Here is a 66,017-nt window from a genome sequence, read left to right on the forward strand (position 1 = left end):
GTAGCTCAGACGTGGGTCCCAGAGCCTCCACACCACTGGAGTCAAGCTAGCCGGGCTGATGAGAGGTGTTACCTCGAAACCGGTCTGGTCCTCGGATGCTTGATTCCGGTCTGGGAAAGATATGGCTGTTGTAGTTCGGACTGGACTATTCCCATGGGGCACAGGGTCAGAGCTGATTTGCATAAAGCCATTATCTAACCCAGGGTGGTGTGGAGTGCAAAAAACGATGGATTTAGGCCCAGATCCTTGTACTGGGGTGAATGTAAGACATTGATCTACATTCTGTCCATCAAATTGTTTTTTGTAATTTTCTCCCTGAGTGTACTGGGGTAGCTCAGACGTGGGTCCCAGAGCCTCCACACCACTGGAGTCAAGCTAGCCGGGCTGATGAGAGGTGTTACCTCGAAACCGGTCCGGTCCTCGGATGCTTGATTCCGGTCTGGGAAAGATATGGCTGTTGTAGTTCGGACTGGACTGTTCCCATGGGGCACAGGGTCAGAGCTGATTTGCATAAAGCCATTATCTAACCCAGGGTGGTGTGGAGTGCAAAAAACGATGGATTTAGGCCCAGATCCTTGTACTGGGGGAATGTAAGACATTGATCTACATTCTGTCCATCAAATTGTTTTTTGTAATTTTCTCCCTGAGTGTACTGGGGTAGCTCAGACGTGGGTCCCAGAGCCTCCACATCACTGGAGTCAAGCTAGCCGGGCTGATGAGAGGTGTTACCTCGAAACCGGTCCGGTCCTCGGATGCTTGATTCCGGTCTGGGAAAGATATGGCTGTTGTAGTTCGGACTGGACTGTTCCCATGGGGCACAGGGTCAGAGCTGATTTGCATAAAGCCATTATCTAACCCAGGGTGGTGTGGAGTGCAAAAAACGATGGATTTAGGCCCAGATCCTTGTACTGGGGTGAATGTAAGACATTGATCTACATTCTGTCCATCAAATTGTTTTTTGTAATTTTCTCCCTGAGTGCACTGGGGTAGCTCAGGCGTGGGTCCCAGAGCCTCCACACCACTGGAGTCAAGCTAGCCGGGCTGATGAGAGGTGTTACCTCGAAACCGGTCCGGTCCTCGGATGCTTGATTCCGGTCTGGGAAAGATATGGCTGTTGTAGTTCGGACTGGACTGTTCCCATGGGGCACAGGGTCAGAGCTGATTTGCATAAAGCCATTATCTAACCCAGGGTGGTGTGGAGTGCAAAAAACGATGGATTTAGGCCCAGATCCTTGTACTGGGGTGAATGTAAGACATTGATCTACATTCTGTCCATCAAATTGTTTTTTGTAATTTTCTCACTGTCAATGTTTAGTCATCAAAATTGTTAAAGAAACATGCAACACATAGATCTCAAAAGAAAAGCAGAAATCTGCACCCTGAAACAGCGAAGGTCCATCTGCCCTTAAGCACAAGCATTCAAATCACCCTCCAGACAGCAGAAAACAAGCATTTACAAGTGGGGCCGGAGACACGGACAGCGGGAGGGGGGCAGGAATGGGCACACAGACAGCGGGAGGGGGGGGCGGGGGAAGGCAGGACAGCAAGCACGAACAGGGGGGGGGGGGTAGGACAGCAGCAAGCACTCACCAGAGGACGACTTCTTCCGGCGGCGGTCGGGGCAAATGACAAAATAAAAGGCTGCAAAAAAAAAGTAAACGCCCACTGCCGTAATGACGTTCAAAAATGGGCGGAGAGCGAAAAAAATCGCCGGAACGCCCATGAATCTGCTCCGAGAATTACGGACAGATCTCTCTTCCAATGGCTAGCCTCCATTTATGGAGATAGCCAATGGAAGAGAGAGGCGGGTGAAAGGCCCTTACTGATTCTCATAAGATTTCGCCTGCGCGAACACTGCTGCGCAGTGGACGCCAGGCGAAACCTAAAAATGTTCCTTAAGGCTTTTTTTTTTAGACCGAGTTTGTGTGCACGTCGTTCTATCTGACCGTGCCCTGGAAACAGTTTGTATAAGATTATTAGAACTGTAACATGCTTAGATTGCCGTGTTTGTTTTTGTTTTTATATGCTGCGGTGTATAGAAGCGCCTTGGTCTCTTTTTCAATTAATGCGCTCTTTAAAGAGTTTTATCTCGGTTTTGAAGCTTGCTCAGAGCATTCGGCTCAGCAGCACCCGTTCCCGCTTCTCTTGGATGAAAGGTGTGATCAACATGGACCCCCCCCCCCCACTTCCTGCTTCGCAAAGGAACGCCCTGAGGGGGTGGACACAGCCCCACCTGAGCCCCACTCCTTTGATTATTAACTTCCTGGCCCTTCACACTGCCTGCCTCTGTGCCGTGTGTCCAGAGATGTCTCCAGGAGGTGGGATGCCGGCCCACTGACCCGAGACCAGGAGAGCTCAGGGAGAGAGAGGCTACTGGAGGGGAGACTGCTGGGAGAGATTGAGAGACACCAAAGAACAGGCGAGATTGCCATTCAGAGATAGGGAGAGGCCGGGTGTCAACCACAAGGAAGGAGGGAGTACGGGGCAACGGGAGAGAGGGACACAGACTCAGCGGTGAGAGGCTGCCAGGTGGCATAGGGGGAATGACGGGCAGAGGAATCCGCAAGGTGCTGAGCGAAGAGTAAACATACTAGACCAGAAGGGGCTCATAAGTGAGACAGGAGAACTAGCAGGCAAGATGTCGGAGTGCAGGGCTGAACAGTGACGAGCACACGGGTCAAGGGCAAAGGTGAAAGTATCACAGCACAGGGCGAGGTGGCCTGAGGGAGCGGAAGGTTAGAGGGGTGTAAGAAAGTACTGATCAGGGGGCCCAGAGCAAGGGAGTAAAAGCATGGGTGGAAGTGTAGCGAGATCTCAGCACAGGGACACAGGCGCCTGAAATAGTATGCAGGTTTAGAGGTCAGAGTGTGAGAGTATCGGGACAGATTAAAAGGGTCAGGGTGCAGGTGCGAAGTCAAGGCGGAGATGTAATGGTGTTGGAGTGCGAGGGGGTGTTGTAAATGTGGGGGTGAAAGTGACAGATGGGCTAAGTGGTCAAGAATGGTTGTTGTCAATGGTACCATGGTGACGCCTCGGCCCCGTTGGTTAGTGGTCCTTCTGGCACGTTCCCTTGTTCTCGCTGTTCATCCCTGTTGGGCTTGCTGCATACATGACGATGTCCAGTCTGCAGTCCCCATGCTCCGAGCCCCAACCCGTGACCCCCATACTGTGCTGCCCCCGTCCAGGGGATGGTGGGCGACCAGCCCGGACCCTCTGCTCCCATTACGCATCCGGGCCTGGTACGTCCCGGCGGAGAGAGCCCGTCTGAGCCCAGAGACTGCAACCCTACCCCAACAGAGACCCCGCCGGGAGTCCCGAGACCCCCCTAAACCCTCTAAGTCGCCCTCCCACCGAACGCCCAACAGGTACCAGGGAGATCCCTCAGTGGAGACAGGACCCTTTCTCTGATCCCAGCCATAGATGCCCAGCGCGCAGCAGCTCCTCGCTCCACCCTGTGACCCGCAACAAGCAGCAGCACCAGAGCGCAGCAGGAGACCCCAAACACATAGCAGTACCTCACTCATAGGTGACATTGGTCACAAGACCCCCCAGCAATTATCTGCACCCCGCCGTAGCCTGAAACCTGTAGCAGAAGCCAGCAGCATGTACCCCGCCCTAGCAGAAGACCACGCAACAGTTGTAAGAGGCATCCTCAGCAGCGGTTACCAGTACCTCACTGGAGCTAACGAAAGCATCTCACTCAGAGGTACAGACGACCACCCAGCAGATTCATACCCCAGTCTGCCCCCTCTATAGGGAAAGGACACTCAAATGTCCCAGAAGGTCCTCTCCGTACAACAGGTCCTATCACAGTGATAGCACGCACAACAAGTACACCCCTACCGCGGGCAGGAACGTCTCTCACTACCCCTACTTAAGCAGCCTAGCTGGAGTACCTATCTACCTCTATAGGAGCCGCCCAAAAGGAATACATAGCTACCCCTACAGATGCAGCCGGCAGGAGTTCCTCGTAACCCCTACAGAACCGGGCCATTGTAAGTCCTTCACTGCCCTTACAGGAGCAGCCCAGCGGAAGAACCTCGCTATTCCTTACAAGAGCAGCCAGAAGGAGTCCATTGGTATTCCTACAGGAGCCGCCCAGCGAGAGTACCTTGCTACCCTTATAGAAGCAGCCCAGCATGAGTACCTTGCTACCTCTACAGGAGCAGCCAAAGAAGAATACCTTGCTACCCCTACAATCACAGCCCCGTGGGAATACCTAGCTACGCTTAAAGGAGCAGTCCATGGGGAGCACCTCACTATCACTACAGAGGCAGCCCAGCGGGAGAACCTAGATACCTCTACAGGAGTATTCCAAGAGGATTACCTAGTTACCCCTACAGGTGCAAAACGACAGGAGTACCTCGCTACCCCTACAGAAGCGGGCCAGTGTAAGTACATTGCTGTCCCTACAGGAGCACCCAGCTGGAGAACCTCGCTGCTCCTACAGAAGGAGTACTTTGGTATTCCTACAGGAGCCACCCAGCGAGAGTACCTCGCTACCCCTACAGAAGCAGTCCAGCAGGAGTACCTGGCTACCCCTACAGGAGCAGCCCAGTAGGAATACCTCACTACCCCTACATTAACAGCCCCGTGGGAATACCTAGCTACGCTTACAGGAGCAGCCCTGGGGAGCTCCTGTAATCATCCTGTTCAAATGTGTGTGTGTGTCTCTGTGGTGTGTGTGTGTGTGTGGCTATGTGTGTGTGTGGCTCTGTGCGTGTGTGGCTCTGTGCGTGTGTGTGGCTCTGTGTGTGTGTGTGTCTGTCTGTTTGTGTGTGGGTGCAAATGCAATAGGTCTCGCATTTGCGAGAGATTAAGATATTGGCATTGTAAATGACAATGCCATTTATTTATCTGTTTTCAAAATCAACACAAATAAAAATGTTGTCATTTACAATGCCAATAGCTCTAACTTTTGCAAAGGCGAGACCGTTGCATTGTAAATGCTTGTTTAAAGAATGTGGAGGGAAACTTGCTGAACAAAGCAATCCGTTTCAGTTGCTTTAGTATGCAATTCTGTGCTGAAAGTTGTGCATTTTTAAAAATCACTTGTACATCCAAAAACCTTATATAGTCTTTAGTAAATAAACTCCAATATCAATTTGAGTGGATGGCGAATGTTTTAGAATTAGTATTGGTAGTGACTGACAGAAATAAAGCAAGCAGAGTACATTAATCCATCCTATCCAGGAAAGAAACTTTCTATCTTCAGATTTGACTTTATTAATTTGAAGGCAGAAACACTCCCCAAGTCCTCCAGTATCTCGATGGCAGATTGTACTGTTACATTAGGCCTAGCTAGAGATAACAAGATATCGTCATACATGTTTATTTTGCTATCCCTAGACTCAACCCTTAATTCTTCATGCACGGGGAAAGTCTAATCTTGACAGCCAGGTTCTGTTGAAGGAACAAAAAGCGGAGACAACGGAATGAGGGGATTGACAGACATTTAATAAATACATTTTTTGGAAAGGTCTTTCCAAGAGTAGAAGGGACCCTTTATTGGATCAAAATAATCCCGTTTTATTACTTTTTACTAAATCCAAATATCAAATTATCAAACATTCTTGCTGGATGCAACTCGGTATTTTATTAAAACCCTCCTCATGTGCTTTTATAAGAAGAGCAATACTATAACATTGTTAGGCTTCAAACTACTGTTCTACAAAATAGCCAATTTTTGTAATTACATTAGCTTCAAAATCATTAAAATGTATCCCAAGTTACTAATTTTGTTGATAATTATGAGACCCTATTTACGGGCCAGGTGCCTAAAGCCTCCACCATGTGTATTTAACTCTGATGCACCAGGGTCTGTCCCACTGTTGCTCTGAAAGGTACAACTCCTTCAGCACTTGTCTCTCAGTGGTAGCAGCCATTAACCTCTGCTTGCTCCCACTTCTAGGATGAGATACACTGATTGAGGGAACAATCTTTGGCCCGATAGGCTGTAGCAGGAGCTGCTTTCGAAGTCCTAGGCAAGCACTTGTACAGTGCTTCAATGGGAACCACAGCAGGCATTGGACCCACTACTGGGTGGCACAGAAATGAGTAGCATGTAGGCCACCATGGGAACAAGTGTCACAGAGGCACAATGTCAGCCACAGACCATTTCTGGAATGCGGCGGTGATTGCCATGAGCACAGTTCTTGGTCACTGCTGCAAACTCCACCACTGGCATAGCTGTTGGTCAGGTTCATGAAGGCTGCCTTGGTCAAAGTTCTTGGTCAAAGTTCTTGGTCATGGCAGAGAGATAGACTACGATTGCTCTTCTCGCATATTGGCAAAGTCAGCCACCTCTCCACGATTCCCACTTGGAATCCTGATTCTGAAGAGACTGCTCCCACCTCTCTTAGGCTCACAGATCACTCTCTGCAGTCTACATTCTCATGTTAGACTCTCGCCGTTCCGTGGTCTTGCAGTTTCTGGCACTCTGGACAGTCCCACCTCCTGCAGGGTTGAGAAGCTCCTTCCGAAGACTTATGGTGATGTACCCTCACTTCTGGGAAGCTACCTGTAAGGCAAAAACCAGTCTAGTTGCAAAGCAGTCCTCAGATTACTCTACAGAGCATCCTCTTCCTTAGTCAAAGAGAATTTTGAACTCGAACAACAATTGTTATTGAACATTACTATTCCTTATATTTGATTGGTCACCATATCCTCAATATCCCTTTGCCTTTCCCATATAAACTAGCCCCAATGGACATTTCTAAAACATATTACCATGCTGTTTCACAAGTTACAAGAGATCTTATACATAATGCTTTCGACGATGCATGATTACCAGTCTGTAGACCATATTGCAACAGTGACAATTCACAAATGGATAAGTCCCAACTGTCTTAGCACCAACTGAAGTTGGTCTCATATTGAAAGTAGCCTCAGCTCTTACCGAAAGTTTTTTAAGATTCCCCTTCCTAGAGTACACCTTAATCAAATTATTTTTGCTGATTTCGAATAGTGTATTATCATTGCAATTGAACTACAATGTCTTATCTTTTTGCTTTTTGTAAGTAAGTAAAGAATATGTGATTATCAATACAAAACCAAAGGGGATGATGGACGGAGTGTTGAACATTGCAAACACTCATCCCCAGTCAACTGATCTGGGTTTAATCCATCATCATTCTTTAGCTCACTCTGCCACCCCAGTTCAGACATGGCCATATGCATATCAGTCTGACCCTGTGCCTCATGGGAAAAGTCCAGCCACAACTGCCAAGCCATGTCTTCCCTGGACCAGAAACAAGCATCCTGGGACCGGTTTCGGGTTCATAACCCTCAGCAGACAGGCTATCTTGAATCCAGTGGCAAAGTGAGCAAGGGATCCACGTCTGGGCATGCCCTGCCAACTTAGGATGAACAAAGCAAAACCAAAGGGGATGATGGACAGAGTGTTGAACAATGCAAGCACTCACCCCCAGTCAACTGATCTGGGTTTAATCCATTGTCATTCTTTAGCTCCCTCCGCCACCCCAGTTCAGACATGGCCATATACAAATCAGTCTGACCCTGTGCCTCACGGGAACAGTCCAGCTCGAACTGCCACGCCATGTTTTCCCTAGACCGGAAACAAGCATCCTGGGACAGTTTTCGGGTTCATAACCCTCATCAGCCAGGCTATCTTGAATCCAGTGGCAAAGTGAGCAAGGGACCCACGTCTGGGCATACCCTGCTGTCCATCATCCCCTTTGGTTTTGCTTTGTTCGCTCTAAGTTGGCAGGGTATGCCCAGAGGTGATTCCCTTGCTCACTTTGCCACTGGATTCAAGATAGCCTGGCTGATGAGGGATATGAACCCGAAACCGGTCACAAGATGAAGAAGTGTTGTGACCTAGCGGTTCAACACGAGAGAACAGCTGTTGATTTGGGCCACCGGTCTTTGAGCAAATGTGGGATACTGAGACCCACAGCTATCACACTGGGGTGGAGAAGAAACCTGCGATGACTTGCACTACAACCAAACTAACCTAAGCCTGCATTGAAATGTTCGAGCAGCTTCACACCAAAGGAGGTGACTGGGGCTGCTGCCTCCACTTTTGTACACTTGGGTGGATGCCTGGCTCCTACACGCTCAAGCACTATAGATCCGTGTGTGGGAGGGTTGGAAGAATAATTGCAGTTGACCTCTGTTCTCTACGCATTCCCTCGAAGAATGACAAAATTGAATGTACGTTCTCCTAGCAGTCCTGTGCAGTTAGGTTGTGATTATTTGAAGTTAGTGGTGGACAATAGACCCTCACCACATTCTTCTCCCTCCAGGGTTTGCTCAATAGAACAGTGAAATGCCTGGCCAGGACAAAGACCTATCCAGAGAAAATTCTGAAAGAGCTTGTGGGCTTTGTGCTTTATTAAACCCATCAGATTGCAGCCCATTCCCTTATATGGACCCAAATTTCAGCAGCCTGAAACAGAACATGCTTGATTTCCCCCAAAATAAGCCACTGTGCTATGCCAAAACAGCAATACGACCAACAGCTGGAGGAAGAAGCACATACACAACCATCTGGTTAGAAATGAAATTGACTTGTTGACAACTAGAATGAACCGCTACAAACAGTGATGAGCACCTGCTATGACCCACTCACACCATGGTAAGGCACATAATATCCCCTTGTGCCCATATGCCTTGATACGTTACACCCCCCCCCCCCCCCCCCCCCGGTTCTAAAGCATGACTCACCTTGCCTGGTTACAGCTCACTGTTTACTACACATTGCTGAGTAGTGGGCAGCATATTCACAGCTGAACCTTGAGTAAGGCTCAGTTCAGGACTTGCGCCACCTCCAGAACATCCTCCTTAATTGAGAGGAGGAGAGAGCTTTGCCTCTGAAAGCTCAGGTATCAGGTCACTGTGCATATGGATATCTAAAGAATATATGTCCCCCCCCTTCTTTATAAATCACTGCACTCAATACTCCTGTTGGGTTTATACTGAGAGGGTCTGAATAGCACGTCCAGAGGAGCGGCATCTCTAAAACATAATGATCAAGGTCCACAGTATGAGCATCTTCAGTGCACGAAAGGCGTTCATGTCCTGGTTTTTGGGGAAACTTGGCTGTTTTTAGCGTATGCAATAGCTCAGAAAATCCAGGAGTTCGTGTATGAGCTGTAGACAGTACACTCCAGAAATGTAAGGAGGCAATCACTGCTCTGTGTTTACTAGTATGTGTAATTTCAGCAAAAACTGGTGCATGGACCCATTTGGAGCCTATGCACTGATGTGCAATGTGTTTATGATACATCCCCAGGATCACTAGGGTCATCTTTCAATCCTACCAAACCTCCTTGTCAAAATGAAGCTTGCAAAACGCAAGTGTAAATTGTGCCTTGTACAATTGTCACGCATGGTTGACAAGGAGACAGTTCTGCACTGCTGTAAAATAAACAAAAACCCACCCAGATGCTTGTTAGGCAGCAGTGCTTATAGAGCCTTGTGTTGGCTTTCAATAAACAACATTCCACAGACCTGACCCACCACTGTAAAACAACAGACTGCACAGGCAAACGATCCTAGGCATGCTGCCGCTTATGACCTTTCTTCACTACATGTGCTGCTTCTTCATGCAACAGCACAGTTTGCGATCATCAAAGACCCTATAGCAGACCTGTCCCCTTTGACCAACTGGAGCAGGAATAGCTCCTGGTCAGACATTAACATTAGATGTATTAGGCCTGTTCTACTGGTTAGCTTTTTATTTATTTATTTAATTCGATTTTATGTAGCGCAAACATTACCCGAAGGTGTCAGAGCGCTTTACAAAAGAACCAGTTGCGTTACATAAGGACATCACGAGACTGGTGTACAACAACCTACTAGCGAGCACACCACAGTAGGTCTATCTCATGTCCTGGCTAGAAAACTCTCATTCAGCAGCTCTTTGCCATTTGTCTGAAAACCAAAGCATCGGGAAGGTGTAGTAAGTACCTACTATTAACCTTTTATTTGCTACAATAAAATCTTAATAATGAGGTACACACATCTCCATTCATGCATATCCTTGGTAGAATGTGGGACTGAACTCAAGGAAAGAGGGAGGCGAGTACAGAGAATTTAGGCAGGCAGGGAGACGAATTACTGAAAGTTGCGTGTAAGAGCAAATCCAAGGACTCCATAAAGTCGATGAATAATTTACGAATTGATTAATCAAAAGAAAACAGGAAATACATGTATATTTCTTTATAAGTGCTGGAGAAACACCATCCCGATCATTTTGTATGGACCAGAAACATTAACTCTGATAACTACAGATTTTTAGAGTTTTTGAAAACATTGATAAACCCTACCGGTATTCAAACAAATAGAGACTGAAAACTCGAAAGCCTAGCTACAGATGTATCCAGCCATGCTAAACGTCTTCATAAACGAACAACCCTACTACTTCACTAATCCTAAGGAAGCACCCAGGTTTGTGATATAGCGCTTCAGCAGAAACTAATATGAATGGACCTGGAGGGGCTAGAAGCAACAGTGGAATCGAGGCAGCTGCCACCGGTGTCACAGAATGAGCAGAACCAGGGAAGATAAAACAAGTCATCGGTCAACTTGTTTCACATGCTACAGTACAACTACTGCTTTCAGTTGATCATTGCCTACATTCCCAACTAAAAGTTAGAGGCTAAATGGGCTTCTTTTATATGAACCCATCAATGGTGATTTGTAATCACAATCTTGCTCTAATCGGACTTCTACAATATTGATGCCTGTGAGAATTGCATTTGTCATTGTGAGTCGGGTATATAATAAGCAGCGAACGAGGGCTGAGGTAGGTCTGATGGTCAACACTGAATTGTAGGAATTTGAAGCGCGAGTTAGAACTCACTGTTCGCACCCCCTCATGTACTTTTTCCCATTCCTTGCCTGTCAAAGGTCCCTCTAGTATCTTTGCCCATTTTGTTTGCATCTGGAGCTCCCTGCTAGGCAGATCCTCTCTTAGAGCCCTGTAAAGTTGCGATGTCAGTCGTCTGCCCAGTGCCATACATAGCATCACTTTAATAGGTGATACAATGTGGTCGTTACCACAACCGCATTGTAACAACACATACCATTACCCCACAAGTCGTTGTTACGACCTGCACAGGTGTTCGATTTAAAATCTAACACCTTCCCTACTGTCCGCACAGACTGGAGTTGGAATAGTAAATTATACTATTCCAACATCCAACGCCCCCCTCCACAAGTCGTTGTTACAACTTGGGGGTAATGGTATGCGTTGTTACAACGCGGTCGTGATAACGACTGTGTTGTTACAACATGCGGGGTGAAAGCCTGCGGGAAAAACAGGCATATTCCTTTAATGTATTAGTGCTCCGGGGTTCTTCAGGAAATGTTGGCCAGATTTCTCTTGCCACACTCGAAATGTTCTCATATTGTAGGAATTGATCGGTCCCCAAGTTAAAGGTGGGCTCGGGCTCTGCGCCTGTGATAAATCTTCCCTCTACATATAGATCGCCTAGTGGAAGACATCCCTCTTCCTTCCACTGGTTCACAGACAGTCAGCTATACAGGCAAAGGGACGCAGTGCCCATATAGGCATATCCTGTGCAAAAGGTGCCCATTTTACCACTCGTCTCACTACAATGTCCCATACCATGGCCACATGATGCACGATATACGGGGTTGAGGAGGAAGGGGGAGGGACGCCCCTCCCAAGCATTATTAACTCTGGTGGTGGGCGATTCTGATGTGTGCCCAGCAACAGCCGTTGTTCCCAATTATCGTCCCTGTGCAACCAATGAATTGCATGTAGTAATTGAGAAACCATACAGTAGAATTCCAGGCAGGACACCTCCAACCCTACCCCAGTCCATGTTCTTTGCAGTGTTAGTTTCTCTCTTCTCGGTCTAGTGCTCCACATCAAGTCTGTTACTTCAGCTTCTAATGTTTTAAAGTTATGTCATGGTATCATGTATATAGAGTGTTGTAGTGTGTATAGGCAACGGGGTAGGATAATCCATTTCGCTAGTGCAATTCGGCCCATTAAGGATAGGGGTAGCTCCTTCCAAAATCGTACAGAGCCTCTAATACTCTCACTCACTCTCGCAATGTGGAAATCTAGATATGCAGGGGCAGTATTTGCCAGTCTTGTCCCCAGGTATCACGTTCCCTCTACCACCCACAGCAATTCTACCTGCAGTAGCTCCATATGTACCAAGTCTGCCAGGGGTCCAATGGAAATCAGTTAAGAATTCCCGAGATTTATATGAAGAGCAGAGTTCTCTCCAAACTGGCACATCTCTTCAAGAAGGACTGGGACCAAGCGCTCTAGCAGTCGTAAATAGATCAGTGTATCATCGGCATCGAGGGAAACAATGTGATTTGTCGCCCCAAACCAGATTCCCCATGGTTCCATTGTTTTCCAGAGGGTAGCTGTCAAAGGCTCTATAGCCATTGCAAACAATGGAGATAGCGGGCATCCCTAATGGGTGCCTTGACACAGGACAAGCCATTTGGATACCAACCTACCGATTTTGATTCTTGCCGTGGGGGTCTATAGAGCAGCTGAACCCACTCATGGAACTTTGCTCCCACACCAACCTTTCCTAGAACTCACCACATATAGTGCCTACCTACGAAATCAAAGGCTTGTTCAATATCAAACAGTGCAAGTGCGCAGTCGTCCTCCATCAAGGCAGGGCATGCCACACATGCGTCAGTCGTCGCCCTGGGATAAACCCTGCCTGGTCCGTGTGAATGAGGTTGGACATGCTGGGAAGGAGAAGTGTCGCCAGTATTCCGATGAGAAGTTTGACGTCTAAATTAATTAATGAGTTCGGTCTGTATGAGTTAGACTGTAAGGGGTCCCTATCAGGTTTCAGTATCATGGCAAATAGTGCCTCCCCCCAGGACAGGTGTAGGACGCCCACTTGGATTGCCTCATTATAGACCTCGAATAGTCGATCAGGCAGCAGATGGGCAAATTTCTGATAAAATTCTGCTGGTAGTCCATAATTACCAGGACTCTTCGCAGATTTAAGTTTTTGTATAGTGAACGTCACCTTCTCCTTTGTTATTGGGGCCTCCAGGGCTTCGGCCGCTTCCTGGTCCAGTCGGAAGAGTTCAATAAAATCTAAGAAATTTTGAATCTCTTCCTGGATGGGCAACTATATACTACTATACACCCCCTTGAGGTGTCCTGCTAGGTCCTCAGCAATTGCGTTTTGGGAGCATACCATCCTCCTGCTACTGTTTTGTAGCTGTAGGTTTGGGTCCAATGGGGTCTCCGGATGCACTAGGTGCGCCAGTAATGCTCCTGTTTTATTGCCTTTCTATGTATAGCATTTGACGATGAGCTGTATAAACCTGTTTCTTTAATCTACATAAGTCTGTTAAGAGAGCCTCCTTCGTTGCGGACCATTCTGTCATAGGGACCTCCTTCTCCAACCAACTTAATTTAGCTTCTTGAGTAGCTTAGCTACGTCTTTTTCTAGTTGCTGGAGAACACCATACGACGTTTTAAAACATGGCCCCTGCAGTACTATTTTCATGGCTTCCATTTCGAGTGCTCGGATTGAAGCTGTATATATTTATAGTGGTCTTTAAAATGCAACTATCTTGAGAAGTCATGAAAACCGACAATGCCTGTAAAACCTCGTCTATTTTTATCATTCGCTTTCCTGCAGACTCTCATCTCTTTCTATTGGAAAGTGTGAAATCTAGACATGCACAGATGTGTTAATATCGTGTACACTTCCTATCTAGCCTGACATTTTTATTGTTTAGGTTATTTTATTGTTTAGGTTATTTTATTATTCACTGTTCGGTTATACTCGTCGCATACAGTGAAGTTTAAATATCTACATGTGAATCCATATGAAGCATTTATGGACATACTGATTGTCTTGTTTTAGTGTTGCTAAATGTATGAACAGGAGATAAAATTGGCGATCAGATGCATAAAGACTCAACTATTCGAACATTAGTTGGAGAGCTTTTGCATTAGAACTATCAAGTCAGCGGTTTACTGCAACAGTAAAGGCCCAGTTGAGGATTGCCCTGGGGCTCCAAAGGTGATGCAGCGAACCGGCCTTATCAGCTATTTGTTACTGAGAAAATGTATGCTGTCCATCTTAAGAAATTAAATGTATAGGCTTGTCATTTTCAGCTTTTGCTTAATTTTAGTAAAGCACCTCAAAGTACATTAGGGTTGAATGGATGAAAGGAACCTGCTAACCATGTTAGGTGTATTCATCTCGTTTTCACTGGCCAGGTCATACATTGCTGCATTTATTTTCTCATTCTGTGTGGTTACCGCTATGTTTTATACACTGGAATTGAGCTTTAGAAATAAACATTTTACAGTGTTATCCCTTGTCTTTTAGTTCTATTTTGAGTGTTCTATTTAATGATGAAAGAGGGTTGATCGTGTCACTATGGGCGATATGTACGAACACAGTTTTTTCCATAGACACAGACTAGGTAAAACACTTTGATACACTTGGCCCTATGTTCCTAGAGGGACTAATGGTGACCAAAAAAACACTACCTGCACAGTACTGCTTAGTGGGTCATGTACAGGTGACAGTCAAACTGATTGCCAATTCGTATTAATGTATTGAACAAATCCTTGCACCAGGATGGTTAGAAATCCGACGCTTTAGCCTCTGGGGAGGACTCTGGGATTGTGACAATAGGAAACTTTCAAAGTATACATCAGAGTAAAAGTGTCTAATGTCCTTCGGAGGGATTCTCCAGGAAGAAATTAAAGAATCAGAAAATATATGCACACTGTCACACAACACAGAAATCCTAATGAGGGTAAATAAATTATTATTATTTAGCTTATAAAGTGCCTAGTTACTCCAACCGGAGTGTCTCCATGCTAGAACACCAATAGATCCCTAACAACTGACCTAAGCTAACAGCCTAACTATGCCACTGACTTCCAGACCATCAAGAGATACTACCTTCGTCCTCTGTTCAGGAAAAAAATTAAAACCTGGCTTTTTCAACATTTGTACAGAGTTTCCGATACATAGATCCAAGGGCAGATCACTCCATGCCTTAGCTGCCAGGAAGCCAAAGGATCTCCCTCCCGCTCGAGCCTTACGTACCCTGAGCACAGTCACTTTGGCTGTGCCCAACAATCTCAGGTTTTGAGTAGGTCGATATACAGTCAGAAGAGGGAGAAAGAATCTTGTCCCCTTCTGATTAAAGATCCTATGCCCAAAGCATAGGGCCTTACAAGTAACTCTGGCCTGTATAGGGAGGCAATGGAGTTTTATCAAGGCTTCCCCTACTGATGCCCGCCTGATGATATTCAGAATCAGCCGAGCTGCCGCATTTGGAACCTTTTGCAAGATATTCAAGTTCCTGGCAGTCACCCCTAAATACAGAATGTTACAATAGACAAGGCGCAAAGTAACAAGGTCCTGTACAATGGTTCGTTTAGCATCAAGTGGAAGTAGGTCCAAGATTTTTTGTAGCATTTTAAGAATGCCAAAGCAGGCTCCAGCTACCGCGGATATCTGCTCTGAAAAGGACAGATTGTCGTCAGACCACACTCCCAAATTTTTGACCTTAGCTTTCGGGACCCGAGTAAGTCTCAGTTCCTCCGGCCACCATAACTGAGATCAGAGTGAGGGCTGTTTGCCAATTACCAACACCTCAGTCTTCCCTGCTTTCAACTGAAGACAACTGTGTTTCATCCAATCAGCAAGCGCACCCAAGCAGCTCTTAAAATCAGATGCCATTTCAGATTCCTTTTGCTCCAGAGTAACAATCAACTGAGTGTCATCTGGATATGCCACCAGTTTTACCCCATGCCTTAATACAATATTGTTGAAATGAAGAGGTGACGCAGGAAAGGACGACTGACACAAGAATGCTCCAGCAATCACTTTATTGACCATCCACTCTCCAGCTAGCCAGCAATCATCGCCGTCCCCAACATTCTAAGGTGAGCTTCAGTGGGTTATACCAAGATAAGAGGCAGGGTAGGGGTGGGCGGAATGTACCAATGTACAGATAGATACAACACACCTCCCTTCCTACAAAACCCAAAGAAATGAAGCAAAATGCAATTGGGGTGAACAACAGGGAAAAGAAGGAGGGAAAGGTGAACATAAGCAAATCACATTTCAGGGGTCCCTTGGATAGAGAAAATAACACATACAGTTACATTCCAGATCTTACAATTTTATCACAACTCCACCATTGTCCATTGTCAAGTCTAACTACATTTTTGAAGACCTTTGTAATGCGGCACGGGGGGAAGAACTTACTTTGAGTGTTCCAATCCTTAGTGTCCCTCCTAACTTGTATTGCATCCCCAATTTCCCAACTAGGTGTTTTCACCCCATGCTTCTGGTCATAACGCCCCTTATACCTGGTCTGATGGGAGACTACCTTCATTGCCCCTTCTTCCTCATCAGGGTTTGCTTCCTTGCCTCCCTCTAACCAGCTTGGGTTAAATTTAGTGCAGGGTTCTCTTCTGTGAAGCGAGATGAAAGGGGAAATGCCTGTGACCAGATTAGGGGAGGTGTGATACGCCCATAGGCAGTCCCTTAGATGGTGCTCTATGTTATGACCATTGGTCATAGCTAACTGAATGTGTTCTTTGATCATTTGTTGGCACGTTCGACTAGGCCATTGCCTTCCGGGCAAATAAAGCCGTTAGCTCGTGCTTTATATCCATGTTGGTAAGGAAGTCCTTCATGGCCTGTGACGTGAATTGGACTCCGTTGTCTGTCACAAGGGTAGCGGGTATGCCTTCTCTAGAAAACACTTCTCTGAGGAACTCCAACACCGAGTCGGTGTTAACGCGATGCACAAACTTCTGGGAGATCCACTGTGAAGTGTAATCAATCAAGACGAGCATAAACCCCCTCTGAACGCCCAGGTTGTCCATGGGCCCGATGATGTCCATGGCTAGCTTTGTCCATGGTTTGGAGGGTACCTTGACTGGGGAAAGAGGTGCCTTGTGAACCGCTTTCGACTTGTCGCTTCTTGCACAGCTCACACAATCCTTGACTTGTTGTTCGATCATTACGTCCATCATTGGGAACCAGTACGTTGCTCTGATTCTCTGTTTTGTGATGCTGCGCCCCAGGTGTCCTTCATGCGCCAGATCAACTATTCTTTTCCTGAGACCTTTAGGTGGTATTACTCTGGATTGGCGGTAGACCTTTTCCCCAATGATACTCAGCTCGTTCCTAACATCCCAAAATCCTTTCAGATCCTCTTCCAGTCCATTCTTTTTGTCAGGCCACCCTTTTATTATGGTCTCTTTGAGTTTGAATAACGCTGTGTCTTCCTCCATGGACTTGTTCCATTCTTCTTCTGTGATGGCCGGGTTGTCTACTGCCATGATAGGATTGTCTAAGGGTTCTTCTTGGACCACATCTTGAAGAGGAGATCTAGATAAGTAATCGCCGATTGTATTCTCCGCTCCGGGTACATACTCTACTTTAAAAGTTGTAGTTTTTCAACCCCAGTATCCACTTACTTAGGCTGCTGTTTTCCATGCCCTTTACTGTAAAGATAGAGGTTAACGGCTTGTGATCTGATCTGATGGTGAAAGGCAGACCCCAAAGGAAAAACTTAAAGTGTCTCACTGCCCAGAAGCATGCCAGGGCTTCCTTCTCAATTACAGAATAGTTTTGTTCTGCATCGGTGAGGCAACTGAAAGCAAACGCTATAATCTTCTCTTCCTTTCCTTCCTTTTGCAGGAGAGTGGCCCCCAACCCTTTATTCGAGGCTTCAGTGGTGAGGATAGTTTTCTTCTTGTTATCAAAAACTCCCAGTGCTTGAGAATTTAAGACTTCTTCTCTCAACCCATCCATGGCAGCTTTATGTTCTTCTTTCCACACGTACTCCACATTTTTTTTAAGAGACTGCGCATCACATCTCGCTGCAAAGTTCCTAATGAATTTGGCCAAATACTCCATGAGTCCCAGGAAGGACTTAAGTTCCTCCTTGTTCTTCGGGTATGGGGCATCCTTCACTGCTCTTAACAAACTGTCTTTAGGTCTGAACCCCACTTCCGAGATGGAATGGCCCAAACATGTCCCTCGACGTTACTCTTATTTTGCATTTATTCCTTTGAACCGTCAGTCCTGAATCGGAGAGCCTCTGGAATACTGCTTTGAGGGTACGGTCATGTTCTTCCATGCTGCTTCCGCACTCCAGGATGTCATCTTGAAAACACATTGCGCGGTATATTCCTCTCAGGACTTGCTGCATTATCTTCGGGAAGACCGCTGCGGCCGATGCCAGGCCAAAAGGCATCCTCTTGAACATGAATGCCCCTTGGGGAGTTATGAAGGCGGTGAGCGGCCTGGAAGCCGGGTGCAGATCCACCTGATGATATGCCATGGACAAGTCAATCACACTGAAATATTTAGCTTGCCCCATAGTACTGAGCATTTAGTTAATATTCGGCAGAGGGTGTCTCTCTACCCAGATGTTCTCGTTGAGACTGCGAAGGTCCACACATAGCCGGATACCCTCACCATTGGCCTTGGCCACGATGACCACTGGGGCCAACCACTCTGAGCAATCCACTGGTTGTATTACCCCCATCTCATACAATCTGTTCAGCTCATTTTCCAACGGATCCCTCATGAGCTGGGGTACGGGGCGTAACTTGTGGACAACCGGCTTGGCATTAGTTTTGAGTTTAATTTTATGTTGGAAGTCATATAATCAGCCCAATTGCTCTTGGAATAGATTAGGAAAGTTTTCGCAAATGGCGTCTCCACCGTGGACCTTCTCAGTGAGTAGGACTTGCTCTTTGCTGTTGGGGTCTAGGATGATACCCAAATCTTTCTGCTGCTGCCCACCCAACAAGTTGGATCCCGACTCAACTATGTATATCTTGCCATATGTCTCTCTGTCCTTGAATTGAATTTTCATTTCTTTCATCCCCATGAGTGGTATGGGTTTCTTACTATAACCAGTGGGAGAAATGTCAGGTTTTTGTAAAAAGGCCTCCCCTTGTTCTCCCATATTCTTATAATCTACCTTGTTTAGTAGTGTGAAGGGCGAGCACGAATCAGCATACATGGTCATACTTTTATTGTTCAATAGAACCTCACATTTAGGATAGATGGCATTGACAGAGCCAGGGTTATTTTTAAGCTGCAAAACAAACTTCTTTTCACCATCTATTACACATTTGACTTCTCTGTTGCACACCCTTACTCCTTCTTTGTCTCCAACTCTATTGTGGTGCTCCACTTCTCTGCACACCCTGGCAAAATGCCCCCTTTTGTTGCATATTTTACAAGTTACATTCCTAGCTGGACACTGAGGAAAATGTGCAAAATGGTTACTACTACCACATCTATAACATTTAAATTGAAATTCCATGCTGTTAACCTTCTTATTTACATTTTCTTTACTTACTAATTTGTACACTTGTGACTCTTCATCATTGGTGTTGACAGTCACTACCACTTCGCCACTAGGCTTCATTTCTTTTATGCACTTGGCAGTGTGTTCAACAGATTTGGCGATCTCTATCGCTTCTCTCAGCCCAGGGTTCCTAGCTAAAAGTTTCTCTTGAATACGAGGATTGTAAGTGCAACGCACTAATTGATCCCTTATGAGGGAATCCGTGAGATCGCCAAATTCACACAAGTGTGTCAGACCCCACAAAGAGCAACGTAGTTTTGGACAGACTCTTGCTTCCCTTGCGGTCTGTTAAAAAACTTATGGCGTTCTAATACAACATTGATCTTATCACCAAAATGTGTTTCTAATTTCTCAACAGTGCACATAAACACATCAATGTCACCCCCCTCCTCCCTCCCTACAGGTTCAGGTAAGGTCTCATATATCTTCCTTCCATGGACCCCTAAATTGTGAAGGAGGATATGTTGCTTGCGCAGAGAAGTGAATCTCTCGCCTCCAATGGCAGTGATGTACGACTCAAAAATCCTGAACCATTCCTTCCAACATATTTCAGGTTGTCCTATCTCATTTAGAAAAGGTGGCAGTTGACTCATGCTCGCCGCAGCCATCATGGATACACAGGTGAGTGACGGAATTTGCACAAGAAATGGTAGGTAAAAGGGACAGGAAAATTTTAGGCACTGTCCAAAACAAGGGTGGAAAAAGGGAACAGGCAGGGGAAAAGGAGAAAGAGAAAAAACCAGGAGAAGCAGAGCGACCTAGCAGGATAACAGAACCGACACAAAGATAGAGTTGGAAGAATAGAATAATGCAAGAAAGGAGCAACCACAGCAAGATGAGGCAAGAAAAGAAAGGAACTGCAATGCTACCAAGGACGGAACGCTAGTTAAATGCTAAACAGGAGGTAAAAGTCAAGCGCAACAGCGAAACAGGATATTACAACCAATGTCCTTGAGGGGAACCTCATATAGTACTCAATAATAGTAGAAATAAAATTGTCAGGCGTGTAACATATAGTGACCAGAATGCTTGCAATGGAAAAAACGTCCCCCTTTACACTGTTCGTGAGGAAACAAATTACACTTGCATGAAAGTCCACACGGGTGTATAATAGCGCAGTCAATTCACTTCCCAGAGAAAACGCTACCGCTGACAGGAGGTCCGCAGCGCTCACCACTTCAAGACGAACAGCATTTGTGAAGAGAAATCCTTTTACACTGACCGTGAGAAGAGAAAGTCACTTCCATGGAAATCCACATGGATGCCCTGTTGCGCAGATATACACTCCACAAAGAACCGCCACCGCTGACAGGAACTCTGACAGAAGGACACATCGCTCACCTCAGAAGACAACAGCGTTGGTGAAAAGATAATCTTCGTGCCCACAGGATCTACAGGAGGTAGAGCTTTCGCTCTTAATTACTGTCGCTGACAAGAAACCAGAGCGAAGGAAACTACTAGAAGCGGAGGACACACAGTGTTATCTCGCTTTCATTCCGAAGAGCTTCCGCTGACAGGAGTGTACCGGGGAGAGGGGGTCATCACAGCTGACTCAGCCGGCGTTAGTGGAGGAAATTCCGCTATGGTTTGACCGCTACAGGAAACTGATCAACCCAATACCCCATTACGGCAGTGTAATGTTTGGAGACTGCGGTGTTGCAGTCTAGTGTTTGCGCACGCAGACGTGCGCTAGCGCAGACGTGGTACGTCACGTCCACGCGAGGTATAAATAAAGGAGGCGTGGTCACGGAGTTAGTCCGGACCACGCGGAAAGACCGACAAGTGTCCCGGGTCCTGTTTGTCCCGCGCAACGTGGTCAGCGCTGCGCCTTGCAACACACCAGGCCCGACAATGGCGACGAGGGCCTAACGAGCCCATGCTGTGCAGGGAGCGGCGATCTCTCCTGCGCCGCTACCGCGAACGCACGCTCCCCGACCTCCTCAGGCCCCACACGTGGCTGCCGATGACGACGCTGTCAGCCCCGCACTGGTGCATCAGCGCACGCCTGACACCTCGCAGGCTGCCCTCACAGAGGAGACGGTGCTGACAAGAGCGACCAGCGAGCACAGGGCCCCGGAGCAGAAGGCAGACCATAATCACCACGATCAAAGGTACCTGCGCTGAGCTGTCCTGAGAGGCAGAGGCCGACCCTGCGCTTCCCACGCAATTCAGAAGGGCGCGCCCCGGGAACCCGCGGACTGCCTACTCCTAGCAGGGGTCGCTCCACGTCAACTCGGCGGCCTGAGTAGCGTTTCAGGCCAAGGAGAGCCCAGGACTTGCGGCCCCCACCCCTGCGCACCTATGGAGCGGCGGCTGGCCATTTCGCTCCACCATAGCGACCATCCCGCCCATTGAACCGTTTGTGGTCGATGGGGCCCCAGCGTCCTTGGCCCCACGATGGAAGGACTGGACGGAGAGGCTACAATTTTACTTTGAGGGGGCAGGTACAGCGCGAGAAAGGCGCAGGGTGCTCCTTCTACATCTTGGAGGAAAGGACATCCATCGGATCTATAAGACCCTGGTGGAGGATACCCCTCATACCTATGCCACGCTTCTCAACGCGCTCAACGCACATTTTGAGCCAATGGCCAGTAAGGACTACGAGCGTTTCATCTTCAGGCAGGCGCGTCAGGAAGCGGAGGAATCCCTTGACGCGTTCCATGGTCGTTTGAAGGAGTTAGCGAGCACGTGCGGATTCCGCGACGAGCAAGAAGAAGTTCGCGGCCAGATCATTCAAGGCTGCTACTCCTCCAACCTCAGGGTCAAGATCCTCCAGGAGAATGGGAAGCCACTGGCAGACATTTTAAAACTAGACCGGTCAAAAGAGCTATCCCAGGCGAGAGCTTCGCATATGGAAGCAGCACTCCACAGACCGATAAAGACGGAGCAAGTTCACGTGGCCGAGCAAATCAATGTAGTGCGGCCTAGGCAACGCCCCGCTGGGAGAGGAAGACCGCTGGAACGCCGGAAAGAATGTGGCTACTGCGGAGGCGCGCCACACAGGGCACAGGAGTGCCCAGCGCGCGGGAGAAAGTGCGGGTCATGCGGGCGCATGAACCATTTCGGATCTGTATGCAGATCTTCCAAGCAAAAGCCTGAAGCCGCCCATGCTGTGAGGGAAGACCCAGAGAGTGAAGACATGGACGACGACGCTAACAGCTATCCGGTGCACTATGTATTTGCCATAGACCAGCCGCAGAAGAAAAAACAGCGACTTCCGAAGTGCAGATTAATGATACAGCGGTGAGAGCAACGATCGACACAGGGGCCTCGATCGAACTCATGGCGGCAAACGTCTACAACCAACTGCGAGACAAGCCGACGCTTAAAGCAGCCAAAATCAGAGTCTTTGCCTATGGACAAAAGACACCATACCGCTAATTGGGTGCTTCCAAACGGAGATACAAAACCAAGAAAAGAAGACTCCATCAACCATCTACGTCACCAAAGAAGGCAGCGGGATGCTACTCAGTGGCCAAACAGCTGAGGAACTACACCTGATATCCTTTGCCATGGCGATATTGGAAGAAGAACTGGACACGATCCTCGAAGAATTTGAAGACGCCTTCAAGGGCATTGGATGTCTCCGTGGAAAAGAAGTATCCTTACACATCGACCGGTCCATTCAGCCCGTGGCTCTTCGGCATAGACGAATAGCATTCCACCCAAGGAAAAAGGTGGAAAAAGAACTGGAGAACCTCGAAAAACAAGGCATAATAGAGAAGGTCAGTGGACCCACCCCATGGGTGTCGCCGATTGTGGTAGCGCGTAAACCCAAACAGCCAGGACAGGTCCGCATCTGCGTCGACATGCGCCTGCCCAACGCAGCAGTGAAAAGGGAAAGACACTTAACACCTACCATAGACGATATCCTCGGAGAACTCAATGGAGCAAAGTGGTTCTCCAAGATGGACCTACGGTCAGGATATCATCAACTACCCTTACACCCGGACTCCCGATACATCACCACTTTCTCCACTCATGTAGGGCTCCGGCTATATCGACGACTCAATTTCGGAATATCAAGTGCCGCTGAAGTCTTCCAAAATACAATTCGAGAGGTCCTGAGTGGGCTCACAGGAGTCCTAAACGTTAGCGATGATCTGCTGATATACGCTAACACCGTGGAGGAACACCACCAGAAGCTCAGAAGCGTATTACAAAGGATTAAGGAGTCAGGCCTTACGCTGCATCGGGAAAAATGTCAATTCCTACGGATTAAAATCAGCTTCTTCGGGTACACCTTCTCCGACAAAGGAGTGGCCCCTGACCCTGAAAAAGTGAGAGACGTGCAAGCAGCCCCAGTGCCAACCAACACATCGGAGGTTCGGAGCTTCCTGGGGATGGTGAACTTCTGCGGGCGGTTCATCCCCGACCTGTCCAATCTCACCAGGCCACTACGGGAGCTCACCAAGACCACCACCCCCTGGCAGTGGGGAGATGAGCAGGAGCTAGCATTTCAGAACACGAAGGCGGCTCTGTCCGCCAACACAACCCTCTCCTACTTTGACCCTGCCAAGGCATTGCCCACGCTGAAGAGGCCCCGCTGGAGAGAGCCATATACACGTTCCTGAGGGAATACCGGCTCACGCCCCATCGCACAACCACAGCTGCCCCGGGGCCATCGCAATGGGTAGAATAGTCCGTGACACCATTCCCCACCATCACACCTGGACCCCAACTGAAGCAAGCTCCCGGCAAACCCTGTTCAACAGAAAACGCTCGAATGAATACGCCAGCTTCAGACGCCGAGCCAAGGAATCACCTATCTGGGAAAGAGATCGAGTCTATGTGAGAGACCGATACCCAGGGAGCAAGTTCAGGCTTCCGTTCGAACCCAGACCCTGGACAGTCACACGCCGGTCAGGTACAATGATAACAGCTCAACGCGACGGCGAAACCGTCACAAGCAATGTATCCTTTTTCAAGCGGGCCTCCGCCCCATCCGAAGATCAGTCTAGTCAGGAACCAGACAGAGCGACGCCAAGCCCGACAACACCCAACACCAGTTCCCCGGCGAGTGTGCAAGGAAGCACCGTGGAACGGTCCGTGGTGAGCCCGTCTGAGAGGCCCAGCACCGAGAGTCTCCACCCCTCCGGGGATGGGCTCTCACCAACCCCAGCCCGACAAGACATCCCACGGAGAGTACTGTTTCGAGGGGAGGCTGCAGGCTACGGACTGAGGAGAAACCCAGCCCCCTCTTCACAGCTGGCGGACTTTGCTGTAGGCTGAGACTGTGATACCTGATCATCAGACTGGTAACAGGCCTGCCGGCCATCTTTGATTTGTTTTATATTTTCCGGTCCAGAAGAAGCCTAGTAATCTCCAATAGACTATCTGATGTGTTTTCTCTTTTGTTTTAATAAAGGTTGAAAGGAGTGTAATGTTTGGAGACTGCGGTGTTGCAGTCTAGTGTTTGCGCACGCAGACGTGCGCTAGCGCGGGCGTGGTACGTCACGTCCGCGCGATGTATAAATAAAGGAGGCGTGGTCACGGAGTTAGTCCGGACCACGCGGAAAGACCGACAAGTGTCCCGGGTCCTGTTTGTCCCGCGCAGCGTGGTCAGCGCTGCGCCTTGCAACACACCAGGCCCGACAGGCAGGTAGTGGGAACTGGGGCAGGACAAGTTTCTCAGAACTCAACTCTGACACACGACGCCAAAAGGAAGGGCGTAGCTAGAGCTTGTGGCGCCCGGGGCTATCCCTCAGAGTGCCGCCCCTTGGGGCCGGGGTGGGGGGGGGGGGAGGGATGGGGGGGGGGGGCGGGGGAAGTGTGCTGTGGAAAAAGGACGGTGAGCACTTGAAAGATGTCCGAGAGACACGTAGTATTGCTGCTAATAGTTCCCTCGATCATGCAAGTTACATGCACATACATGACACAGTCAAAGGCTACACAGGTGAATACACTGGTGACTGGCAGCCCAAAAGAGAACACACAGACTGCATGATCTATCTGCGGCCCATATTGTAACAAAGCAATGGCAAATATATTTTTATGGCTCCTCCTTGTACCTGCTGGAGAGTTGCTTGTGTGTTCAGTAGTTTTCAGGCTACAATAAAAATGTCAAGATAAGTCTGGTGATTAATTTTTCTGCTGAGAGAGATCAGGGTTTTGTCTAGAGGCAGTTTTGACTCAACATAAAGTAACTCAGAGGGTTAGCGTGCGTGCTGCAAAGAACGTGCATCATACAGATCACAGAACTGTATTTTATGTGAATAGATCAATGGGCTACTGCTTTGGTCACAGAAATCCTTTTGTCATTTGCAGTTCATAAGTTACAATCCTAATATAGCAGTCTCCTTTGGACTGTTATCAAAAAGCTGCATGCAAACTGCATGGTATAGGTAAGATTCTTTTTTTGGGCCCAGTCTTTCATTATCCTAATGTTACTACAAAGTTATTTTGGGTAGAAATAAATTCTTATTAGCAAAGTTAATCACTGTACCCAATAAATGTGGTACGTTTTAAATCATGAGTTAATTGTGCTTCTACAGTCAGAATACTCTTAAAACGTCTACCAGTATGACATGTGGTTACTACACCTTGTAATCCTCATTGTCTTATTTGTACTATAATGTGGCACTGGTCGAGCATAAGGCTGGCTTGAAGTTGAAAACAACCACACATATGTAACACACCTGATAACAAAATATTTAACAAGCATTGGCATAGCCAACAGGTCTCGCTTTTGGGACCTTATAAGTGTTTAGTTACAATATCCATAGTGCAATAACATCAACTGTTGAAGGGCTAAACACTTATAAGGTCCCAAAGGTGAGACCTATTGGCTATGCCAAGTATTGTATCTGTCTGAGTCAAACTGTTTTTGTTGTAATGTATATACGTTCAGCATTAATATGCCATATATGCCTGGTACACTCAAAATATTTTTGCCCTGCTTTCGTATATGTTGGGCCGCGGCCCAGAATGTACCATGGAAATTCAATAAAATATGTTGAGAAGAAAAAAAAAAAGCAGAACCACAATGGGTGCTGCACTCCACCCAACCTATGCCCTAGATCATTTTAAGCCTTAAGGTTAAAGTTAAATAGCCAGAGAGGCCACGGACTCTGCACCGGATTCATAAAGATACAGATTAAAGAGGAAATCCACATCTATTATTGTCTTTGATTTTTGACTTTTATTAGTATCCATAAACTTTTCTGCTCCAGACGTAGACCATGGAAATCTGCACAATGTACGGATTTCCAGAAGTACACCTTGACAGTGTACCTGCAAAAAAATGTCACTACTTTTGTATGCCTTTGTGAACTGGCCAATAAACACCTAAAATGGCAATATTCATATAGAATTGGTGCAAAAAGAAATTACCTCTTTTCACTTTTACTGATGGAGACTATGACATTTTGGAGCCGATCACAAAGGCTTTCAACAGTACCAGAAGTAGCACTCCGGCTGAACTACTTCTACTCTTAGAAACCTTTTTGAGTAGGCACCACTGTTTCAATAACTTCAAGGCATTTCCTTTCATTATTTAATAACTGTGCGATTTCTCAATGTATTTCCAGTCATTATTGTCTCTTTAATTTCTATTTGACCCTTAAAACATATAATTTTAGTTGGCAACCACGTTTTTCAGTATGTTTTGTCAGCAAAAAATCTTTAAACCAATTTAAAATTTTTCACTTGCTTTGTCCCTGATTTTTCTACATACTTGTGCCTTTTCGCCATCTTTCAGAATAACGTTGTGAGAAGTTGGCCTGATATATGATGTCTCCAATTCTGGGGGCACCTTGTATCAGTCCAAACAATCCCTTATGGTGATGGTTGTAAGTCAACCTTATAGACAAGCTATCCTAAGGGTAGCATGGACTAAGCAGCCTTAAAGGCTTAACTCAAGAGGGCATGTGAAGCCAGCTGTTTTACCAATCACAATCCTGTAATATCAAATGAAAGGACACCACACAAGTTATATATTATAAAAATATATGTATTTATTCTCAGAATAATCCTCTATACTCTTTATGAGTCTAGAAGCACAAGCGTTTAAACAAAAGCACAGTAAAACATATGAAAGTTGTACAATTATGGATGAGGCCCAGGGGCCACTCAAACCATATACTAAAATAGTGGTATAAGTATCACTACTCGAACAGTGGTAAGGCCTGAGGCCTTAGGAATCGCTGGGGCTATTCGGGACTAGCAATAGTGAAGTCGGGAAAAGCCCGCAAAACTCGGGTGCAGCACTTAAAGCACACGCATGCACCAATGCAAAGTCAATGGTGCGTAAAAGTTACAAAGTTACTGTTTTAGGAGTCTTCCGACTGGACTAGAATTACCAAACTTTAGACTTAGACACTAGAGATGTGTACCAGTGTAGGAACACCGGCGTTCACGAGTTACCTCACCCACAGGAAGTGGGTGCATGGGTGCCAAAGTGTGTCGGGTTTCGTCACGCAGTCTGATGGTGCCTGGAGATGAAGATGCTACAGGCGTCCAGGAGGGAAGTGTCAGGTTGGATCCAAGGGTGGATCGAAGATGTAGAGTACCTGAAAGCAGAGGGGACAGAGTCTGGGTCACTCAGCAGTGACCAGGGTGGAACCAGGAAGGAACCAGGCAATGTCGGGCGCAATCAGGTGGTTGTCGTGAAGCTCGTCTCCGCTGTCACGTGGACTCTGGGGCACCGAGGATGTCCACGAGTGGATCACGAGCTGTCCCACAAAGGCTGTCGCTGTCGGCGGTGTCAGCTTCCGGATTGGAGCAAACAAACCTTGGCAAGCGCAACCCACGCAGGATTCAAAGATCGCTTCTTGCTCGGACCAGGAAGGTCAGAGCGGGTGCTCCTTTTCAGGGGAGCGAGGGCCAGTCCAGAGCAACCGGACTGGCAGAGCAAATTTAAAGGTTCGTTGGTACTGGGGCCACTAGCCAACGGGCAAGCGACCGGACCAAAGCGTTGAGCAGCAAAATGCAGAAGGGCCCCACGCAGCACTCTGAGAGTGTGGAGGGGGTAGCTTTGGTGCAAAAGCTGCTCAGGACTGGGGCTTCTCAAACCCCGTTGCACAGCCTCGAGGGGGCCTCGGGAGCTGCACGGTCAGCACTTTGTGGTTTTTCCAAGATGGCCGGCCCCACGCTTCAGGTCGCCTCCACGGGTCTCAGATTTGCTGGGACTGTGGATCGGGCTGTTGGAAGGCAGGAAAGCTGGGTCTTGTTGATCTCTGTTGCTCGAGTTCTGGCGGGAACTGCAACAAAGCAAACGGTGATGCGCTGGATGGTGCCTGTTTGCACAGGGTGGTCACTCCTTGACCACAAGGGAGATTCTTCAGTCTTCCACGTCGAGTGGGATGTCGAAGGGTCCAGAGTTCTGTATCAAAGTTTCAGTCAGGATAATCTGATGTGTGCTGGCACTGCTCCCACTCTCATACCAAATCTGTGGGTTGCATTACCTGCTAGGTCACTCCTATGGGTGGGACCAGGGAGAGGGGTGGTTACACCCCTTTCCCTTTGTCCAGCTTTGCGCCAGGACTGGGGCTGGTGTGCCCCAGAACCGGTTTGACTGGATTATGCAAGGGGAAGCCTTGTGCTCCCCAGGTAGTGTCTAGTTTCTTTCAAACCTCCCTGCTACAATCCACTATCTCCTGTTTGGGGTGGTGTGACACCTCCCTGTGACAGGAAACCCTTTGTCCAGGCCTCCCCTGCCAAGTTTCGGTCAGCAGTAGGAGGTCAGACTTGTGTCTGTGGCAGAAGCGTCCATTTCGTGATGCTGAGGCTCTTTTAAAATCAATCGCGTTTTAGAAAAGTAACATGTCTTCTCCCTCTAGAAGGGTGGAATGCTACCCCCGTCGCCAGGACTGACGAGGGGGTAGTATTCCAAAGCATATGACACCTTACACGACATGTTTTGATAAAGTCAAACCAAAGTTAGCACATAACTGGGATGGATTATAATGCACTTAAGAGTATATGGTATGGCAATATCCCGGAACAGCTAAGGGAGTTGGTCCCGACAGCTGCAGACAGGCTCAGCTCATGCTAGAGCACCATCTCACATAAAACCAAGCACTCTGCCTCCAGGATTGTTAAGGCCTGCCATAAGAGTCACTTATAGGTATATATGTGTCCAGTTTTAAGTGTAGATATAGGTATACTATATCTAAGCAAGGGGTGATTACACGACCTTGCCCCAGCTGAGTGATCAGCCAGTTGTGTCAGTTTGGATAGCCAGCCAGGGGTGGCAAAAGATATGCTGCAGCCCCTGGTAGGCCTTGGATGCACCTATGCCCTGGGCACCTATAGTGCACTGTACAGGGGCTGATAAGGTGACCCAAGCCAATTAGTTTATGCACCTAGGGTACACGGAGTCCATTTTAAAGAGAGAGCAGATAGTTGGCCTGGGATCCTGCTATTCAGGGCCCTAGGCTAAGTCGAAAACCAGCTAAACACAAGGCAAAAAATCTGGGGTAACTATAGTCAGGTATCCACCTTCCTACAAACCCCCCCCCCCCCCCAAACGAAAGGAGATAAGGCTATCCTTGACCAGGTAAGCCTATATTGCCTGAGTGGCCATATAAGGAAGTACCTGCACTAGCATGGTTACCACCTGCCTCATGGTCAACTAAGCAATCCCTCACCCTAGGGGTATCAGAGGGTCTCCACCAAAGGGAATCACTACCTGTGGTGTGTTTTTGCAAAGTAAAAGGCTGGGGTTGAGATGGAGTACTGAAGTGAGGCTCCACTAATGTAGGGCTCAGCTTCCTCCAATCATCTTCCACCGTGTGTGCCTTTCTTTCCTTGACTGAGTTGCACTGTGCTCTCAGGGTCAACCTCTGGCTACCTAAAGCTGGAGGCTGGGTCCCTTTTGTTGGCTTACTGGAGGGACAGTTCAGGTTTGGGGCCTTGGAGTCCCAGGTTTGGCTGTGCCTAACAGAATCCATCTGTGGGAGGTCCCTAACTACTTTTAAGGGGGCTCCCTCAGAAGTTTTTTAAGTTTTCACCTTATTAGGGCTGCTAGTTTTGGTGCCCCTAATCTGCTGATGGGGGTGCTTTATTTGACAGGGGGCCCTTTGGGGCTCACTGACTTCCTTGGCCTCTGTAGCTCTGGGCTGACTGAGGCAGGTTAGAGAGGGGCAGGTTACCTGCTCCAGACTGGGTCCCACCTGAGAAGGGTCCACTGCCATCAGAGGCTCTGTCAGGCTAGGCCCAACCACCTCTGGGGCAGTTCCTTCATCAGGGGTAAGATCAGTTCCCTGAGGAGGCTGATCCTTTCCTAAAGTCTGGTGGGAGGGAGATTTCTCTTCCTCCTCAATGCTCTCTGTTTGTGTGGAGTGATCCATCGTTTCGGGCTTCACAACACATGAATCAGTTTGAGTTTGGGCTGTGGCCATCACAGCCCCACCAACCTTTTCAGGAAGGGACTCAGTTTGGGTATGGGCTGTTACCATCACAGCCCTGCTAATCTTTTCAGGAAGGGAGTTAGCTAAAGATGGGGCTGAGATTTGCTCAGCCCTACCCACCTTTTCAGGAAGGACATCTTGGATTGGGGCTGTAGCCATCACAGCCCCACTAACCTTTCCATGGAGATTTACCATTCTAGAATGGGTTTGCTGTTCAACCTCAGCCCAGGCTGAGATTTCCAAATCATTACCAAGTAGGCAATCTACAGGCAAGTTTGCTGACACTGCCACTCTCTTTGGGCCAGTGACACCTCCCCAGCTAAGATTGACTACTGCCATGGGATGATTGGTTTCTATTCCATCAATGTTTGTCACCTGGTATGTGGCACCAGGTAAAAGCTGCCTTGAGGGGACTAGACACTCAGCCACCATGGTGATGCTAGCCCCTGTGTCTCTAAAGGCCTCAACTTTCAAGCCATTGATGAGGGGCTCCTGTCTGTACTTGCTCAAAGTGTTTAAGCAAGCAGTGAAGTTGGCAAACCCCATGCCATTTTCACAAACAAGAGTAGCTAAGTTAGGGGACCTGGTTAGGCCAGAATCCACCTGTGCACCAAAAGTAAACCCAGCCAAATTCTTGGGGGTGCTCCCACCACCTGGGGGATTACTGCTGACAGTAACAGGAGGTGTTGTAGTATTACTTGGAGGTATATTTTCTTTGTTACTATTCTTTGGACAACAGTTGTCTGTTTTCCAGTGGCCAGTCTGTTTACAGGCATGGCAGTAAGGTTTCTTCTGAGTGGATGAGTTGTTCTGGGACCCACCCCCATCCTTGGAGTTTTGGGGCCCTTTGGGAGACTTGTCTTTTGATTTATCCCCACCCTCATCTTGAGCCTTGGAAGTAGCCTTCTTTTGGTTATTACTCTGATTCTTAGGCCTAATCCTGGTTCTGACCCATTTGTCTGCCCTCTTACCCAATTCTCGTGGAGAGGTCAAATCTGAGTCCACCAGGTGCTGGTGCAAAAGCTGGTTCTGACAATTACTTCGGATCTGTTCCCTCGTAATCAAATTATACAATCCTGTGTAGTCATGTACTTTGCTGCCATTGAGCCAACCTTCCAGAGCCTTAGTAGCACAATCTACAAAATCAGTCCAGTCCTGAGTCTGAGATTTTTGGGTATCTCTGAACAACAACCTGTATTGCTCAGTGGTTAGGCCAAACCCTTCAATAAGAGCACTCTTCAGGACAGAGTAGTTTTTGGCATCCTCAGGTCTAACTGCGAGGAGCCTATCCCTCCCTTTCTCAGAAAAGGAGTACCATAAAATTGCAGCCCACTGTTCTTGAGGAACCTGCTGTACCATGCAGGCTCTCTCCAAAGCAGTCATCCATTTGTGGATGTCATCCCCTTCCTTGTAGGGGGCCACAATCTTTGTCAGGTTTCTAGTATCATAGGACCTGTCCTTATCTCTAGGGATAATGTTGCTGCCACCAATGGAATCTAATCCACATAATTTTTGTTCCCTTGCTAAAGCACGTTTAGCTTGGGCCAGGGCTAACTCTTCCCTCTCTATCTGGAGTTGTACAGCTCTCATCCTGGCCTGATGCTCTTTTCTCGGGGGGGGGGGGGGGGGGGTCATTCCCCTCTGAGATTCTCTTGAGGTACTAGAAATGTGAGAATCCCTTGAGGGAGATCTCACTCTTCTATTGCCTGGAACTATTCTGTTATGTACTCTGGGGAGGTGCTGGCCCTCTCCATTTCCATGTAGGTCCAAGTTGGCTTGGCTATGCCTCCCCACTTGTACCTGGGTTTCCCCTTGATCATGATTTGACATTTCACTATCTGATTCAGGGTCCACATCCTCATCTTCTACATCTGGGGGGGTGTTCTCATTCTCTGGGGGATTCACTCCATCTCCTGACCCGAAGGGAGCTACACTAGCTTTCTCAAGATCATCCTTCTCCAGGATGGCTATCAGGATGGGAATGGTAGGGTTGTGACCCTTTTTCAGCCCTCTTGCAGTGCACAAGGCACTCAAGTCCCTTATGGCTGAATTTGTCATAGCTGGAAGTTGCCTTGGTAAGGTCAACCAACACAGGTTGAGAGCCTGAAGCTTCACCTGTGCCAGACATGACTGCTAGTGAGGTGTAAGTGGTGCACTTACCTACACTAAGTGTTTTCCTACTGTACCTTGCTAGTGAGTTGTAGGTAGGGTGCGCTAAGCCCTTTGATCTACAACTACTAAGTTCAGTAGAACTTAAATATGTAAGCTTTGTTTATATGTACCTAAGTACTTAATGTGATCTTTCAATTTGATAAAAAAGATTGCAATGGTAAAACAACAGCAAGCTCAAATCCGCACCGCTGCACACCAATGTGAGAAGTTGGCCTGATATATGATGTCTCCAATTCTGGGGGCACCTTGTATCAGTCCAAACAATCCCTTATGGTGATGGTTGTAAGTCAACCTTATAGGCAAGCTATCCTAAGGGTAGCATGGACTAAGCGGCCTTAAAGGCTTAACTCAAGAGGGCATGTGAAGCCAGCTGTTTTACCAATCACAATCCTGTAATATCAAATGAAAGGACACCACACAAGTTATATATTATAAAAATATATGTATTTATTCTCAGAATAATCCTCTATACTCTTTATGAGTCTAGAAGCACAAGCGTTTAAACAAAAGCACAGTAAAACATATGAAAGTTGCACAATTATGGATGAGGCCCAGGGGCCACTCAAACCATATACTAAAATAGTGGTATAAGTATCACTACTCGAACAGTGGTAAGGCCTGAGGCCTTGGGAATCGCTGGGGCTATTCGGGACTAGCAATAGTGAAGTCGGGAAAAGCCCGCGGGACTCGGGTGCAGCGCTTAAAGCACACGCATGCACCAATGCAAAGTCAATGGTGCGTAAAAGTTACACAGTTACTGTTTTAGGAGTCTTCCGACTGGACTAGAATTACCAAACTTTAGACTTAGACACTAGAGATGTGTACCAGTGTAGGAACAACGGCGTTCACGAGTTACCTCACCCACAGGAAGCGGGTGCATAGGTGCCAAAGTGTGTCTGGTTTCGTCACGCAGTCTGATGGTGCGTGGAGATGAAGATGCTGCAGGCGTCTAGGAGGGAAGTGTCCGGTTGGATCCAAGGGTGGATCGAAGATGTAGAGTACCTGAAAGCAGAGGGGACAGAGTCTGGGTCACTCAGCAGTGACCAGGGTGGAACCGGTAAGGAACCAGGCAATGGCGGGCGCAATCAGGTGGTTGTCGTGAAGCTAGTCTCCGCTGCCACGTGGACTCTGGGGCACCGAGGATGTCCAGGAGTGGATCACGAGCTGTCCCACGAAGGCTCTCGCTGTCGGCGGTGTCAGCTTCCGGATTGGAGCAAACAAACCTTGGCAAGCGCAACCCACGCAGGATTCAAAGATCGCTTCTTGCTCAGACCAGAATGGTCAGAGCAGGTGCTCCTTTTCAGGGGAGCGAGGGCCAGTCCAGAGCAACCGGACTGGCAGAGCAAATTCAAAGGTTCGTCGGTACTGGGGCCACTAGCCAACGGGCAGGCGACCGGACCAACGCGTTGAGCAGCAAAATGCAGAAGGGCCCCACGCAGCACTCTGAGAGTGTGGAGGGGGTAGCTTTGGTGCAAAAGCTGCTCAGGGCTGGGGCTTCTCAAACCCCGTTGCACAGCCTCGAGGAGGCCTCGGGAGCTGCACGGTCAGCACTTTGTGGTTTTTCCAAGATGGCCGGCCCCACGCTTCAGGTCGCCTCCACGGGTCTCAGATTTGCTGGGACTGTGGATCGGGCTGTTGGAAGGCAGGAAAGCTGGTTCTTGTTGATCTCTGTCGCTCGAGTTTTGGTGGGAACTGCAACAAAGCAAACAGTGATGCGCTGGATGGTGCCTGTTTGCACAGGGTGGTCACTCCTTGACCAAAAGGGAGATTCTTCAGTCTTCCACGTTGAGTGGGATGTCGAAGGGTCCAGAGTTCTGTATCAAAGTTTCAGTCAGGATAATCTGATGTGCGCTGGCACCGCTCCCACTCTTATACCAAATCTGTGGGTTAGATTACCTGCTAGGTCCCTCCTATGGGTGGGACCAGGGAGAGGGGTGGTTACACCCCTTTCCCTTTGTCCAGCTTCGCGCCAGGACTGGGGCTGGTGTGTCCCAGAACCGGTTTGACTGGATTACGCAAGGGGAAGCCTTGTGCTCCCCAGGCAGTGTCTAGTTTCTTTCAAACCTCCCTGCTACAATCCACTATCTCCTGTCTGGGGTGGTGTGAAACCTCCCTGTGACAGGAAACCCTTTGTCCAGGCCTTCCCTGCCAAGTTTCGGTCAGCAGTAGGAGGTCAGACTTGTGTCTGTGGCAGAAGCGTCCATTTCGTGATGCTGAGGCTCTTTTAAAATCGACCGCGTTTTAGCAAAGTAACATGTCTTTCACCCTCTAGAAGGGTGGAATGCTACCCCCGTCGCCAGGACTGACGAGGGGGCAGTATTCCAAAGCGTATGACACCTTACACGACATGTTTTGATAAAGCCAAACCAAAGTTAGCACATACCTGCGATGGATTATAATGCACTTAAGAGTATATGGTATGGCAATATCCCGGAACAGCTAAGGGAGTTGGTCCCGACAGCTGCAGACAGGCTCAGCTCATGCTAGAGCACCATCTCACATAAAACCAAGCACTCTGCCTCCAGGATTGTTAAGGCCTGCCATAGGAGTGACTTAAAGGTATATATGTGTCCAGTTTTAAGTGTAGATATAGGTATACTATATCTAAGCCAGGGGTGATTACACGACCTTGCCCCAGCTGAGTGATCAGCCAGTTGTGTCAGTTTGGATAGCCAGCCAGGGGTGGCAAAAGATATGCTGCAGCCCCTGGTAGGCCTTGGATGCACCTATGCCCTGGGCACCTATAGTGCACTGTACAGGGGCTGATAAGGTGACCCAAGCCAATTAGTTTATGCACCTAGGGTACATGGAGTCCATTTTAAAGAGAGAGCAGATAGCCTGGGGCCCTGAATAGCAGGATCCCAGGCCAACTAAGTCGAAAACCAGCTAAACACAAGGCAAAAAATCTGGGGTAACCATAGTCAGGTATCCACCTTCCTACAAACGTCATTACAGAGGAAGCTTTAGTTACCAATTTAGCAGCTTTAACACACTATTCATTGTGGGTAAAAATGTAGGTGACTATGACACAGACAATCACCAAAGCTACGCACCTATTCATCCGAGGTGCGAGACTATGAAATTGTATGTCCTCCCTGTCCTCCACAAGTTTGTGCCCCGCCCCTTTGTTAGTGGTTAAAGAATGCAATCATTAACAAGATGGAAAAAAAATGGTGTCTGTATGCCTGTGAGTAAAGCAGCAGGCCCCTCTTCCAGCCTTCCCTCTTTGGATGTCTGAAGTCTGGAAATCTCCAAACCGAAAAAGCTTGCTCTGTAGGTGTGGACAGCGACACACTAACGCAGCGGGAGTGGGACTTAAGCCGCGCTGCAGCCTGCACTCCTGACCTGCTTTGGGTAACTGCAGGCTGGACAGTGCACACAACGCGGGACTTAGTTTTTGGCAATGGCAATTTAATTGAAAGCACTGTTGTTGCAGGCGGACGCTCCAGTGCTTTCAATTAAATTGCAAAAAAGTAAGTCCCGCGTTTGTGTGCACTGTCATGTGTAGCCTGCATTTAACGAGAGCAGCAGGTCAGAAGGTCCGAGTGCAGGCTGAAGTGCGGCCGGCTTTGCACTTTAACTGTCTACTGGGCCGCGGCACTGGAGGCCCGTTGCGGCCGCGTCCGCCTTTATAATTTATTTGGGGAGTGGGAACACTGTGTTCGTTCGTTCCCAATCCCAAATAAATTATAACGGCCACCGCGGCCGCAACGGGCCTACAGTGCCGGACCGCCCCCCCCCCTAGCTCCCCCCCCCAGCTACGCCACGAGACCCGAGAGGCGATCTCCTCACGCTAAAGATGGTACGGAGCTGATGTGAATTGAGAGGAGAGGGACAGCAGGAGAATGCGGCAGATGGCGGGATGCACAGGCAGGCAATTCCGGAAAAACAGCGGTCACATACCTCAAAGGTCTTGGGAGGAGAAAAACGTAGGCAATGGATTTACTGGCCAGGGAATACTACAGCAAACAGCAAAGTTGAAAACTGGCTTAACAGTCCGGTAGAATACAAGGATGGACAGGCATGGAGCTCCTCAGGAACAAAAGGAATCACAGGTGGAGAGATGGAATGGAGAGAGTACACAGAGGGGAGATGGTCAACACTGCCCCCTTTGCAGTGGTCGTCGCCAGTATTGAAATGAGGAGGTGATGCAGGAAAGGATGACTGACACAGGAATGCTCCAGCAATCACTTTATTGACCATCCACTCTCCAGCTAGCCAGTAATCATCGCCGTCCCAAACATTCTAAGGTGAGCTTCAGTTGGTTATACCAAGGAAGGAGGCAGGGTAGGGGTGGGCGGAATGTACCAATGTATAGATAGATACAACAAATATCTGCCAGGGGGCGCATGTAGATATTAATTAGGGTCGGGCTAATGGCCGAACCCTGCGGCACCCTCTGTGACAAAGGGCAGACTCTAGATATGAAAGGATGTTGTATAACCTGGAATGATCTGTTCTGCAGGACATTTTTCAACCACTCCCAAATACCGCTGCTGACCCCAGCCTCCCTCAGCCTCTGCAATGACAGACCGTGGGAGACAGTGTCGAACGCAGCACTCAGCTCAAGTAGGATCATTGCAGCGGTCCTTCCTTCATCGGCTGCAGTTCACAAGGCTTCCACAGCCAGAAGCAGGGCCGATTCCATTCTATGAAGTGGCCTAAAGCCAGACTGGGTGTCGTGGAGGACCCAGCTTTCTTCCAAGAACACAGACAGTTGGCGGTTTAGATATTTTGACGCAATTTTTGCAATAAAGGGGAGAAGAGAGATTGGTCTTAAATTTTATGGAATGGCGGAGTCTAAAGAAGGTTTCTTCAGCAAAGGTACCACCATGGCAGGTGTCCAATTGCTGGGTACCTGCTCAAGCTAAAAGACATAATCAGTAATGCAGTAAAAACCGGAGCAATAGCCTCCTTCCCTAATCGTAAAAATATAGGGAGAACTGGGTCCAAAGGGGACCCTGATTTAACCACGTCCAATGCAGGATCTCACTTTCCACAGGAGGATAAAAGACAAACCTATCCTCGGGCCCATGATCAACTGCACCAGGGACAGGAACAAATTTCCTACTGCATTCTGGAAAGGTGGCATTAATCTCATCTATCTTGCCCCGAAAGAAGTTCCCAACCTTATTGCAGTGATCCGTAGACGCAGGAAGTGCTGCTGGCACACGTTCTAAAGAGGATAGTTGTTTGACTACGTGAAAGATTGTCTTAGTGGAAGTTTTCGCTAACTCAATCTGCTCCATATAAAATTCCCTGCGCACTCTCCTAATCTGTAAGTGATAGAACTTCAACGCCGATAGATAGATCTGCCTATTTTCCTCCAGGTAGTTCTTCCTCCACTGGCGTTCAAGGCGTTTGCAACCCGTTTTCAGCTGCGCTAACTCTTCTGAAAACCATTTTGCAGATGCAGTCATAAGTGTGCTTTTGCATGGTTTCAGGGGAATCAAGGATTTGCCATCTCCATTTTGGCCCCTAAGTAAGGGCTGCTAGAGACCAGTTTCTCCTCAAAAGTATCCTGGGGTAAAGCGCCCCATTCCTGCACCATTCTGAGCTCAGACTACTCTCCCTTCTTACAGAGAACCTTTCTAGGAAACATAAACCTAAAAGGGAGAATATAGTGGTCAAACCAAACTATAGGGACCGGAATTAGAGCTTCAACCTTTGCACAATTAGTAAAGATATTTCCAGAGTGTGACCCCTATTATGCGTTGGAGTTTGGACCAATTGGTTCAAACCCAGTGCCAAAAGTCCTTGGGTCAACTTTGCAGGTTCTTTACTTCCTTTATTTTTAAAATGAAAATTCAAATCACCCAAAAGGATGAAGTTGGGGTAGTGTATAGCGTAGGCGGGCTGGGTTGCCAAGAGCTCATCAATAAAGGCTCTAGGTGGACCAGGGGGTCTGTAAATAAGAAGATATACAATGGATCTAACACTGGTAATACTCAAATTGAAAAAAACGGCTTCACAGCTGGCCATTGGCAGTTTAGGCACTTTTAGCTTAAATTCTTTCTTAATTAGGACGGCAAGGCCCCCACCCCTCTGCCCGAATCTATCCACCCGAAGAATAACATAGCCTTCAGGTAATGCATCCGTTTCAGTTTCAAATCTTTATTTCGGTTAATTTCAATCATAAAAGATGTATATTAAAAAATAAATCTAACAGTTACAGAATGACGTGGTAGGGCATTTTAAGTCGGTGGCAGTTTACATGATCCAATCCAAATACGCCAATAAAACCTAACTACATCAATAAATATTTAAAAGACCGTACAAAAGCTAGGCATTTAAGAAAAGAAAATTTCAAAATCATAAACTTTTTGTCCAAACATACATTCAATACTGAGTGTTTCGGTAAATTTTAATTAAATAATAGCTGATAAAAAATATATATTATTACCGAACAAAAGAGAAACACAATTCCCTAATAATTATTATTATTATTATTAATGGACATTTATGAAGCGCCTGGTTACGCCACTGGCGTGTCCCCGCGCTATGACAAGTGGAGTGGCTGTCCCCCCTCCTCCCAACCAAGCTATCTGCTGAAATGGTGCGTTTTAAGTTTTTTTCTGAACTGGACTTCGGAAGGTTCAAGCCGAAGTTCCAGCGGAAGATTATTCCAGCGCTTGGGAGCAAGGTATCTGAAGGATCTACCTCCCATACGAGCTTTGAATATTCTTGGGACTTTTAACAGCCCGGTCTGCGAGGACCGAAGACTGCGTGCAGGCTCATAATGGGATACTAGGCTCTGGAGCGGAAGAGGTGCTTTGCCGTTCAAGATACGATGACAAGTGGCAAGGGCCTTAAACTCCACTCTCCTCTCAATGGGGAGCCAATGGAGGGCCCGTAAAGCTGGTTTGGCGGATGACCTCCTAGGGAGTCTGAGAACCAGCCGCGCTGCCGCATTTTGAAGAACCTGCAGGCGGCCCATAACCCTGCCTGTGGCCCCCAAATAGAGCAGGTTCCCATAATCAAGTCGGGAGGTGACCAAGGCATGCACCAGCGTCTTACGAGCAGAAATGGGAAGCAGATCTAATACTTTCCTAAGGGCTCTCAGAACACTGAAGCATATCCCTGCCACCCGACCGACCTGTGGGCCAAAGGTGAGGTCCTTATCCAGCCACACGCCAAGGTTCCTGGCCTCGCGGCAGGGAGCAGGAACTTCCCCCAGACAGGGTGGCCACCACGCCGACGACCACGCAGACCAAGCAGGCATTTTTGCTAAAGTGCGAATGCAGGGATTTTTAAGCGATATTTATGAATGTCACTTGGACCCTTAGCAACTAAAGCTTCAATCCAAAATCCAACTTTATTTCTCATAAGATGCACATTAAATAGGAACCTGCTTACACTGAAGACGACTATTTGTGACGTGCCTGTCTTCAATATACGTTCAGCCTCACTACAACGCCTAACATTCAAGTTTTTACAAAGTGGCCTAATCCATTTTTTCCTAGCAATGTCATACAAGGGACAGAAAAATAGTATATGTAAGTCATTTTCCTGAGCCTCTTTTGTACATAAAGTGCACCAATCGCAACTATTACCATAATGATTTTTGCCCCATCTGGATTTATTAACGTTTGTCTGAAGGACCCCGTATCTAAATTTCATAAACAGGGATTTAGCTAGCTGGGGACACACCTCATCTAAAAAGGGTTCGAACTGCGCTACATCTTTAAAAGCTAAAAATCTTAATGTTAGAGACCCCACGAAGGAACCATGTAGCACACTATCATTAATGTAGGTCCAGAAAGAAGATTTTAACCTCATGCGCGCTGTATGAATTCAGCACCTATGCTGAGATTTAAAAAAACCTATGTTACATGACGAGCTGGGCTCGTCATCAGCGTGCGAGGAGGCTACACCATGACGAGCTGGCGTGGAAGGGGTTAATAATTTCTTGCAGACCTTAGTCCGCTGAAGTGGATCCTCCCAATAATGGGATATCCTTACTTTGATCAAACTTCATAATCTCTTCTAGGCCCTCTCAATAGTGTAAGAGCTCTGGAGTTGACCATATCCTCACGCAAAATAAGAGGTCTTAATAGTGCATGGTGATCAGTGCGTTTAATATTAAGATCCATGACAACTGGTATTAGAGGTGTTCTGATAGGGATACTTAATAGTTTCCGAATGAAATTATTTTCTCCCAGTTCAAAATTGTTTTTACAATAAGGCCCCTATTTTTCCACTCCATAAAGGGAGGCTGATTGGGCTTTATATTTAAAAACCTCCAGTACAGGGGAGACTGCTTTTCAAGCACTAGCCCCGTATTTTTTGAAGATAAGCGATGAATTTTGGAGCAAAATTATTCTATTCTTTTCCAATTGCGGCCTCCAAGACAATTTAGTATCCAATGTTATCCCTAGATAATTAACACTTTACACGTGTTCTAGTTTTTGATTTTTTAATACTAAATTCTTCTTATAAGATTTATGTGGATTTATAGACATGTATTTGGTTTTGCTAGAATTGATTTCAAGGCCTTTCATAGTACAATATGTATAAAAGGAATCCACTAGGCATTGCAGTCCCTTTGGGGTTTGTGAAATTAAGATGGTATCATCAGCAAATAATAATGCTGGTACTACTTCGCCCCCCAACTTTGGAGAGTCATTTTTACAACTTCTCAGGTATTTTGGGATATCATTTACATACAGTGAGAAGAGCTTGGGTGCCAATGCGCACCCCTTGCGTACGCCCCTTCTCACTGGTATTGCCTTAGTGAGTTCTCCCCTAGGCCCCCATCTTACTTCAGCAAAGTTCCCTTTGTGGAGCCTAATTAATTGTACAAATAATTCAACTGGCACCCCTAAGCATTTCAACGAATTCCACAATAGGTACCGGGGTACCAGATCGAATGCTGCCTTTAAATCTACGAAGGCAATATATAAACTGCCTTTCCTTACGTTAATGTATTTCCAGCACATACATATAAATCTAAAAACTTGATCAATCGTGCTGGTTTTAATTCTAAACCCTGCCTGATATTTTGACAGAACTTTGGTCTCTTCTATCCACTCAGTTAATCTAATTAAAATATGCCTGGCAAAAACTTTTTGTAAAATATCAATTAAACTAATAGGGCGATAATTTGCTGGGTCATGTCGATTACCCTTCTTAAAAATCATCACAATCTCTGCACTTTCCACGTCCACGTTTCAGGTATCGGTGTGCCTGCAACTATTGAATTACACAAAAAATGTACATATGGTCCCCAAACATCAGAGTCATGTTTCAGTAGATTGCCTGGAATTTAGTCAGGTCCCGGGGCTTTACCCGGTTTAACAGCCTCAATTGCCTTTGTTTCTTTCAGGCTAAAGTGCATATTGGCAGCCTTTGCGGCAAGCTCCAAATCTTTAGTTATGACCAACTGGTCCCAATTTGTATCGGAGTATAGACGAGAAAAATGTTCGACCCATGTGTTCTCATCTAGGAATATGCAAAAGCAGTTGATGGACAGAAGGCAGAACAATGTCATACATTCACCCCAGTACAAAGATCTGGGCCTAAATCCATCGTTTTTTTGCTCACCATGCCATTCCAGTTTGAACCCAGCCTTATGCAAATCAGTCTTGACCCTGGCAGTTCGGGCTGGACTGTTCCCATGAGGCACAGGGTCAAGGCTGATTTGCATATGGCCATGTCTGAACTGGGGTGGAGTGGTGAGCAAAAAAACTATGGATTTAAGCCCAGATCTCTGTACTTGGGTGATTGTATGACATCGTTCTGCATTCTGTCCATCAACTGTTGTTTTTGCATTTGTCACCCCGAGTGGGACGGGTATGCTCAGACGCGAGTCCTGTGCTCTCCATGCCACTGGAGTCAAGCTATCCTGGCTGAAGACGGCTGATAGCCAGAAACCGGTCCTAGGATGCTTGATTCCGGTCCAGGGAAGACCTGGCTTGGCAGTTCGGGCTGGACTGTTCCCATGAGGCACTGGGTAAAGGCTGATTTGCATATGGCCATGTCTGAACTGGGGTGGTGTGGTGAGCAAAAAAACGATGGATTTAGGCCCAGATCTCTGTACTGGGGTGAATGTATGACATTGTTTTGCATTCTGTCCATCAACTGTTGTTTTTGCACTCATCTAGGAATAGGTCTTTAATAGACCTACCTGTTTTGTTCCCTTTCACTATTAATCTCCAAAAGCCTGCCTGGTCTTTGGACATAGCTGCATTTATTAAATCTGTCCAAGTATCTTCATCCCAGTCTTTTTTCGCTTTTGCAAGTGATCTCTTGTAATTATATCTCTTTTCCCTTACTACTAATGTATTATTACTTTTGATTGCCTGGATTAATTTGGTCTTAGCTACCTGGCAATCTTTGCTATACCAGGAATTTCTCATATCGTTCTGCCCATTACCATTTCTGTTCCTCTCTTTAGGTATGTGACTTATAATCGGAGTAAGGGCATTTATCAATGTATTATGTAAATGGAGTACTGGTATTTTTTCTACTGGTAAATATAAAAAGGGTGTAATGATCTCAGCGATGGTACTATAAATATTTGTCATAGGTTGGGTATTACCTACAATATAGGGCCACTTTACAGCTCATCTATTATTGCTTATTATAAGCTCATCCTCAGTGATGCAGTTTCCTCTTTCGCCCACTGAGGTAGATAAAAAATAGTTGCGATGTTAGCATCAGCTGTAAGGGCCGATGGTCACTCAGTTCTGGAGTCGATTTTAAGTTCTAGAACATATAAACAGAACTCTATTGAAACCAGTATATAGTCTATATTGCTCCGCGAGCTGCCTCTACAGAATGTGTGTGCATTTGGGCTATCCGAAGGCAAGCGCCCATTACATGCTCTCAAGTCATGACCTGTTATGAACTTCAAAATTTGAGATACTGCTACAGTATACTTTACCTCCCTGTTACTTTACAAAGCCGGAATATTGTTTGCCATATCTTGTTCATCAAAAAGGTTATTGAAACCTATTATAGGTTCAAAATTGCAATTGAAGTCGCCGCCTATAATTATCCTTGGCTTAGACCCTAAAACATCTCAAAAAGAGTCTAACTGCTCTATTACTAACGATTCTTTGTTGGCACGACTTGGCTTATTATAGAAGTTAATTAAATATAGATCTTTACCATCTCGAGTAACCATTTTTAAACCCACCAAGTCATGTGATGGTGTGTGCAATAGAACGATATCAATTTCGAGTGTAATTCTTATCCATATTACCACACCCCCCCGATGGCCTGCCCCTTTCTGATGGGCTAGCGTCCACACTAAACGTCTTAAAGCCCACTCTATGGGGGGGTTTCACGTAACCAAGTCTCCTGTAGGAGAAAAATATCACTCTGTTCTATATATTTATTCCATACCATATCAGTTAAATTCCTATTTAGCCCTGCTATGTTCCAGGAGATAAGCTGCACTTCAAGGTTCTTACTCAATTCTATAATTGAATGTTGCCCAAGTCCCATGTTCTCATTCTGTACAGTTAGATTTTTGTTATACAGGCAGTGATCTAAGTGTAACTTTGAACAAGAAGGCTGTGCAATCGAAGCGGGCTCCACTCCCCTCTGCCTGAATAATTCATTTGTCCTAAACATTGTAACACCCTGTCGTTTACAAGTTGTCGAAGGGCCACAGGGAAATTTGCCCGAGGTATTACAGGGATATTTACTCTATGTAGTCATTCTAGATCATCCAAGGACGATAGTCCTTCGAGTCTGTTTGAGAGTAAAACGGATGTATCCACTTTATTAATACTATTTCCAGTTGACGTTCTATAGAAGTACAGAAAACAAAAGATTAGGGAGGGCCCTAGGGGAGTCTGTATTTATAGACCTGCTTGTATCTTGTCCCCCAACTAGACAACATACCACACGAAAGATACCAAGGGTCTTATCTAATTCTATATATACCAAGAGGTTTTCCTGTGGAAGAGCTTATCGGATACCAGCTGTCAACAACAACCCAGATGATGAAGTTCCGCTACTATGTGGGCTGATGGGTACACTTTTCCCTTATCTTTAAACTCTCGCTCTTTTCTCCTCTCCTTTACAACTTCTTATATAACCTCTTGGTATATGTGACTTGGGATACCATAAATAGGTTCCAACCACTGATAGAATTAGATAAGACCCTTGGTATCTTTCGTGTGGTCTATAGAAGTAACCTAATAGGAGGGTACAAATATAAGTATTTTTAACACTTTGCCTGTGGCCGGAATTTCAGCGCTGTGCTGAACATTCCAATCGCGGGTGTGGTCGTGACGGAACCATTCAGTCATCAGCACAGCTCAACCGTGACGGATGACGGAATGGTTCCGTCACCCGCATTGAAGGGGTTAAGCGAGCTCTCCTCACGGACATTTAATATGTTCCTAACCAACTGGGGGCGTCTAAAATGTATCACCATACAGTCTCCTCTTATATTCTTTGCCGATTCACAAAGCCACCCTACTCTACAGACCATAAGAATATCTTCAGTATTTAGTGGATGGAAACGTTTGAATTTCAATAGCCAATCCACTACTTTATTCCATAAGTTGGACCAAGTTTCTTTTTGCTCTCTTCTTAAGGCAGGGACTCCAGCTAACACCAATACATAAGGGCATGATGCTGGGGGTAACTGTAAGACCTCCTTATTGGGTATTAAATCTGTGGCTTTTGGACTGTGTATTACTGTCTTACCAGAGTGACTACCGGGTCTATTGGGAGTCTACTTGTATTTGTGGTCTATTTGTCAAACTCCCTTCAGTTCCATAGATACTCTGCAGCCCGCCCTCGATATGCCCCTCTCTATTATATACTGAGTTGTTAGGATTTGACAGAGGCGCATCTTTAGGCACACTGCCCCTACTACATATTGCATCCTTACCATAGGGGGCCCAACCCTCCACCTGTGATTGCAATTGCGGTTGTATTTGTACTTGGGGGGCCTCCCTACTGGATAGTTGGCTTAATCTCAGATTCTATGGACAATTTTATTGTTTGCTCTAGCCTTCCAACTATTTTCTCTATTTGCGAGTTGTGGGACATAGCCTACCTCGGTCCGGGTACTCAATGAATTTTTTAATATAATTTGGGCTTCTAAATTGCGGTCTGGCTTTTTCACTCTGACTATCCCCCCAGCTTTCTTCACCTTTGAATTCCTCACAGCAGGATTAGCTTTCTTGCATAACCGTTGTTCTTGCCCCTTATTTCCCACGAGCGATCTTTGTTTTCGTAGCCTGGATGTCATAGCAGGACTAGATGGACTACTTGTAGCATCTTGCACTACTCGTGGGGAGATAGTGGGAGTATTAGATAACCGAGTGTCATTATTGTGGGACTCAGCGGAATTGTTTGCAGTTTATCTATGGGTTTTGGAGAACACAATAACCTGTTTGTAGAAGGATTTACAGGGTCAAGGGATAGACGCCGTTCTGCTAATTGTATTTCATGATTCAATAGTGATTCTGCTCTAATAATAAAGGCATCCAGCGTGGCAGCCGGGCCCTTACACTTACTCATAATTTTTATCTAAAACTCTCAGCGTTACAGATGCAAAAGAAGAAATATACAAGGATCAAATTAGCAACTGCTAAGACCCCCACCCTCGGAGCAGAATTTAGCGCAAGTAGTTAGCCTACCACGCAAATAACAATGGTTAAACATTAGGGGGGTGGCCCAGTCCAGTCTCTGACAGTCCCTGACAGGCACGGGTGGGCTGGCCCTTGGCCCGGGCTTTGCCCGCGCGCGTCCTGCACTGCGGGAGCCCTGGTCTGCTTAGGAAGCGCCTCCTGGCACTTCCTGATGACGTGGTTTGCGAGCACCAACAGCAGAGTGCTGGGAAGTGTAGTCCTGTGCACCAGCGTTGGTGGCGGAAACAGCGGGACAGAAATAGCAAACATTGCGGTCCCCTCTGACCGTTTTCGCATTGAAATATAGATCTGCCCAATTGGTGATGAACAAAATACTTGTGAGCAGAAGAATCGGTGCGCTAGTTTAACCAGCTATACAGGTTCAGCGTTACAGACGGCAAGCCTTAACTAGCTGTACACATTCCTCTGTGTTCAGCGTGAGGACCGGCAAGTCTGCAACCAAGACAAAAGTGGTAATGCATCCAGTATATCCGGGGCAGACAGCTCATTAAGCCAGGTCTCGACCAAAAATAGCCCAGCTGGTTTTTGGTCCGTGAGTAGGTGAAATATTTCTGCACAATGTTTACTTACTGATCTACAATTTAGGGAGAGGCAGAGTAGGGGGTATCAGCAACTCTCACTGCTTCCCCACTTTCCATTACTTCCATTACTGGTGTAAACATGAAGCCACAGTTCCTGCAGTCTCCTCGCCCACCCGCAACCGCTATGGAATGAAGACAATCGGTGTCTACCAAGTCTCTAAATTCCATCAACTCCTCTGAAGAATACCCCCCAATATACTTGTCGGATGAACCAGGGGTACAGGAGTGGACGGGCACGAACGGGCACAGACGGGCTTGCCTTTAGAGCGCCAGTGGCGCGCGTCCGCTGTGCGCCCGTTAAGCATGCACATATGTAGTGTGTGCGCTGGCAAGACTCAAACGCTCCAGCTGCACCACACTGCGCCAGAAGTAGGAGTGCTGGGATATAAACGGAAATGCTGGAGGATACTTCACAGCGCACTCCGCTCAATCGGCACAAGCCGCGGCAGACCAGGGGTAGAGTACCCCCGGTGAGATCCAGAGCAGACTCACAACTCAAAGTAAGCAGCCCTTCCCTCTTCTCCCTACTAGGCGTGGCACATAAAAAAAGTACGAGTGAAAATTAAAAAGCAAGTCAGAAGTAACACAGTTAAAAAGAATGCATCAACAGTAAAAACACCCTTAGGTTAATTTCAGCATTAGTGAGGCAGCGCCAAGGACTGAATAATAAATTATAGATGGAACTCAGAGGTACAGTGAATTGGGAGGTTAACTTTAAGTTCCTGAGTAAATATTCTACAATTACACTATACAGAGATGCGGAGGAGCCGTCAGAAGCCCTTAAGCAGTTCAACATACCATATACGTAGGCTATCTGGTTTTAGGTTTAAACCTATAATAACTGAAAAAACCAAACCCAAAGGAAAATAGCCATCACCAGTGTAAACATATAAACATTGAAAAAACACCTTCACAACCAGAAACTAAGTGCCATTCAAAGAAAGGAAAATATGAATGAAAGAATCATTTTATTTCTTCCTGAAGGGGGCAATACAATATAACTTTGTTATACAAGGCAGCAGCACGAAATACTGGGCTAACATTATTCTGCTTGAGTTTTGTTGTTTAGGGATGTCAGTAAAATAGTTTCTTCCTTCTGCTTTTTTAATTTTTGTGGTCTTTATTCTAAAGATGAAGTGTTTAGAAGTATGTTTTAGGTCTTATTTAGTTATTTTATAAACTGTAGAGGATCAGGAAATATCAAAATCATATTTGATATGTTGGCTACATTTGATTTCACTGATAGGTAAAATGGCTGGTTTCATAATAATCTTTCCCAATATGCACCTTCACATTTACCCACAGATAGAGAATGGCTGAAATCCTTTGATACATCAGCCCCCTTTTCTAGGGAGTCAGTATTGATTGTAGGTGAAATGCCAAACACCCCAGGCTTTAAACATTCAATGCAAGGTGTAGTGACAGGTATATGTGAAAAGTGTTGTCACCAAGCATCTGAGATTGTAATGAAAACAAGACACCAGACGTTTGGTAAATAAGGAATGCTGCTGCAAAAAAGTTCCTACCAAGTTCAATAAAAATTGGAGTGATATTGTTTGTATTTGCAGTAGTTCAGCTACGTATATGAAAAAGTTCTATGATTACCTACTAAAACTGATACCTGGGTTGAAGCGCTTCCCTGTAAGAGATCCTTGTCACTTTCTAGATGTTATGCTGAAAGCATCTTTACAATCTTCAGAGTTAATGAAGAATTCTATTGACTTTGTAGTCCATTCTGGCGCACTGTTTCGTTATTCCCAGGAACTAAAATGCAAACAAAGAGTCATCCTAACTGTGTCATTCAGCCGGTGGTTCTCAGTCTTAAAGGCTGTGAATGCTATTGTGTCTATGTGGTGACCATTTATAGAATCTTTGCTTAGTGATGATGCCAAATGCAAGAAATGTTATGATCTTTGGTCACATATTGATAGTGATGTAAAACAAATACAGTCTACTGCATGTTTAGGTTTTTTCAGAAAAACAGGACTGCTGTAGTGGACATAATCAAAATACTAGTGTCTGAAAATACCCTTGTCTAGCAAGTGTTCCGAGTAATTGGTGTAGATGTGAAACATCTCCTTGAGAGTAGGCTGGGAGACACTTTTAGTGACTTTGACACTGCAACCTGCTCCTTGTTAAAATTCTTGCACCTTGGTAAGCAAAGAAATGTTGAGGAGCAATTCAGGAAATTTTATTTTACAGTCTATGGAAAATGGCTTGCAATGATGCATTGAAATAAGTTAATGAAGCCTCACTGAGGTATTCTGCACTAGTTCTCGATCCCTTCTGTATTTTTTCCAGACTTTGAAAAGTACTGCTTCATTTTTGACCGCATCAATAAGTGAGGGCATATATGCCCAATTCAACGCATATGTTGCAGAACATGTCCTAGAGAATGACAATCTTCAGGTGCTGCAGTATTGGCATGGAAAGCTGTCATTGGCCAGAGTTATCAAATTGTGTACTGGCTGTTTTGGTGTTGCCCATCACAAGTGCCAATTCTAGAGGGCTTTTTCACAGATAAACGTTTACATAGGATGGAAAGAGTGTGCATGACCAAAGACTCACTAAAGAAGTATTGTATGGTGTACTACAATTAGTTTGATTTGTAAAAATGTATTTAGACCTTATATACCCTTTACACACGCTGTCTATACACATGCACTAATATTTCATAAACACAGGAAAAACACTGTTTCTGTTGTTTTTGATGGCACGAAAATGTATAACCACTATTTTTTAAGGTATTGAAAACACTGAAAAAACACGACCAGAATTTACCAAAAATAGAAACTGAAAACAGGAAAGACTACCTATACGTGACATCGAACTTAAGGATTCTGCAGGTAATCTAAGAGGCCCACAATATTCTGTTCACCTCTCCATATATTTCATCAAGCTCTACTCATCACAGTCTGCCTCTTCTGAGGTCTACCTGGATAAGATCAAAGGGGCCAGTCCGGAAAATGAAAACCATCAAGCATTTATACATCCACACTCAAAATCTGAAACCGAGGTTATTAAGATTATGGCTGGGTAAATCCCCGGGTAGTAATGGACTGACTATCAAAGTCTTTAAAGAATAAAGTGAGATTGCTTCCCATTCACTGGACATGTCACATAAGGCAGAGACCGTGGGGATACTACCACTGATTCTCAGAATTGGTTATAATTACACTACTGTAAGTACTTAAAGATATGAAAATTGACCAAGACTTTTCAAAGACTGGCAGGACAGGGATACGAATCAGGACATACAGATGACCAATGGACATGTTGTCAGTACACCAGGTAAACATCCTGCAATGCGAGACAGACCTATACATTTATGCATAAACTGTACTACGCATAAAAGTGAATAGTTACATTTTGGTTGGTGGTCAGTTCTGAGTGCATTAGATGTACTACTTCTAATGTGCAGTTCATACCTCTTTCCTGCGAGTGAAAGGGCGTTAGGGACTACTGGGCATACATTTTGGGGGTAAGTCACGAGATGACTGGATTTCAGTTGGATCTATCACCATGTATTGCACTTTTAGGATATGTGATGCACATCCCTAACGCACAGAGGAAGTGCACAGCAATGGCACTGCTGCTAGAGTGTTGGGGGACACGATAATTTGCTAAGTTTGTAGACTTGCACAAGGGATCTAGTGGCATATTATCAAGTTAGCGACAGCTTGTAGGCGATAGCGAGCGGTTTGGGGTCTGCTTTGCATGTCAGCGATATTTATCGCTAATGACATGCAAAGTGGGCGTACCCAACCTGTTAGCGACTGAAAGCAGTCGCTAACATCGCTGTCGCCTATTAGCAAAACACGCGTAGCGATGGAAATTTTCGCGCTAAGCGCAAATATCTCCAAAAACTAACACCTGCTAAGACCAGTTCTTAGCCATTATATCCAATGGGAGGTGGATATAATGGCTAAGACCCTGTTAGCGATAATGCGTGAATATCGCTGTATTCTCAGCGATCTTCACAGATTTTGCCGCCATCGCCGGGAATTTTATTGCTTTTGAGATAAACGTTGCTAATAGCACATTATCTCAGCGATAAAATCCCGTGATGCGCGGCGATAAAAAAATTGCCGCTAACCCTACTTAGCGATAAATATCGCTATTTTTTGATAATATGCCCCCTAGTTCTTTGCAACACTCAGTCAGAAGTATATGCAGTGTTGCAACCAAGTAAGTCTAGACCTAGAGATGTATTGGAGCCATTAAGACAATACCTGGTGTGGAAAGAATTAAATGTACTAATCAGATATAGCTGAGGCACTGCAAAATGTAATGCAAGTTAAGATGACAGATACAGCTATGGAACGGTTGCTGAAATTAAAACAGCAGGCCTGTAAATGCATGATAATATTGTGCTGTAATACTGGTGTGCTAACTACCATTAAATGTAACATTTTTGGCAAATAAAAGTAAAATATGTATATAAAAAAACACTACTGAAACCACATGAGCACCCTTCACAGTGCCCTTCATGTAGATTACTTAATAGTTGTAGACTTAAAACTACTGTTAAAAATCAGCACTATGAGACTAATGCCCATGCAGGTCGGGCTTTGTAATTTGATATCAGTCCATCCTTTAATTATTGAACCGGGTAAACCTCAATCTTTCAGCAGTGAAAATGTGACCCAAAGGGTGTTTGCTTCTCTGGAGTGTGGATTCACATTTGCGATGCTCAAGAGAGTCGTCTTAAATGAGGATGTCATTACCTTGCTCTCCCTACTCTGTAGGGCAGGACGATTCTGTGCAAAATGTAGGGATGCAGATACACCATGACCTGGGTTTAGTTCAAAGGGATAATTGCTGGCATACCAAGTCCACATTGCAGAAAGAGGTGGATAGATGGGTCTTGGACTCATGGCTCTTATCAAGATAGCCGAACTTCCCATCCGCCTTTACTTTTTTTATTAGATCTCGGACTGTAGGCTGCGCTTGCGCAGTCTCGCTCCGAGATTTAATGTTTTTTAGTATGGGGGCTTGAACCTAAACGGAGGCTATAGCCATTGGAGGAGAGGGGCGTCACTCTATTCAAGTCCCGTCTTTTTCCGATCCGGGAGCGTCTTTTTTCGCCCCGAATCAGAAAATGACCGTGCTTCTCCGAGGCATTTCTGCTTCGCCTCGCAGAAAGATGTTGATGTCATGGCGTTGTTTGGCCGCGCAACAGACAGTGACTCCCCCCACCCTGAGCAGGTACGTTTTTTGGCATCTGTTGCCTCGTTGTGTGTCTGTTCCCTTGTGCTTCCCGCCCCCCCCTCATTGTGCGTCTGTTCCCTAGTGCTGTGATCCGGTTTTCGTGCCTCTGTGCCCTGCTTGTGATCCGGTTTTCGTGCCTCTGTGCCCTGCTTGTGATACGGTTTTTGTGCCTCTGTGCCCCCCTGCCCCCTCGTTGCTTGTGCTTGCTGCCCCCTCGTTGCTTGTGCTTGCTCTCCTGCCCCTGCCCCCTCGTTGCTTGTTGTGCCTCTGTGCCCTGCTTGTGATCTGGTTTTCGTGCCTCTGTGCCCCTCTGCCCCCTCGTTACTTGTGCTTGCTCTCCTGCCCCTGCCCCCTCGTTGCGCCTCTGTGCCCTGCTTGTGATCCGTTTTTTGTGCCTCTGTGCCGCCCTGCTTGTGATCCGGTTTTTGTGCCTCTGTTAAGCATGGGCGAATTTTGCGAATCTCGCGTTCGCGAATTTTGCGGATTTGCGAACTCGCAATCCGCAAAATCCGCGAATTCTCGCGAATTTTTTTTTTTTGTGTTTGCGCGGGTTTCTGCCAGTTCGCGAGGGTTTTGTACACTTTCGCAAATTGCGAACTTACCTGTCGGGTCGCAAGTTTCGCGAACTTGTTGTTTCTACGTGTCCAGCCTGTTTGGGACACTCTTCTTCATCACTGCCACTCTCTGTCACCACTGCCACTCTCTGACTACTCATGCCACCCTCTGTTTCATCACAGCACCCTCTGGTTGTCCAGTCAGTGTACATTATTGTGGCAACGCAAGCACACCTTCCCTGCCTCAAGTGACCTGAATTAATTTGGGGCTGATTAATGTGTCACAGAATATTTTTTTAGCTGGCACCTGCTTCCTTAGTGCTTCCTGATTAGTGATCTTTTGCACTTGCTAAGTGCTTTCATTGTTGCAAAATTAGTTACAACACCTGCCCTGCCCCAACTGACAATAATGAATTAGGGGCTGATTAATGGATTTGAACTTCCAGCCTGGCTCCTGCTTGTCTCCCTTAGCTGTAATTCAGGACCTTTGTGGCATATGTGTAACTATTCTGAGGTTCAGAGCAGGGTCACATAATAGTTGCAACTGGCAACTGAACTCTGGAGGGGCCCCTCAGGAAGCACTACAGGAAATGGCTACTAATGATGAGCCTGAACTTTTGAACCTGGTAAGTAGTTTCAGTTTTGCTAAGATCGTATTTCTGCAATTTTGCACTTATTCGCGGGGCGCGAAGTTGTACTGGGAAGCCGCGAACTCACGCGAACAGTGCGAGCAGTGCGAGCAAAATCCGCTGCTCGCGGATTTGCGGATTTTGCGGGAGATTCGCGAATCTCGCGGATTGCGAATTTACCGAAAATCCGCAAAATCCGCAAGCGAAACGGATTTTCCGCCCATGCTTAGCCTCTGTGCCCTGCTTGTGATCCGGTTTTTGTGCTTATGTGCCCCCTAGTTGCTTGTGCTTGCTGCCCCCCCCTCGTGCCTCTGTGCCCTGCTTGTGATCTGGTTTTCGTGCCTCTGTGCCCTGCTTGTGATACGGTTTTCGTGCCTCTGTGCCCTGCTTGTGATCAGTTTTTTGTGCCTCTGTGCCCCCCTGCCCCCTTGTTGCTTGTGCTTGCTCTCCGGCCCCTGCCCCCTCGTTGCTTGTTGTACCTCTGTGCCCTGCTTGTGATCCGGTTTTTGTGCCTCTGTGCCGCCCTGCCCCCTCGTTGCTTGTGCTTGCTGCCCCCTCGTTGCTTGTGCTTGCTGCCCCCTCGTTGCTTGTGCTTGCTCTCCTGCCCCTGCCCCCTCGTTGCTTGTTGTGCCTGTGCCCTGCTTGTGATCCGGTTTTTGTGCCTCTGTGCCCTGCGTGCGCCTCTGTTCTCTGCTTGTGCCTCTGTGCCCTGCGTGTGATCCGGTTTTTCGTACCTCTGTTCCCTAGGGCATTACTGGGCAGAGAGCTCTGTCTGTGTGTGTGTGTGGCTCTGTCTGTCTGTGTGTGTGTGTGTGTGTGGCTCTGTCTGTGTGTGTGTGTGGCGCTCTGTGTTGCTCTGTGTGTGGCTTTGTCTGTGTGTGTGTGGCTTTGTCTCTGTGTGTTTGTGGCTTTGTGTGTGTGGCTCAATCTGTGGGTGGGTGTGTGTGTGGGTGGGTGTGTGTGTGGCTGTGTGTGGGTGTGTGGCTGTGTGGGGGTGTGTGGCTGTGTGTGTGTGGCGCTGTGTGTGTGTGTGTGTGTGGCTCTGTGTCCGCTAATACTCTCTACTACTCTCTAATGCTCACCTATTGCCATTGTAAATGACAATACCATTTATTTATGTTTTAAAAAAAACAAAAAAAAAAAAAGAAAAAAATGCCATTTGCAATGCCAATAGCTCTAACTTTAATAAAGCAGAGACCATTGCATTGTAAAGGCTTGTTAAAATTCCTACGGCTCGCACTAAAAGTTTCTTCAAACCTCCGAGTACTCTGATTAAATGTCTGGGAAGGTAAATAGCCGAAATTAATCTAGGACATAACCACTCTCCACTTCAACCAAGGATTGATGTAAGCCCCAAATATTAAACTATTTTGTTGTACAAATGCATTTTGCATAGTACTGGACTCACTTGGAACACCATCTGTCTAATTTGGTGAGGGTGCTGAAATTAGCCTCTCCATTACCACTAAATGTAATACTAGCTGGCTGACTGCCTGGACATACTACACAAGTCAAGATGGAAGCCTGACCTAACTGAGCACGGAACAAACTATCCTGGAACACAGATGGTCCTTCTGTACACATGTATTTTTGGAAACAACAATCCCCATACACAGTTATCTTCAGAACCAGACTACATTAAAAGACACAGGAGCTTGATACGTGTCCTGAAAATGTAAAAAAAAATAAAATAAAAAAAAATAGTAGTGGGCAGAGTAGGAGTATTATGACCCTTAAGGGGGTGGATCCTGAGGGGAACCCCCTGGAGCCAAATATTTTTTTTAATTTGCCTTTTTGTGATCCATGCATGATGGGGTGTTGTCCACAAACATATCGGAATACAATATTACTTTACCTTAAAATACAAACTGCAGAAATTCACAGAAAACAACAGGTTAAGGTGGATATATATGTGAGGAAGGTAGTAAGATTTTAACATATGTTAAAAAAAACCTTAGCCATTCACTGAAAAGAATGAGGGAAATTAGCCCTGCACTGCTGTGAGGCTCTGCTTATGACCTCATATTTCATGACTGATGACCTCTGACAACTATGGCGTGCAAGTTATACTTATGTCAACTACAAATAAATGGTGAAATTTCCTGTTTTTTAAACTGTAGTGTTGTTTCAGTAAAGTTCAACGTTTTCTGTTTTTTTACACCAGTTAAAAATCTTACTTTTTTCCTCACATGTAACACCACTTTATTCTTCGTTTCATTTCAGTGACTAGTAGTAGTAGTACTAATTCTTTATTTAAATATAAAAAACATCTTTAAAAGATTGCACAAATCACATTGTGTACAGTTTTATGAATAAAAAATAGTAAAAGAGTAGAAAAATAAAATATGACCGTAAGCATGCTAGTTAAAACATTTCAATTTGTAGATTAGCCCTCCCGGACTTTGCAAGTTCTATTAAAATATATGTTCAATCTTGTCAATCAGCAGTAAGGCATCAGCCGTGTTCATTTTATCTAGGTTGCGATAAGCATGCTGAATAAATTTGGGCAAGTTTATGTTTAAGACAATGTTATCTGGAGACAGAGCAGCGATAATAGCATGCCTACAGGTCCGTACTCCCAGCCTGTTCCATTCTGGCTTAAGCAGACATCTGCATTGGAAATTAAATGAGGGACAGATGCAGAGCACATGCAAGAATGTTTCTGTTGCTAACCCGCATCCTCTGCATGTTGTGTCCTCCTTCTTACGACGCCAGGTGGGTACATTTTGAAGAAAGCGTCAGTCTCCCATTCTTAGGGCAATCAGGCAGCGCTTTAGATAAAGTGAAAATGTTGTGGAGAGGTAGGCAGCAGGGGTCAATCGTTTATAGGAGTTGCCTACCGCCCAGGAATGACTGCGTTTCGTGACAAGAGCTTTGTCTGAAGCCAGAGATTTCAGTCTTACACATTTTTTGATTATATTTTTAAAAACAGTCTGACTGGGGTTGAGAGCCCAAAGGTCGGCAACTGACATTTGATGGATGTAATCATTCAGAAGGCGCCCGAATGTTCCCCCTGAATTAGTCTCGCTGATTTCTTTCCAGATTAGGGATACTAGTGTACCTGGTTCGGCCTGTCTTAATTTATGACAGAGCTTAAGGTAAGTACCAACATTAGAGGCTTCATAGTTGGTTAGTCCCAGCTCTAATCTAATCTGGGCCGGGGAAGCAGTGCTTGGCAAATGAAGTACCTTTCTGTAGATTTTGGTTGTGTGTTTGTTTAGGACAGTATTCATTTTGCCTTTAAAGGTCTCTATGCCATAAGAAAGTGTTGGCCCGATTTTTGCTCTAAGGACTTATAATAAAGGGGCAAAGTTTGGACCTGAAAGTTTCTTTGATAGCTTGGCCAAGGATACCGCTAGGGCCGTGGTTTTAGCTGTGATCATACTGCTTTGCTTTGAGAAGCTGCCCCTTGCGTCCAGATGGACGCCTAAATATTTGTATGATTGGCCAATCGAAAGACTCGTTTTGTTGATTGACCAACCACCACCGCTATAGTGTTTCTTACCAAATGGGACTATCAGGGTTTTCTCCATGTTAATTTCTAGATGATTGCCAATCGTATATTCCGATAGTGCAACCAGGAGCCTTTGTAACCCTACTCTAGTGAGGCTAAACAGGACCAAGTTGTCGGCATATAAAAGGTTACATAATGCCGCACCTCCTATTTTGGGTGAATGACTGTTTACCTTGTCTAGAGTGCTTGACAGGTCGGCTATGTATAGGTTAAAGAGAAGAGGGGCCAGCACGCATCCCTGCTTGACACCGCGTGCGGTCATGATTTTTCCCGAGAGATGCGAGCCGGACCCTAACTTCACTCGAACCCATGTGTCAGAGTAGAGTTGAATAATTGGGTTCAGTATTTTGTTTGGAATACCCCACTGTGTCAGTTTTTTCCAGAGAGCCGCCCTAGGCACTCTATCAAACGCTGATTTAAAATCGACAAAACAGCAAAAGACCATCCTACGAGTTAATAAGGCTTTGTCGATTATAGTGGAAACTGCCAGTAAATTTGTCGTAGTTCCTGAATTGGCAACAAACCCCGTCTGGTTCGGAGGAATCAGATCGTGGTCCTTTACCCATTGCCTTAGATCCTCCAGAATGAGTCCTGCAAAATGTTTTGCTTCTATGTCCAGTAGGGCGATTAATCTGTAGTTAGGCATAGCTCGTGATCCAGATTTGTGGATGGGATGAATTATTGCACCCCGCCATGAGTCCGGGATTGTCAGTGTTCTCAGGTTGTGATTAAAGAGATTTAGTAACACCGCGGACCAAAAAGGGATGTCCGATTTGAATAACCCTTGTGGCAGGCCATTTGGGCCTGGTGCTCCATCTTTTCTCCCTTTTATCACTGTTTGGCAACTCGTTCCTCGGTTAGTGCATATACAGGGGTGAGTCCCCGATTTGTATCCAAGGAGGTATTCAGTGATACATCATCTGCAATCCCGCATGCCCTAGGTGGTCTGGTGCAGTCATGTTGTCTTGTGCCTGGAAATGATCTGTTAAATATGCTACCCATTCTGCTTCCTGGATGTTTGCAGAACCAGAGTTTGTTAAGTTCAGGTTGGTGCGGTTAACAAGGGACCAGAATTTCCTTGAGTTTTTTTGCTTGCTTTCCCACACCAATTTTGCCCAGTATTGGTTTTCCTGGGCCTGTTTTTCTTGGGAGACTGCCCTCCTGAATGCTTTTTGGGCATGGTGATATGTGGCAAGGAAGGCGCTGTTCCCCGGGAATTTTAAAACCAACCTCAATGCGGTGTTCCTTGCTCTCTTTAGTGGTTTTATGGCAGCGGAGGTTTCAGCCCCTACTGGTGGTGCGCAGTTTGATCTCTGCGCAGTCGCTGGATATGAGTTGATCAGGTGAAGGCACAGCTGCGACCATTTCCATATCGTGTTGGCATCTTTATCAAGACTGCCTGTTATGAAGTCCTTGCTTGCTTTTAAAACACTCTGACTGTTGGATTCATTCCATTTGAGGCGCTTGAGGTTTTCGGTGTGAATTCCCTTGTAGGTTATAGGAGCCGCTTTATGGAATTCCGAGTTTGTAGTGAGGGTGATGACCTGGGGCCTATGGTCGCTTTCAGACCGTGGGTGGATGCAGAAACTGTTCAACTTAAACATTAGTTCTGAATTGCAGATAGGGGGTGAATCGCTTGCTGTCCTTCCATTCACTACCAGGTAGTCGGCGTTATAGAATCTCATCACAGAGAGCTCACCTAATATATTTGGGGCTTGCTTTGGAGGTTTGGATTGAGTCATGGCCTCAAAGATGTTAGTCAGGTCCGGTCCTTCCATGTCTGCTGCATTCCCCTGAAATAGATTTGTGTTGAAATCTCCCGTGATGATGAGGTCCGAGTTGGGACATTCAGTGGCGATGTCATTCATGATTTCGCACAATCGGACCAGGTGGTCTTTTTTTGTACGGGTGCTGGGATTAATGTACACATTGACGAGGAGAATTGGACACTGCGTCCCCCAGGGGTTAATTTTGACCCCAAGTAACCAGTCTTCTTTGAAATGAAATTGGTTGAGAGCACCTTTTAGGTTGTTTGAGATGTACATGGATAAACCGCCTTTGGGGTGGCCAAATCGGCTGTCCCTGAGTGCTGGTTTCCAAAACTCGATGTATCCTTCTATGGGACAGCCCTCTGCCGCCCAAGTTTCCTGCAGGGCAATTGCTGCATATTTGCACAAGAAAGCCATGGTGTCATCGTTTGAAGTTTTTTGATGGAGTCTACTGATATTCCATGAACACAGTGAGAATGGAGGCCGTCCCTGCTTGTTATCTCTTTTGTGCTGTCTGCCCGCCGCTGAGAGGGGTTTTCTAGAGGAATTGTGTATTTCTACAGATGTTTCACCCGCTGGCGGTCAGTTTGAGTGTTTTGATGACAGGATTGCTGGCAGCCACCCCCAGCTGTAATTAGGTTCTACATTGTCCCCGGCATTTTCGTGCCCTTTTGGTTTAACGTCGGCCCCTGAAGCATTTTTTAAGACCGAGTATGGAGCTAGGTGTCCCACACATAACGGATTTGGCTAAAATACAGCCACTCTTGCTCTGGCGACGTATTTGGATTGCGACGAAAAACACCCTATCTAAACAGATAGTAACAGACTGCATGTCACTGGACCATGTGGGAAAAATCGAGTGGCTCATGTATATGAAGAATTTTCTCACAGACCTAGGGCTTAGTAATTACTATTTCACACCTGAATGAATTGGTGAAATAACCAGAAAAGAACTAAAAAAAAAGGGCCTTGTGCCATGTGGAAGAGATGCGATTTTGCACGGTGGCAAGAAAATCTTCAGTCCAACACTCCTTGGCAGTTATGACCACCCTAGAGATTGAGCCGTACTTGACATATGTCCAGTCACAATTTGAGCGTTTCCAACTGACAAGGTTCAGAATGAATATTTTTCATAGACTGGTGGCTTTCCCGATAAAAAACAGTTGGGAAGAGTGCCTAACAGTGTGCCCATGTGACAACACATCAGAACAATCCACCATCCACACTGTTCTGTTTAGCAAATTCTACTCTGTACACCGTAAACTTTGGCTAATCCCTCTCTTAAGAAAAATGGGTGTAAGACGATGTCGTCCTGCCATGTTGCGCTTGCAATTTATAGAAACTGAAATAGTTTGTAAATATATAGTGACTTTTTTAAAATGTATTTTTAAACATAGGGTAAATCTTTGACTAAAATCCACTTGTATATGTTAGAAAATGAGATATCACAAACGATTAGGGGAAAGATTATCCTTTTTTTATGCTGTAAAATAATAACTTGTTGAATGTGTACATCATGATATACCTGTTGAAATTCTTTTATGGTTTTTATCTAACTTGAAAATCGAATAAAGAAAGATTTACTTACTTACTTACTTAAGACCGAGTAGGGTCTGACGCATCATGTTGTTTTGGATAATGACATGTAGCTGGGTGAAGTCGGTCTTGTTAACAGGGAGGTGGGATACCCGGGAGTGGAGTAAGGGTACACTCTGATTCCCCAATTCCGCAGCGTCGGCTTCTGTTCAAGAAAAGCTTCAACCCAGCTTGCCGATGAAAAGGTCACCACAGTGACCGCAGAGGGTTGATTTCCTCGAGGGGAGAGGAATTTAATGGATTCAATATTGTTCGTGGCCAGAATTTCTTCTGCTAGTTTTAACAGATTGGATCTGTTGAGAATGTCATGCCGCCCTTTAGATTTATATTCGGGGGCCAGTAGAATCTGATGGCACGGTGGATCATTGTTGATTGACACCGGCGCGCTTGTGGGCTTAATGTTGGAATTTTCAACTGAGAAAAAACAGGTTGCCTTTTCCTGAATGTTGTACCTTTCTAGGTGTGCCTCTTCCACTGGAGGTGGCCACCTCTGTATTAACCGGAATTGTGCAATCTTATCTAGGTTACCAAATTTACAACATAGGTTGTCAATCTTCCAATGTCATAAGGGACCATGTATGAAGCATAGATTTGTTAAAAAATATAATTCATTTATTCAAGATAAAGTTTTTGTTTAAAAAGTCATAATGTTACAAAACTGTTGCATTAAAAACCGTTCCACGATATATGTTCAATGTATATAGACAATATTACTAGCACATTTAAAAGACAATATCTAATGAATTTTAAAAAAATTTCTTATACAACATAATTTTCAAAAGCATATTCATAAAAAACACAAATGTTAGGAACAAAACTGTCGACGCGGCGTTTCGGTGCCCCTGATGTTCTTGCACCTTCTTCAGGACTTGTTCCCTGATTGGTCACATCTACAAAGACATATATCACAATATATTTCATTAGGTCCCGTCTTCTATTATCAGTTACATCTTCTATTATCAGTTGCATTTGTTCATTACATCATTTGGTAAATCTAACATTTGGTAACCTATATAGTCTTTTCTGCACACCCCAACTTGAGATTTGTTACAACTCTGTTGGTATACTTATTCCATTTATCTGTAAATTTAGAAGCTTCTAGGCTGTATTTTCTCGCCCACAAGGATAGATGACTGACTCAGTCTTTTATTTACTCTACTGCACGTTCTTACAGATGTATCTCGCTGACGGTCATTTAATACCAGTCGACTGGTTCTAGAGTACGACTCTTTCCACTCTAGTTTTGTTGGTCACTACTTTAGTTATTATTAACTTACCCAGGTTGTGTTCCCTGGGCCCTTTTGATCATATGAGTCTGTTTAACATCTGCTCATATCCTCTTTCCCTTCTTTTAATATGGGACTTCTTCTCAATCAGTTTTTTGGATGTTCTGTAGAGACTGTGGAAATTTAACCACTTCAGTACTGTCAAGTAAAAAGAGAACTGTTATATATCTTCACTTCTTTATGGCTACCTCCTATTCGATTTTTAGAAGTAGGTCTAGATGATCCTCACCGGTTTTTATTTCCACTTGTTACTTTATGTTTCAGGAGGATGCCTCTGGGAGCTCCCTTTCTTATTGGTTGGATACTTCCCGCCCCTGCTCCGTCTGAGGATAGGATAATCTTTGTTAGTGTGTCTCTATTATTCATATATTTCATATAAAATTGTTCCTTTCCTGTTATTTCTTACCTTATTAGATCTTTAGAGTTACTCTTAGTTTACTTCACTCTGGTGACTGATGATCTTTGGATAGATGCCTTTTAACTTGGCTTGAGTTTCTAAAAAAGGGGGGTGAATATTAAGGCTAAGTCAGAAATTGTCTATTTCTTTTAAAAGAGACTTACTTCTCCTAATAGCCTTCCCATAACCCTGTCTTTACTTACTTGCTGAAGGGAGCTGAACTGCGTGGCGTCCTCCTTGTCTCTTGAGTGTTCTCGATCTAATGAGACTGACTCCTGTCTGGTATTTATACCATCACTGATTGGTTCATTATCTGTCTTATCCCTCACACCTGGTTGCTGTTTGTGGGTGTTAAAGCATGGTGACCCGATTGTGGCCGCCATCTTGTAGTGGGATTGAGTTCTGTTTGTTTATTACTATTTTATACTGCTCTCATTCCTGTTCGATCTCTCAGCGTTGTTTACCATTTTCATTCATGTCTGCCTCTTTTGACCTATTAATGGGACTTTGTTCGGTTCCTATGCTGTTTATTTCTAATAGTAATAAATTTCTTTCTATTATTTATAGATATGCCGTGTTTATTTCCTACTAGGTCGTCGCTGGTTCTTTTCCCTGTTTAAGCGAACAACCTTCCTACACAAGTATTGTACCTTCCTCGGTGTCACCCGATCGAATCACGCTCCTTTCGCGAGCGCCATTTTGGATTGGGAAACCATTTATTATTTACTCGACCCCTTCGTGGTTTAGATCTCGGGTCTCTGGTATCCTGCTAAAATGTTCTGGGTTTTTGTTTCCTAACAGGTCGTCGCTGGTTCTTTTTTCTATTGTCGCGAGCAACCATTCTTAACCCGTTTATTTCTCACTGGGTTTAATTAGATCGAGTTACTCTAATTCCGCGAGCGCCATTTTGCATCGGGAGACTTATTTTAGTAACTGAACCCTATATTCTTAGCTAGCTCGGGTTTATACTCTATATAACATTAGGTATTATTATTTTAAACACATTTTTCCGATTGGAATGTTTTATGGCATCATATATAAACTTATAAGAAGCTTTTATGAAAAAAACTTATTGTAACCAGTTTAGTTATAGTATTGCCATTTGGATATTCGACATTACAACTATGGTGATAGAGCCTATTATTCCGTTTTGTCCCATGTTTCAGAAGGTTTCTAAGCCTTAATATTTGCACTGATGCTTCGGATTTTCATCTCTGCCATATCCCTTACCTATTGCCCTACCTACTGGGATTTTTAGGTTCTCTTAATTTTTGGTTTTGGTACATATTTTTTCTACAATATTCTTTCCCAGTCTTCTTTGTTATTTAGACCTATTTTATGGGAGTTAAATTTGGACATATAGTATTGTTCTCTTTGTTTTCGTTTTTTGGTTAAGTCTCCTCCTCTCTTATTTATCCTGACTTGTTCTATCACACACCACCGTATGTCTTCCACTGTGTGGCCCATTTCTATCCAGTGGGCTACCAGGGGCGCTGTCAGTTTTTTAGTCCGGACGGCTGACTTGTGTTCTGTTATTCTTGTCCTGATTTCTCGTTGTGTTTCTCCTATATATACTTTACCACATGGGCAATTTATCAAATATATAACATTATTTGTCCTGCAGTTAAACAGTTCCTTGCATGTATGTGTTATTTTACCTATGGTAATACTTGGACCTGGTATTATAGATGGACAGTTTTTACAGTTACTACAGGCATAATTACCTGTTGGATTTGAACCATCCAAGGTTCTAATGGAGTTCCTTTTCATTTTATCAGGGTACGTTTTAACTAGACAGTTTCTTATTGTGCGGTTCCTTCTGAACGCAAATATTGGTTTAGGGATTGGTGTATCACCTGGATCATTTAGCAGCTTCCAATTGCTGTTGATACAGTTTTTCAATTTATTGGATACACAAGAAAAATTCGTAACGAATACAATAGGTTTTGTTTCATTGCTTGATCTGATTTTTGGTTCAAATAAACTTTCCCTGTTATAATATTTTGCACGTTTATAGGCTTGTTTGATCATTTTCTTCGGGTAACCCCTATCAGCAAACTTTTTCTTTAGGGTATTTGCATGTCTATCATACTCTTTTATGGTGGTACAGTTTCGGCGGACTCTTAGGAATTGCCCAAATGGTATGTTATTTTTTTGGGTGGCCGGGTGGTAGCTGTTAAAATGGAGCATTGTATTGCGGTCCGTCGGTTTTGTAAAGAGTTCTACTCCTAAGACTCCTTCCATGTTTTTTATTTTAATGTCTAAAAAGTCACACTCTTCGTTACTGTACGTTGAGGTGAAATTTAGGTTTTCATCACCCAGGTTTAGCCAAGTGATGAATTCCATTAGTTCCTCTATGTTTCCTTGCCAAATGAAAAAAATATCATCAATAAATCTTGACCATTTATGGATATTTTCAAAAAATGGCGCCATGGGGTTGAATATATGTTTTGTCTCAAAGTCCGCCACGTATAGACACGCCAGGCTGGGAGCACAGGTGGCTCCCATGCTGGTCCCCTTCGTTTGTTTGTACATGTTTTCTTTGAATAAAAAGATGTTATTTTTAAGGATAAGTTCTAAACAATCTATTATGAATGTAGAGTGCTCTGATAGTTCTTCCTCCCCATTCAGCAGTAACTTTTGGATTACTTTGATGGTGTCATTTTGGGGGATATTTGTATAGAGCGCTTCTATATCAAGCGTCACCATCCACTGATTGTTGGGGTTAAATGTCATTCCTTCAACTTTTTTGATCATTTCTGTTGTATCCTTAATGTATGCTGGTTGTATGGTTACCAAAGGTTGAATAAACTTATCCACGTATTGACTTAGTGGTTCTGTCAGAGAGTTTAGACTAGAGACAATGGGTCTCATGGGTGGGTTATTGATGTCCTTATGCACTTTTGGTAACCCGTAGATCGCGGGGATCGTTGGGTTTTCATTGTTGAGGAAATTGAATTCCTCGTGATTGATTATACCGTCTTCTCTAGCTAGTAGGAGTAAGCTTTTTATCCGTTTCCCTAAGTTCTGCCATTCTATCATATTGGATCTTGTGTAATGATTCGGATTATCTAGGAGATAATGCATCCTCTTCTCATAATCTATTGTTTCTAATATTACTATACTCCCCCCCTTATCCCCGGGTTTGATGGTGATGCTATCATCTTTCTCTAGATTGTTCAAAGCCTTCTTTTCTTCCAGTTTTAGATTATTCTTAATCCACATTCTCTGATCTAATATTTCTTCGAGTCCTCTTGTTATAACCCTTTCAAAAGTATCTACATTTTTATTAACCATGGAACTCGATGGAGTCCACAGTGATTTGGGGCGTAAGCCTGACTTGTTATCTGTAGGCATTCTTTCCTTATCCTCAAAGTATTTGTGTAATCTGATTTTTCTTATTAGTTGTTGAAAGTCCCTTTCCAAGGTGAATCTGTCTGGTGGTCCTGCTATGGCATAGCCTAATCCTTTTTCTAATAGACTAATTTCTTCCCTGGTCATTTCTCTTTTTGCTAAATTTATTATTGGGGCTTTTGTATCATGTTCTAGTCCCATGTCTTTTGGCTTCTCGTTTTCATATAGGGACGTTGTTGGCCCTGGTTGCTCTGGTAATTGCCTCTCCCTCTCCCCCTTCCTCTCGGGGTTGGGTTTTGGTTTTGATTTCCCCTGTGTCTGTCTAAAAAAACTAGACTGTCTTTTGTTTGTTTATTAGGTCGATCTCTCTCTGGGTCTGTTTGATTCCCTGTGGTTAGTTCATTCTCCGAATCACTGCTCGTGTACGAAGTGTCAGAGAAGGTTACCCCCCGTCTAGGGCCCTGGCGTTTGGTGGTTTGCCAATTACCTCTGTTTGCTCTGTCTTCCCTGGGTCTATCAAAATAATCTTTTTGTATGTAGGGGTATACTAACTCCTGTTTATATTGGTTTAGATCTTTTTTAAACTTGTTACTCTTTTTATTTATTAGGTAATCCTTATACC

The 66,017-nt window shown here is 45.6% G+C and overlaps 1 protein-coding gene across 1 annotated transcript; it reads right to left on the reverse strand.

The window, feature by feature from the left end:
- Positions 1–29,846: 29,846 nt before the first annotated feature.
- LOC147669064 (uncharacterized) lies at positions 29,847–59,179 on the reverse strand. Its single transcript, XM_086948254.1, is given in 2 exon segments — positions 29,847–31,809; positions 58,224–59,179. Coding segments are annotated over 2 exon segments (2,919 nt in total).
- Positions 59,180–66,017: the final 6,838 nt, after the last annotated feature.

This window comes from Lissotriton vulgaris, unplaced genomic scaffold, assembly GCF_964263255.1.
Source record: "Lissotriton vulgaris unplaced genomic scaffold, aLisVul1.2 SCAFFOLD_1082, whole genome shotgun sequence".
NCBI lineage: Eukaryota > Metazoa > Chordata > Amphibia > Caudata > Salamandridae > Lissotriton > Lissotriton vulgaris.